Source organism: Gorilla gorilla, chromosome 21, assembly GCF_029281585.2.
Source record: "Gorilla gorilla gorilla isolate KB3781 chromosome 21, NHGRI_mGorGor1-v2.1_pri, whole genome shotgun sequence".
NCBI lineage: Eukaryota > Metazoa > Chordata > Mammalia > Primates > Hominidae > Gorilla > Gorilla gorilla.
In genome coordinates, this window is record NC_073245.2 from 36,247,200 (window position 1) to 36,319,288 (window position 72,089).

General features: G+C 45.7%; 1 protein-coding gene and 3 pseudogenes across 1 annotated transcript; 1 reads left to right on the forward strand and 3 right to left on the reverse strand.

The window, feature by feature from the left end:
• Positions 1-8,351: 8,351 nt before the first annotated feature.
• LOC129529041 (protein FAM27D1-like) lies at positions 8,352-9,315 on the reverse strand (annotated as a pseudogene).
• A 1,422-nt stretch (positions 9,316-10,737) lies between these two features.
• Positions 10,738-11,617, reverse strand: LOC129529042 (protein FAM27D1-like; annotated as a pseudogene).
• A 478-nt stretch (positions 11,618-12,095) lies between these two features.
• Positions 12,096-16,453, reverse strand: LOC129529043 (protein FAM27D1-like; annotated as a pseudogene).
• Positions 16,454-21,659: 5,206 nt separating this feature from the next.
• On the forward strand, positions 21,660-39,423 carry LOC115931727 (protein FAM182B). The gene is given in 3 exon segments (XM_063702394.1): positions 21,660-22,270; positions 26,933-27,032; positions 33,896-39,423. Coding segments are annotated over 3 exon segments (627 nt in total). The 5' UTR covers positions 21,660-22,219; the 3' UTR covers positions 34,372-39,423.
• The last annotated feature ends 32,666 nt before the right edge of the window (positions 39,424-72,089 follow it).

Genomic DNA, 72,089 nt, shown 5'->3' on the forward strand with positions numbered 1-72,089 from the left:
ACACCATCGCACTCCAGCCTGGGCTACAAGAGTCAAATTCCATCTCAAAAATAATAATGATAATAATAATGTTTTCTACAAGCAAGGAGTTACTTCGTACTGTGAACCGGTGTGAAGGGATTCGCCATGTGTCAGCTTTTGGATTCATGACAGTTATTTCTAGATAACAGAGGTGGGAATGTTTGTTGATCATCTGCTATGTTCTTTGTTATATTGATTGATTTTTTAAAATTAGCATTTTTGTAACAATAAAGTCATAAAAATAAGTAACTAAAATAAAGTAAAGTAATCTAAAAAGGCCGAGTGTGGTGGCTCATGCCTATAGTCCCAGCACTTTGGGAGGCCGAGGTGGGTGGATCCCCTGAGGTCAGGAGTTCGAGACCAGCCTGACCAACATGGTGAAACCCCATCTCTACTGAAAATACAAAACTTAGCCAGACGTGGTGGCAGGCACCTGTAATCCCAGCTACTCTGGAGGCTGAGGCAGGAGAATTGCTTGAACCAAGGAGAAGGTGCTTGCAGTGAGCTGAGATTGTGCCATTGCACTCCAGCCTGGGTGACAAGAGCTAAACTCCATCTCAAAACAAAACAAAACAAAAATCTAAATGTAATTGAGTTGAATATTTAAACTTTTAATTGATATTTCATATTAGATTCTAATTCCATTTAAAAGAGCATCTTGAAGAAGCAAATGCACTCAATTATATTAACTCTGAGGTTTCATTTAAGCAATTTGTTTTGTGAAGGGACACAAATCCAACCAGATTTTAACGGTGTATAAATATGTATTTATTAATTTAATTACTACGACAGTACTCTCAACTCCCCATTTGAATAAAGGAGAGCATCGGATCTGTGTTCTGGGACAGCATGCACCATAGGCGTGTGGAAATACCGATGCCCTCAGCTGTGTGGCAGGCTCAGTGGGACCTGGAGTGCAGGAGCCCCTGGGCCATTCACCTCTGGCCACAAAAGTCATTGTCCATTTACCCCAAACTGCTATAGAAAGATTATTTTCAGTGGCTGTCATGATGCAAAAGAAAAGAAGCAGGCAGATTTATTAAACTTTTACATATAAGATATGTTAGTAAATAAAGTCTACTTTCTTCTGGCTTAACTAAAAATCTATACTAGTATTTATGCCTTTTGGAACTTAGAGATGCCAATTTAAAAATTAGGAAGCAAAACAATTGAGTATTGGATAAGACAGCCAAGTACAACTGCAGAATTGTAGAGGTTATGGGTTACATGTATAAGAATATTTCACAGCAATAATCTTTTAAGACTCTGTGAAGACACTCCACAGTGAAGCAGAAATTAGAACAGAATTAATAATACTGTGTATGCTCTCAGTTCACCAATTTATCAAAACTAGCTTTATGATACAGGAGGGTGTCTGCTCTTTTGCAGTTGGAAGAAAAGAAAGAATATTTTATTTTTTGACTCTTTAGATTTTCTTCACTAACAGTATTTCCAAGGCTAAGTAAGGGGGTTGCAAGTAACACCAAGAGAAAAAAGCAGTCTTGGGCAGCTTTTTAAAAATGGTATTAAAATATGGAAAATGAAGCCAGGTGTGGTGGCTCACTCTTGTGATCCCAGCACTATGGGAACCTGAGGGGGGAGGATTGCTTGAGGCCAAAAGTTTGAGACCAGCCTGGGCAGCACAGCAAGATCTCCGTCATTGCAAAAAATATTTTTTGAAAATATTAGCTGGATGTGGTGGTGCATGCCTTAGAGTCCCAGTTACTTGGGAGGCTGAGGTAGGAGGAGCTCTTGAGTCCAGGAGTTCAAGTGTGAAGTGAACTGTGATTGCACCACTGTCCTCAAGCCTGGGCAACAAAGTGAGACCTCTCTCTCTCTCTCTCTAAATTTTATATATATATATATATATATATATATATATATATATATATATATGGAAAAGGGAAGGTCCAAGAATATCAAAGACATTGAAGAAGAGGAAAGATTTGTCCTGCCAAATATCAGGACTTTTATAAAGCTACAGCAGTTAAGACAGTGTGGTCCTCACTGATACACCGACTAATGAAACAGAATACAGAGCTCCCAAGCAAATCTCCACAAATTTAATCTTCGATATGTAATGTAGGTGACATGGCAGATCAGTAAGGAAAGAAAGGACTTTTCAATAAATAGAATAGAAAAATAATGGTTATTGATATAAGAAACAAAATGAAATTATATTCCTACTTCACTCTATATACAAACATTAAATTCCAGAGGACCAAAGACTTACATGTCAGAAAGAAAACTTTAAAACTTTTAGTAGAAAATGTAAGTGAATGAGACACAAAAAGCCATTTAACCATTAAAAAAGATTAGACATTTTGACTATCACAAAATTAAGAACTTTTTACTTCAAAAAGTGGAAAGATAGGCTGGTCACAGTGTCTCAATCCTGTAATCCCAACAGTATATCACCTGAGGTCAGGAGTTTGAGACCAGGCTGGCCAACATGGTGAAACCCCATCTCTACTAAAAATACAAGAAATTAGCTGGGCATCAGTGGCAGACACCTGTAGTCCAAGCTACTTGGGAAGCTGAGGCATGAGAATCATCTCAACCCAGGAGGTGGAGGTTGCAGTGAGCCACTGCATTCCAGCCTGAATGACAGAGCCGGACTCTGTCTCAAAAACAAAAAATTGAAATTGAAAAATAAAAGTAAAAAAGTCAAAAGATAAACTATAAGTTAGAGAAGATATTTGCAGTACCTAAAACCTACGAAAGATTAATATCATATCAACTAAGCATAAGGAGTTCATATGAATTAATTTTAAAAATAGCAACCCAACAGAAAATTGGGAAAAGACATTAATAGGGATTTCACAAAAGAGAAAGCCTGCAAAACATAAAAATTTTCTCAACCTCATTAGTAATCAGGGAAATGCACAAGATACTACACACCTATTCTCTCCACAAATATTAAGAAATTTGACAATACCAAATGTATTAGTCCATATTCACACTGCTGATAAAGACATACCCGAGACAGGGAAGAAAAAGTGGCTTAATTGGATTAAGATTCCACATGGCTGAGGAGGCCTCAGAGTTATGGCGGTGGATGAACAGCACTTCTTACATGGCAGTGGCAAGAGAATACGAGAAGGAGGCAAAAGAAACAAAAGACGAAACCACTAACCCATCAGATCTTGTGAGATTTATTCACTATCACAAGAATAGCATGGGAAAGACCGGCCCCAAAGATTCAACTACCTTCCCCTGGTTCCCTCCCCGAACACATGGGAATCCTGAGAAATACAATTCAAGTTGAGATGTGGGTAGGGACATAGTCAAACCATATTATTCTGCTCTTGGCCCCTCCAAATCTCATGTCCTCACACTTCAAATCCGATCATGCCTTCCCAACAGTCCCCCAAAGTCTTAACTCATTTCAGCATTAACCCAAATGTCCCCTGTCCAAAGTCTCATCTGAGACAAGGCAAGTCTCTTCTGCCTATGACCCTGTAAAATCCAAATCAAGCTAGTTACTTCCTAGATACAATCGGGGTACAGGTAATTGAGTAAATACAGCTGTTCCAAATGGGAGTAATTGGCCAAAACAAAGGGGTTACAGGCCCCATGCAAGTCCAAAATCCAGCAAGGTAATCAAATTTTAAAGCTCCAAAATGATCTCCTTTGACTCCATGTTTCACATCATGGTCATGCTGATGCAAGAGGTGGGCTCCCACAGCCATGGGTAGTTCTGCCCCTGTGGCTTTGCAGGGTATAGCCCACCTCGTGGCTGTTTTCATGGACTGATGTTGAGTGTCTGTAGCTTTTCCAGGCTCATGGTGCAAGCTGTCAGTGAATCTACCATTCTGGGGTCTGGAGGAGAGTGGCCCTCTCCTCACAGCTCCACTAGGAAGTGCCCCAGTAGGGACTCTGTAGAGGGGCTCTGACCTCACATTTCTCTTCTGCAGAGCCCTAGCAGAGGTTCTCCATCAGAGCACCACCCCTGCAGCAAACTTCTGCTTGGATATCCAGATGTTTTCAAACATCCTCTGAAATCTAGGTGGAGGTTTCCAAACCTCAATTCTTGACTTCTATGCATGTGCAGGCTGAACACAACGTGGAAGCTGCCAAGGCTTGGTGTTTGCACTCTCAAGGCCATGGCCTGAGTTCTATGTTGGCCCCTTTCAGCCATGGCTGGAGGGGCTGAAACGCAGAGAAACAAGGCCCTAGGCCACACACAGCACAGTGAACCTTGCCCAGCCCAGAAATCCGTTTTATCCTCCTAGGCCCCGGGCTTGTGATGGGAGGGGCTGCTGTGATGACCTATGACATGTCCTGTAGACATTTTCCCCATTGTTTTTGGGATTAACATTCAGCTTCTTGTTACTTATGCAAATTTCTGCAGACACCTTGAATTTATCCTCAGAAAATGGGATTTTCTTCTCTATCACATTGTCAGGCTGCAGATTTTCCAAAACTGTATGCTCTGCTTCCTTTATAAAACCGAAGGCCTTTAACATCACCCGAGTCACCTCTTGAATGCTTTATTGCTTAGAAATTTCTTCCAGCAGATACCCTAAATTATCACTCTCAAGTTCAAAGTTCCACAAATCTCTAGGACAGAGCCAAAATGCTGCCATTCTCTTTGCTAAAACATAACGAGAGTTACCTTTGCTCCAGTTCACAACAAGTTCCTCATCTCCATCTGAGACCACCTTGGCCTGGACCTTATTGTTCAAAACACTATCAGTATTTTTGTCAAAGTCATTCAGCAAGTCTCTAGGAGGTTTCAAATTTTCCCACATTTTCCAGTGTTCTACTGAGCCCTCCAAACTGTTCCAACCTCTGCCTGTTACCAAGTTTCAAAGTCGCTTGCACATTTTTGGGTATTTTTTTAAGGAGCACCTCACTCCACTGGTATCAATTTACTGTATTAGTCTGTTTTCACCCTGCTGATAAAGACACACTCAAGTCTGAGAAGAAAAAGAGGTGTAAAGAAAAAGAACTGTAATTGGATTTACAGTCCCACATGGTGAGGGGGGCCTCAGAATCATGGCAGGAGGTAAAGGGCACTTCTTATATGGCAGAAGCAAGAGAAAATGAGGAGGAAGCCAAAGCAGAAACTCCTGATAAACCCATCAGATCTCATGAGACTTATTCACTATAATGAGGGCACAGGGAAGACTGGCCTCTGTGATTCAATTACCTCACCCTGGGTCCCTCCCATAACATGTGGGAATTCTGGGAGATAGAATTCAAGCTGGGATTTGGGTGTGGACACAGCCAAACCATATCACCACATATGGAGAGACTATGGATCAACAAGATCATCGCGAACTAACACAGGAGGTGAGACTTTAAATTAGAACAACCACTTTGGAAAGCAACTTGGATTATCTTATAAATTTGAGCATTCTCATACGTTATGGCAAAGTAATTCCTCTACCATAGGCCCTGGAGAAGCTCTTGCCCATATGTACCAGAAGTAGTAAAAAAAATAAATGCTCAAGTAATGCCATTCATAATAGCGAATATATGGAAACAAGCCAGATTTTCATTAACAGGAGAATGGGTAAATTAATAGGAGAATAGGTAAATAAATTATACGCTTAAAAACTAAATAATATATCATTTAAGGTAATCATATGTATGAAATAAACAATGTTTTTTTTTTTAAAGGAAGAGAATCCTAAACATAAATTCAGGGTAGTAGTTACCCTCGGGCTGAAGGGTGAAAATCAGGAAAAAAGACAGAGGAGGAGCAGATGTTAGGGTGAGAACCCTGGTTCTTTGGTTGTGTTGCAAGTTCACAAGTGATTACCATATTATTCAAATACATTTACACAGAGGCCCAGGCACTGACAAGGATGAAATAGGAGCCAAGGTATGCTATGAGCCAAGGATTATGATTAATCCAATTTTGTGCACTTTAAGCCATTTGAAAAACAGAAAAGCAAAACAACAAAATAATTTTTAAGAAATTGAATATAGGGTGTTATGCTCTGAATGTGTCCCCCTAAAATTAATCACCAATGTCATAGGATTAGGAAGTAGGGCTTTAAGGTAGTGATTCAGTCATGAAGGGAGAGTGTTCACGAATGAGTTTAGGATCCTTACACAAGGACTGGAGGGAGTGGGCTTCCCCTGTTTTGCCCTTCCACCTTCTGCCATGTGAGGACACAGTGCATCTCCTCCTGAAGACACAGTGCACAAGATACCATCTTGGATGAGAGACCAGACCCTCACCAGACACCAATCCTGCTGGCACCTTGATCTTGGACTTCTAGCCTATGGAACTGTGAGAAATACATTTCTGTTCTTCAGAAATTACCCAGCCTAGTGTATTTTCTATATAGTAGCACAAACTCATTAAGGCACAATGCCTCTTGTCATTTTCTTCTACAATTTTCTTTGTTGCCTCTTTAGCACTGGGTCATTTTATATTTGATCCTTCATAATATCTCTTACTTTCAGTTTTTCACATTTCTGTTCCAAATGTATTCTTAGATACATATTTTCCACTATTAGCCTCAGGGTTTGCCTGGGAGTGTGTGTTTCTGTGCCACCGCTGTAGGACTGTGTGTGTGTGTGTGTGTGTCCCATTCTCTCTTCTCTCTCCGTCTCTCACCCTCTGTGTGTTTCTTTCCCTCTCTCTGTCGGTCTGTGTGTGTGTGTTTGTGTGCGAATGCCCGTGTGCGTGTGTGTCTTTGGACGAATGTGCTCTGTTTGCCAAAATGCGATTTTTTGCATGTTGGCCAGTCTTTGGTGAGCCTCTTTCTGCATCTCTGCCTGGGTCCTGTGGCCGGTTGTCCATCGTTTTCACGGCGGTTCCACTTTGGGTTTGTGAAGGCCTCGATCACTTGAGGAGACGTGTCGGTCCCAGAGCAATCAAAGTCTCATCCGCATCCTGAGCGGCCTCTTTTCTAGGATCAAGAGGACCACACTCCAGCCCAGGACAAAACCCCACAGCAGCTCATTGTCCGGCAGGAGAGGAGCAGATCCACCTCCAAGAAGATGGTTGTACCCCTGCACGGCTCTTCTCTGAGCAATGAAGCCACACCACGATAGAATTCTGAAGAGGAAGCCAGGAATTGGAGATGGCAACAATCCCTGTCCCTGGAACGCTGGCCTCTCTGGACAAGTCACGCGTTTCGCACCCCTCCCCTTATGCCCGTGGCAGTGGCAAGGTACTGTAACCTGCCTGGGCTCTGGCCTCTGCTCTGTACTCCCTCTTGCCCTGTCTCCCCTGTTTCTGAGGGGACTAGTTGGCTCTTGGTCTGGCTGAATAAATTCTACGAAGATCGCTTCCCAGTCCATCAGGGAGACACTTCCTGGAGATCCTTGTCATGACTCCTTCTCTCTCCAAACCTGTTTCTGCTGGATTGGGCAGGTCTGATGAGCCTGGAACACTTGGCTTCCACACGTGTCTCAGACAGAGAAGCTTCCTTGGTCTCCTTGTTTCACCTCATGGGTGGGTGGATTGTCTAGAATGGGTGCTAGGCGATCATGACTGGCCTTGTCTTCTAGGACAGATGGTGTCCCATTACCTCTGCACGTCCTGTCTCACAAATGAAGGATATCCTCTCCTCTGCTCGTAGGTGGACTGACTCCCTGAATCTTTTGTCTGTAACGAATGTCATGAAACCAAAGGAACTGGGCTGGGCCTGGGGATAGGGTTGTGGCTGGGTGCAGGGGAGGTTGCGTCAGGGCTACCTGGGCGGTGGAGGCTTTGGGGTGGGGTGAATGTTGCAGAAAACTCCTTGCTCCTCTGGCAGGCATTTCAAAATGTGGCTTGGACTGAGGCACAGGCCTCCTCCTTGTTCCCAGGTGTTCTTTGATTTTCCTTGGCACTCAGGGAAAAGCCACTTGATGCGCCTTTCCACTGGGCACATGCGTGGACACTAATGTTGGTTTCGTCATTGCAACATATGCCTCCGGTGACATACATTCACACCATCTGCTGTGGGATACGCCAGTGTCACGCGTGATCGCATTGTCTCCACCTCGGATTTGCACCGACCCTGTATGCACCTGTCCTGGAAAGTGGTGTCTGCTGGCAGGAGCCCCACGGCTTTTAGAAGTGGGACACACCACTGCTCTTTCAACGGAGGAGGGAGGCAGAGGGCTCACTGATCAGTGAACATTCAGCTGACACCACGCCTTGAGGGCCATGGGATCATTCTGTGCAGCAGCGAGGCCCTGCCTGCCTCACCAGATGTGCTGAGCCCATCCTTTCTAACCAGGAGGGGTTCAAACTAAGATCTGAAGAGGATTCCTGAGAATCCAGCAGGCGCCTTGAAGCTCCCCCTCCATCGGTGGAAGTCAGCTCAAGGACGTCCTGAAGACTGGACTCCTGGGGGTTTGGTCCTGGGACAGGATACTCAAGGCCCCTTCTCCCACGCCGCCACAAACTGGACCCCTGAACCAGCCGCCGCCGCGGCAGCAGCAGGAGCCTCGCCGCCACCACGGAGCGGTGGCGTTATTGAAAGGGGACGCAGCCTAACTGCCAGGAGGGAAGCGCAAGTCGGCCCAGACAATGCGCATGCGCGAGGCGCGAGCGGCTTCTCCCATTACAGTGGTTCCCACGGTTGTCTTAGAAACCAGTCCTCGAGGCTTGGCAAAGCGGGAGCCTTCCGCGGCAGAGCTTGGGTGTCCGGGCTCTGAGGCTCCGGTCTGACCTCTCCACGGGGTCGACGGGAACGTCTCTGGATGCCAGGAGTCGCAAAGGGCAGACCAAGATGAGGAAACCCCAGGCAGAGTCCTGGGGAAGCAGCACGGCATCCGAGCCTCAGGCCTGCCCGGACGGTGTTGGTTGGGGTGAGTCTCCTCAAAAGTCGTGCCGCCGCTGTGATCTCAAGGACAGGTCGGCCTGCATGCCCCTGGGCTGCTCTCTCACCCAAGGGTCGATCTCGTTGAGAGCAGAACCCCGAAGGCTCATGGGTTGCCTTGTGGTGTGTGTTTCAACGCCTCTGCTCTAGGGCTCTGTGTGTGTGTGTGTGTTGGTGTGTGTCTGTGTGTGTGTCTCACATAATCTCTTCTCTCTCTGTGTCTCAGTCTCTGCGTGTTTCTTTCCCTCTCTCTATTGGTTTGTGTGTGTGTGCCCGTGTGCTTGTGTGTCTTTGGACGAATGTGCCCTGTGCGCCACAGAGGGGTTTCTCGCATGGCGGCCTGTCTTTGGTGAGCCTCTTTCTGCGTCTCTGCCTGTGTTATGAGGCCGGTTGTGAATTATTTTCACTGTCGCGGAACCGCTTTGGGTGTGTGAAGACCTGGCCCACGTGAGGAGATGCGACAGTCCTGGAGCAATTGAAATCTCATCCCACACCTGAACGGCCTCTTTTCTAGCATCAAGATGAAAACACTGCAGCTGAGGGCAAGAGCCACACAGGAGGTCTTTTTCCCGCAGGACAGCAGCGGACCCACGTTAGAGAAGATGCTTGTATCTTTTCACGGATCTTCTCTAAGAAACGAAGCCACACCACGATACAGCCTGCAAGAGGAAGCCGGGAATGGGAGACGGCAAAAATCGCAGTCATTGGAACGCTGGCCTCTCTGGACAAGCCACCCTTTTGGAACCCCTCAACTTATGCCCATTGCAGTGGCACGGTGCTGTACCCTGCCTGGGCTGCAGCCTCTGCTCTGTCTTCCCACTCGCTGTGCCTCCCCTGTTTCTCAGAGGCGTGGATGGCTCTCGCTCTGGCCAAATTTCTTCAACAAAGATGACTTCACAGTCCGTCAGGGAGACACTATCTGGAGATCCATGTCATGATTGTTTCTCTCTCAAAACGTGGTTCAGCTGGATTGGACAGGTCTCATGACCCTGGAGCTCTAGGCATCCATACGTGTCTCAGGCAGGGGAGCTTCCTTCTTCTCCAGGTTTCCCCACATGGGTGGGTGGATTGCCTAGAAGGAGCGATAGACGACCGTGAAAGGCCTTCTCTTGCAGGACAGGTGGTGTCGCCATTCCCGTGCACTTCCTGTCACATTCTTGAGGGACATCCTCTCTTCTACCCCTTGGTGGACGGACTCCCTTCATCTTCTGTCCGAAATGAATGTCAGGGAAACAAAGGGACTGGGCAGGGGCTGTGGCTGGGCCTGGGGCTGGGGCTGGGGCTGGGGCAGGGTGCAGCTGAAGTTGCGTCAGGGCTACCAGGGCGGTGAAAGGCTGGGGGTGGGGCGAATTTTGCAGAAACCTCTTTGCTCCTCTGGTAGGCATTTGAAAACGTGGCTTGGGTCAGGCAAAGGCGCCCCCAACCCCCGGGTCCCAGGTGATCTCGATTTTCCTTGGCATTGATGGAAAGGTCACTCGTTCCCCGCTACCACCGGCACATTCCTGGACAACACCGTTTGTTTCGCCGTCCCACCGTATGACTCCGTTGAAACACATTCACACCATCTGCTGTGGGATACACCAGTGCCATGCTTGGTCACATAGTCTCCACCTCGCATTTCCCCCGTTCCTGTTGGCCCAAGTCCTGTAAAGCGCGGTAGGCTTTCCGGAGCCCCAGGGCCTTTAGAAGCGGGGCAGGCCACTGCTCTTTCAAAGGAGGAGGGAGGCAGAGGGCTGATGGATCAGTGAATTTGCAGCTGACACTAGGCCTCGAGACCTATGGGATCATTCTTCGCTGCAGCGAGGCCCTGCCTGCCTCACCAGATATGGCGAGCCCATCCTATCTCACTCGGTGTGGGCCAAAATGGGATCTGAAGGGGAGTCCTGAGAACACAGCAGGTGTCCTGAAGCTCCCCCTCTCTCCCTCGGTGGAAGTTGGCTCAAGGAGGTCCTGAGGACAGGACTCCTGGGGATTTGGCCCTGGGACAGGAAAAGACACCCGCGGTCCCCTCTCCCACGCCACCCCGAACAGGAGCCCGGATCCAGCCGCCGCCGCAGCTGCAGCAGGAGCCTCGCTGCCGCCGGGCGGCGGTGGCGTTACTTAAAGGGGACGCAGCCTGACTGCGAGAAGCGGAGCGCGAGTCGGGCCAGCCAATGCGCATGCACGACGTGCGAGCAGCTTCTCCGGCCACAGTGGTTCCCACGGTTGTCTTAGAAACCAGTCCCCGAGGTTTGGCAAAGCAGGAGCCCTCAGTGGCAGTGCTTGTGTGTCAGGGTTCTGATGCTCCGGCCTGACCTCTTCACGGGATCGACGGGAACGTCTCCATATGCCAGGAGTCGCAAAGGGCCGACCAGGATGATGAAACACCAGGCGGAGTCCGGGGTAAGCAGCACAGCATCCCAGCCCCAGGCCTGCCCGGACGGTGTTGGTTAGGGTGAGTCTCGCCAAAAGTCGTGCCGCTCTGATCTCGAGGACAGGTCGGCCTGCGTGCCCCTGGGGTGCTCTCTCACCCGCGGGTCGATCTCGTCCAGAGCAGAACCCCGAACCCTCAGGGGTTACCTGGGGTGGTGTGTTTCAATACCTCTGCTCTAGGAGTCTGTCTGTGAGTGTGTGTGTGTGTGTTTCCGTGTGAGTCTGTGAGTGTGTGTGTGTGCCGGTGTGTGTGTCTCCCATTCTCTCTTCTCTCTCTGTCTCTCAGTCTCTGGGTGTTTCTTTCCTGTCTCTGTCAGTTTGTGTGTGAGACCCGTGTGCGTGTATGTCTTTGGCCGAATGTGCCCTCTGCGCCACAAAGCGGTTTCTCGCATGGCGGCCTGTCTCATTGCTGAGGGACATCCTCTCCTCAGCTCCTGGGTGGACTGACTCCCTTGATCTTCTGTCCCAAACGAATGTCAGGGACCCAAAGGGTCCTGGGGCTGGGGCTGGGGCTGTGGCTGGGGCTGTGGCTGGGGCTGTGGCTGGGGCTGGGGCTGGGGCTGTGGCTGGGGCTGTGGCTGGGTACAGCCGAAGTCGCGTCAGGGCTACCAGGGCGGTGGAGTGTTGGGAGTGGGGCGAATTTTGCAGAAACCTCTTTGTTCCTCTGCTAGGCATTTGAAAACGTGGCTTGGGTCAGGCACAGGCGCCCCCACCCTCCAGTCCCGGGTGTTCTTCGATTTTCCTTGGCACTGATGGAAAGGCCACTCCTTCCCTTCTTCCCCTGGCACATGCAAGGAGAACACTGTTTGTTTCGCGTCGCCCCTTATGCCTCCGGTGACACACATTCACACCATCTGCGGTGGGATACACCAGTGCCACGCGTGGTCACATTGTCTCCACCTCGGATTCGCCCTTGTTCCTGTTTGCAGGTGTCCTGTAAAGGGCGGTCGGTTTTCGGGAACCCCAGGGCTTTTAGAAGCGGGGCAGGCCACTGCTCTTTCAAAGGAGGAGTGAGGCAGAGGGCTGAGGGATCAGTGAATTTGCAGCTGACACTAGGTCGTGAGACCTATGGGATCATTCTGTGCTGCAGCGAGGCGCTGCCTGCCTCACCAGATGTGGTGAGCCCATCCTATCCCACTCCGAGGGGGCCAAAATCCAATCTGAAGGGGAGTCCTGAGAACACAGCAGGCGTCCTGAAGTCCCCCTCCCTGGGTGGAAGTCGGCTCAAGGTGGTCCTGAGGACAGGATTCCTGGGGGTTTGGCCCTGGGACAGGACAAGACACCCGCGGCCCTCTCTCTCACGCCGCCCCAAAGTGGAGCCCGGATCCAGCCGCCACCGCGGATGCAGCAGGAGCCTCACTGCCGCGGCGCAGCGGTGGCGTTATTTAAAAGGGACGCAGCCTGCCGGTGAGGAGCAGAGCGCGATTCGGCCCAGCCAATGCGCATGCGCGAGGCGCGAGCTTCTTTTCCCCTCACAGTGGTTCCCACGGTTGTCTTAGAAACCAGTTCCCGAGGCTTGGCAAAGCAGGAGCCCTCAGTGGCAGTGCTTGGGTGTCGGGGCTCTGAGGCTCCGGCCTGACCTCTCCACGGGGTCGACGGGAACGTCTCCGGATGCCAGGAGTCGCAAAGGGCCGACCAGAATGATGAAACCGCAGGCGGAGTCCGGGGTAAGCAGCACGGCATCCCAGCCTCAGGCCTGCCGTGACGGTGTGGGTTGGGGTGAGTCTCCCCAAAAGTCGTGCCTCCGTCCGTGATCTCGAGGACAGGTCGGCCTGCATGCCCCTGGGTTGCTCTCTCACCCGAGGGTCGTTCTCGTCGAGAGCCGATCCCCGCAGACTCAGGGTTTGCCTGGGGGTGTGTGTTTCAATGCCTCTCCTGAATGACTCTTTTTGTGTGTCTGTGTCTGTGTCTGTGTGTGCGTGTGTGTGTCTGTGCGTGTTTCTCCCATTCTCTCTTATCTCTCTGTCTCTCCGTCTCTGTTTCTTTCCCTCTCTCAGTGGGTTGTGTGTGTGTGCCCGTGTGCGTGTGTGTGTTTGGCCGAATGTGCCCTGTGCGCCACAAAGCGGTTTCTCGCATGGCGGCCTGTCTTTGGTGAACCTCTTTCTGCATCTCTGCCTGGGTCATGAGGCCGGTTGTGAATCGTTTTTGCCGCCCCGTATCCGCTTTGGATGTGTGAAGGCCTGGCCTATGTGAAGAGATGCATGAGTCCCGGAGCAATTGAAATCTCATCCCCATCCTGAGTGGCCTCTTTCCTAGGATCAAAATGATCACACTGCACCTGAGGACAAGAGCCCCACAGGAGCTCTTTGTCCCACAGGAGAGCAGCGGACCCACGTCAGAGAAGATGCTTGTATCTTTTCATGGCTCTTCTCTGAGAAATGAAGCCACACCATGATACAGTCTGCAAGACGAAGCCAGGAATGAGAGATGGCAACAATCCCTGTCACTGGAACGGTGACCTCGCTGGACAAGCCACCCTTTTGGAACCCCTCCCCTTATGCCCGTGGCGGTGGCACGGTGCTGTATCCGGCCTGGGCTGCGGCCTCTGCTCTCACCTCCCTCTTGCTCTGTCCTCCCTCTGCTCTGTTCTCCCTCTTGCTCCTTCTGCTCTGTCCTCCCTCTTGCTCTGCCTCCCGTGTCCTAGATGCCTCTCGCTTTGGCCACATGTCTTCCCTGTCCGTTAGGGACTTCCCAGTCCTTGACTTCCCAGTCTGTCAGGGAGACATTTCCTGGAGATACCTGTTATGATTGTTTCTCTCTCCAAACCTCTTTCTGCTTGATTGGGCAGATCTCCTGACCGTGGAGAAGTCTCTCAGACAGGAAAGTTTGCTTCTTCTCCATGTTTCCCTTCATGGGTGGGTGGATTGCCTAGAATGAGCGCTGGGAGACCGGGACTGGCCTTGTCTTCTAGCACAGGTGGTGTCGCATTTCCTCTGCACTTCCTGTCTCATTCTTGAGGGACATCCTCTCCTCTTCTCCTGGGTGGACTGTCTCCCTGGATCTTTTGGCCTTAACAAATGTCAGGGAACCAAGGAGACTGGGCTGGGTCTTGGGCTGGGGCCGGGGCTGGTGTTGGGGCTGGGGCTTGGTGCAGGGGACGTTGTGTGAGGGCTACCTGGGCAATGGAGCTTTGGCGGTGGGGTGAAATTTGCAGAAACATCTTTGCTCCTCTGGCAGGAATTTCAAATTTTGTATCCGGTCAGTCACAAGCCCCCTCCTGTTTCCCAGGTGTTCTTTAATTTTTCATTGCTGTAATGGAAATGTCACTTGTCCCCCCCTTCCACCGGGCAAATGCTTAGACACCACCGTTTGTTTCACCGTCGCCACACATTCCTCTGGTTACACACATCCACTCCATCTGCTGTGGGATGGGCCAGTGCCACACATCATCGCATGGTCTCCACCTGGGATTCGCCCCTGTTCCTGTTTGCACGTGTCCTGTAAATTGCGGTTGGCTTCCGGAGCCCCAGGGCTTTTAGAAGCCGGGCAGGCCAGTGCTCTTTCAAAGGAGAAGGGAGGCAGAGGGCTGATGGATCAGTGAATTTTCAGCTGACACCATGCCTTGAGACCCATGGGATCATTCTGTGCTGCAGCGAGGCCCTGTCTGCCTCAACAGAGGTGGTGAGCCCATCCTATCTCACTCAGAGGGGGCCAAAATCGGATCTGAAGGGGAGTCCCAAGAACCCAGCAGGTGTCCTGAAGCTCTCCCTCCCCTGGTGGGAGTCAGCTCAAGGAGGTCCTGAGGACAGGACTCCTGGGGGTTTCGCCCTGGGACAGGACACCGGCCGCACCCTCTACCAGGCCGCTGCAAACTTTACCCCGGATCCAGTCGCTGCCGAGGCTGCAACAGGAGCCCATCTGCTACCACGCAGTGGCCATTGTTTAAAGGGGCAGCAGCCTGCCTTCCAGCACTGGAGCTTTAGTCGGCCCAGCCAGTGTGCCTCCGCATGGCTCTAGCTGATTGTCTCGTCACAGTGGTTTCCACTGTTGTCTTAATATCCAGTCCCTGAATTTTGGCATAGCAGGAGTTCTCCATGGCTGTGCTTCAGTGAAGGGGCTTCGTACCTCCGGCCTGTCTTGCAGGAGTTTTAATACCCTTCCCATCCTGCGCTGCCTCCTTGCTAGGATCAAGACGACTGCACCTCAGCCAAGGACAAAGGCCTCACAGGTGTTCATTGTCCACCTGCAGGAGTGTGCCCACAGACCTTCAAGAAGATGGTTCTCACTCCTCTCGCCCTTTGCCCTCATTGAGAAATCTACCCACAGCTATACACTGGGATGGAGAAGGAAGCTGGCTACAAGATGGGGCAAGCATGTCTGTCACTCAAACACTGGCCTTCCTGACCAAGTCACCCATTTGGCACATTTTCCCGGATGCCCGTGACAATGGCATTGTGCTGTGGCATTGGCCTCTGCTCTGTCCTCCCTCTTGTTCTGTCTGCCCAGTTCCTGTGAAGCCTAGAGGCTTCTTAGTCTGGCTCAATGTCTTCAACAAAGAACACTTCCCAGTCCATTAGGGAGAAATTTCGTTGGGGTCCCTTTTATGATTGCTTCCCTCTCCAAACCTATTTCTGGATGATAGTGTGTCATGATCCTGGAGTTCTGGGCTTCCATACCTGTCTTGGACAGGGAAGCTCCCTTTGTCTGCATGTCCCAAGTGATGGCTTCGTGGTCCTTCCAGGAAGAGCGGGAGGCAACCCCACCGTGGCTGACCTTTGCCTTCTAGAAAAGTTAGTGTTGCATCCCACCTGCCTTTCCTCTCTCATTCCTGAGGGCCATCCTGTTCCTCTGCTCCTCGGGAAAGTGCCTCCAAGCACTGAATCTTTTGGCTGCCACGGATGTCAGGGAGCCAAAGGGACTGGGTTTTGCTGGGTGCAGGGGAGGTGGCGTCAGGGGTACCTACCGGTGGCGGGATGTCGGTGTGGTGTCATTTGTCGAAACCTCTTGGCCCCTCTGGCAGTCATCCCTGAATGTGGCTTGGACTCAGGCACAGGCCCTGTCTCACAGGTTTTCTAGTGTGCTTGGCTTTTCCTTGGCTTTGTGTGGGAGGTCCCAGTGACCCACCTGCACACACCTGGACGTCACTATCCGTCTCAGCATCGCCCCATACGGCCTCAAAGACCCACCCTGACTCCATCTGCTCTTGGGGAACATTAGTGCTACGTGTGGTCACATTGGCTCCATCTCGGACTCACCTCTGTCTCTCCTTGCACATGCTGCGGAAAGCAGTGTCGGGATGCCATAGCCCCGAACCTTGGAGATGAAGTCAGGCCACTGCTCCACCTAGGAAGGAGGGAGGCAGTGGGCTCATGGGTCAGTGCATTTTCAGCTGACAGTACTGCCTTGCAGCCCTTAGGATCTTTCTGTGCCCCAGCGAGACCCTTCCCGCCTCACTGCATTGTAACCCCATTCCTGATCACCCCGTGGGATCCATAGTCAGGTTGAAGAAATCTACCCAGCTGCACCCTGAAGCTCCTCCTCCACCGGCAACCGAAGCAGAAGACCGATCAAGAAGGTCCTGATGACAGGACCTCTATGGGTACAACCCTTGGGTCTCCCGCAGGACCCTATCGTAGTCCTCTTCCCACCCGCCGCCTCGGACTGCGCTGCCGTCGCCACCGCTGCCCCAGTCCCCTCAGCCGCGCATCGCCGCCATTTTTTAAAGGATCCGCCGCGGACTCTCCGGAGCAAGCGGGGATTCGGTCTCGCCAGTGCGCATGTGCAAGGCCTGAGCCTCCGCTTTGGTCCTAGTGATTGCCACTGTTGCCCTTGGATGGGTCCCTGAGACTTTGCGAAGTAGGAGCCCCGTGTGATAGTGCGTCAGAGTGGGGTCTGAGAGCAGTCCTGGCCAGGGCATTAACAGGATGGTCTCCGGAGCCTGGGATTCTCGGAGGGTTGACCACCAGGAAGAAACCTCAGAAGGAAGAAACCTCAGAAGGTAGAAACCTCAGGCGGATCGCCGGGGCAGCAGCGCGAGATCCCAGCCTCAGGCCCGGATTTGGGGAGGGTCGACGAGGCCCCTTTCCCAATCTTCACTTCACCCGCCGCCGCCCCAGTCCCCACAGCCGCCGCTCCGCGGTCATTTTTCTTTTATTTCTTTTTTTTTTTTATAGTCGGAATCTCACTTTGTCACTCAGTCGAGTGCAGTGGCGGGATCTCAGCTGACTGCAAACTCTGCCGCCCAGGTTCAAGTGATTCTCTTGCCTCCGCCTCCCGAGTACCTGGTACTAGAGGGATTAGTCAGAATCGGGGCTAAGACCAGTCCTGGCCAGGGCATCAACAGGATAGTCTCTGGAGGCCGGGATTCACGGAGGGTCGTCCAGGAGGAAGAAACTGCAGGCGGAGGGCAGGGGAAGCAGCGCGGGATCCCAGGCTCAGGCCTGCACGGACGGTGTGCCAGTGAGTCTCTTCAAAAAAGGAGAGGTTTGCTTGTGCGCCAGTGGGCTGCTCTGTCACCAGTGGGTTGTAGTCGTGGAGAGCAGAACCCTGAAAATTCAGGGGCTGCCTGGGTGTAGGTGTTACCCTGCCACTGATGTATGTCTTTGTGCGTTTGTGTGTGTGCATATGTCTCTCTCTTGTTTCTCTCTCTCCCCTTTCTCACTCTTTTGCTCTGTGTCCCTGTGTGCGTGTGAGTGTGTGTGTTGGGACATATGTGCCCTGTGCGCCAGAGGACGGTATCTTCTACGTCCGCCTTTCTTGTGGTCAGCCTCTCCCCGCGTCTCTGCCTGGCTTGTGTGGCCCATTGTCAGTCATTTTTCCGGCGGTTCCAGTTTAGGTTTGTGAAGGTCCAGATGAGGTGGGGAGCTGCGTCTCTCTCATAAGAATTTAAATCACCTCCCCACCCTGAGAGGCCTCTTTTCTAGGATTAAGGCCTCCACCCCCAAGCCAAGGATAATAGCCTCACCGGAGAGGTCATTGTCTACCTGCAGGAGCAGTGCAGAGCGACCTGAAAGAAGATGGTTCTCATTCGTCTCTCTCTTTCATCTCCTTGAGAAATCTAGCCACAGGGCAACACAGGTTTTGAGAGGATGAGAACGGGACGTGGCAAGGATCTGTGAGTGTGCAGGCTGTGTTTCACATATCATTAAACATAGTCTAGGGAGGGTTCTGCAGATAACTGGCGTTTAAGTTTGTTTTATTGAATCAAGGAGAAAGAAAAAATACTGAGAATAAAAGACACAACTTGCCTGCCAGCCCATCTGACTGTTACAAATTTAATAGTAATTTTAATTTATCTTCTCATGTAAAGATCCTTGGCAGTGATACCTAATTTCCTAAGATAGCCTTGCTTTATACTGTGTGATTAAGATGTCATGCATATCAGAGTATCTGGAAATTCTTCCCAACGTCCTTTACATACGTGATTAATCACATTTCCAAAATAACATACCAAAACGAATAACAGAAAATCATTTTAAGTTGTGGTTCCTTCATGCACAAAACATTTCATGTGTGTCTGGCACTCTTCCTTCCACAGATTTCATCTTAACCTAAGTGTTGAAATGCTTGTGCCCTTTGATTAATTTTTCTATGTAAATACTTTGATAATAAGCTACATTGAGGCCGGGTGCAGTGGCTCACACCTCTAATCCCAGTTCTTTGGGAGGCTGAGGCCAGCGGATCACGAAGTCAGGAGATCAAGACCATCCTGGCCAACACAGTGAAACCCCGTCTCTTCAAATATACAAAGAATTAGCCAGGTGAGGCCAGGCTCTGGCTCATGCCTGTAATTCCACACTTTGGGAGGCTGAGGAGGGTGGATCACCTAAGGTCAGGAGTTCAAGACCAGTCTGCCCAACATGGTGAAACCCTGTTTCTCCTAAAAATACAAAAAAATTAGCCGGGTGTGGTGGCAGGTGCCTGTAATCCCAGCTACTCGGGAGGCTGAGGCAGAAGAATCACTTGAACCCCAGAGGCGGAGGTTGCATTGAGCTGAGATCATGCCACTGCACCGTCCGGCCTGGGGGACAAGAATGAAACTCTGTCAAAAAAAAAAAAAAAAACCTGGTCTATACTAAAAATAGAAAAATTAGACCCTGAAGGTCACGTCCAAATGAGAAAGACATTGTTTGGCTCAAATTGACACTAAGGAATAGTGCAGACTGGACAAGTGAGGTGGCTGACACCTGTAATCCCAGCACTTTGGGAGGCCGAGGCTGGTAGATAACCTGAGGTCAGGAGTTGGAGACCAGCCTGACCAACATCATGAAACTCCATCTCTACTAAAAAAAACTACATGAAAATTAGCCGGCTATGGTGGTGCATGCCTGTAAATCCCAGCTACTCAGGAGTCTGAGGCAGGAGACTTACTTGAAACTGGGTGGCGGAGGTTGTGGTGAGTGGAGATCACACCACTGCACTGTATGTATGTATGTATGTATCTCTGTATGTATGTATCTCTGTATGGATGTATGTATTTATTTATTTATTTTCAGAGAAGCAGGGAATCTGGAATTTTGGGTGAAATGTCTGTTTCCAGAAGCTGAAAATGCTCTCAAATGGAAAATTCAGGTTAGCCTTTATCAAGCTTCTCCTTGTTCTATGTGTGAAGAGCATGGGACAGAGGGAGCAGCTTGAGTCAAGTCGGGATGGTAGGATGGGACAGGTGGCCAGGGCTGCTGCACTGGGGACCCTGGTGGAGGATTTGGCTGGAAACGCAGGTGGGACCAGACCATGAAGACTCTCAAACACAGACCTGAGGACTCTGACCTTTATCCTGGGGGCGGCAAGAAGCCATGTTAGGTGAAGGAACAAGCCTGTTTCTCCCTCAGCACTAGTGCAAGGAAAGGTCAGGGAGGCCCTCAGTGGAAGCTTGCTGCTGGATTTGTTGATGTGCCTTTTCTCCTGCCTGCACTAGGGTCAGAATAGCCTGGGGCACTGCACACTTCCTACCAGGAATAGAAGGCCCCACAGCTATAGCACCTCTCTTCCCTTTAGTTCTTTGGAAGGATGAGCAAATTATTCACCCTCTCTGAGCTTCAGTTTTCTCATCCATAAAATGATGAGAGTACACCAACCTCGCAGGTCACAAGGATGTTGTGAAATCAGGTGAGCACAGCATAGCAGGTGTATTTTTGGGTCCTATTATTACATGTGAACTAAATTGCCTTGTAGAAAAGGCACAGGCTCAGGGGACCTGTGTTTCAATCCCACTATGCCCCTGTAATGCCCACCTCTCAGGGATGATGGAAAGATTAAGTTCACGGAGATGATGCTTGTGCAGCATCTGATACCCAGCAGATACCTAAGAACCTAACCTACCACCCACCTGAGCAAGCACAACAGTCCTGCTCCTCCTGCAAGCACTGGGGATGCTGCCTTCCACCTGCCTTAGAACACTGCTCCTCCTCCCTCTCTGCAGGGGGCATTTTGTAGGCCTCAGTCGCTGGGCTTGCTGTCCTCTCACCTGCCTCTCAGCACGGGGCTCAGAGCACACATTCTTCACCTTTGCAAGAAGCTTCTCTACGCATCCCTGCCCCCAGGCTTGCTGAGTGCATTCACCTATTGTCTTATTTATAATCAGGACAGAGTTGCTCCCTACTGTGTAGATGAGGAAATGGAGACCTAGAAAGGGAAGGAAAGACCAACACTTTGAGCACCTGCAATGTGCCTGAGGCAATGTACGCATCAGCTCTGCTTCACAGCAGCCCAAGAGGGAGGTATTATTCTTCCCCTGTGTAAATGTGGGTGTTGAGGCTCAGAGAAGGGCAGTGACTTGTCCAAGGTCACATAGCAAGCAACCGTCAGTGGCTGAGGGCTAACCCAGGTCTTTCTGACTTCAGAGTGTGGGATTTAGAACAAACATTTGCAACGTGAGATTGACAGATCCATCCCCCAGTGCTGTTCCAAAGACCAGATGGGGTCATAAGTGTGTGAGTACCTGACATGGTGCCCAAGGACTGGGAGTAGAAGCAGAATCCCATCCACCTCCACCTAATCATACAGAGAAAGGAGACAGGAGCCCAGGGAGGGCAGTGCTGTGCCCAAGCTGTCAGCAAGCAGTAGGCAGAGCAGAGGCCCCTGCTTTCCCAGGCCCACCCCTTCCCAGTTCAGGGCAAGGCCACCTCTCCAGGACCTTTCCCTCCCCTAGAGAGGAAACTGCCCAAGTTCCTCTGACCAGACAGGAGAGTGAATGAGAGCAGAAAATTCCACTTCGGCACACACACCTGGAGCCTGAGGCTGAAAGCTGGAATCCCAGACTTTGACACTCAAGAAGGCACCTCCACACTCTTTCAGCACCTCCACCTGGGACCTTCATGAGCAACTTGCTTCCCTCCCAGGGGAGACACTGGGGACCTTAGAAGGCACTATGAGTTGGCAGTGACTGCAGCAGCGTGGTGGGATTGCGGGTGTTGTAGGAAGCAGGGGAAGCAGATCACAGCACTCAGGATGGCCAGAGCTGAAGGCATCAGAGTCCCCTGCCCTTGCTCTGCAAAAAAAACCCACGGCATATTCCCTTCCCACTCCACACCTCCCACGGTCAGCAGTAGGCCCCAGAGGAGGAGCAGCGAGGCCTCAGGAGGACGGCAGCCACTGCTGGCAAGACGTTGGTGTTCTCCTGTTGAACTGCACAGGTTTTCAGCATCAGACAAGGTCGCTCTGTGACCATGATGCGTCAAGACAAAGCAGGGTCACTTGGTAGCTATCATGGCTCAGCTCATGCAAAACATGGACAAAAATGACCTCACACCCCCTCCCCTGTGTCTATGTCATGACCACTACCCCTTTGTCAATTGCAGCGTTAGCTTTGGTCTTGTCTTCCTTCCTTCTAGGTAAGATTGGGGAAGATGCCAGGTGATAGAATCCACCCTGCCTCTGACAGCATCCAATCTGGAGCAAAGGCTTCTTTCAACCCTCCCCCAAGCTCCCAATACAAGCCCAAATTCTGGAACAAGTCCTTTCCAACACCTCCTTCAGAGAAGCTCCCTGGCTCCAGGCAGTGCTTGCTCCCCTCATTGCAGCAGGAAGCCTAGCTTGCGAACTGCAGGTGTGCCCCAGGTGGTCACTGGATGCAAGGTATTGACAGATGGATCCCATCGATACCCCCACTGCATAACCATGTAAGCATATCATCCCCCATGTGCACATGAGGAAACGGAGGTTCACAGGGTGGGGAAGGGAAGACATAATTTGTCCTTCAAATGTGATACCGGTGAGCTGTGAGAGGCAGCACCCCTCATAACTCAGCGAGGCAGTGGGCACACCAGGACCCTCCAAGGCAGATCGGGTGTGTGGTCGCCCCCATTGCATAACATGGGTGGGAGTTGGGGAGACCAGAAATGGGTCTCGCCACCTCTCCACTGGCCTGACCTCCCTGCAGGCCCCTAGGACAGGCTTAGCATCTGCTTGCTGGCAGGCCTGGCCACCAGAGGTCTTTTCTTATGTCTAAGGTCCCTGTAGTTGTGGTTCACAAGATTGGGGCTGCTCCTGAGATTCAGCACCACACAGGCACTGCCCAGAACTGTGCCATGGTGGTGGGCACTCGCTTTCCAGATAGGGCCCATGTTGCCAGCAGGCATGATGCATCATTTACCCCACCCTGAGTGCAATATGTGGTTTTATAGAAAAAAAACTTGGGCCAGGTGCGGTGGCTCACACCTGTAATCCCAGCACTTTAGGAAGCCAAGGCGGGCAGATCACAAGGTCAGGAGCTCAAGACCAGCCTGGCTAATATAGTGAAACCTTGTCTCTATGAAAAATACAAAAATTAGCCACATATGGTGGTGGGCGCCTGTAGTCCCAGCTACTCCAGAGGCTGAGGCAGGAGAATCGCTTGAATCCAGGAGATGGAAGTTGCGGTGAGCCAAGATCATGCCAATGCACTCCAGCCTAGGCGACAGAGCAAAACTCCATCTCAAAAAAAAAAAAAAAAAAGAAAGAAAAGGAAAAGTATTTGTAGATGAATGAAGGGGATTCCTTTGAATATTGAAAATGATTTTATTTTAGCCATTGGTCTGGCACTCATTCTGATGGGGTGACATGTGTCCCTGCCTTAGTCAGCAGAGCACAGGAGTGTGCTACACCTCCCCTCATCTGAAGATTCAGCCCATGAGCAGGAACGCCTGTCTTTGTGTCATACCAACAGAGAGGATGTGTCTGGTTTCACCATTCACTGCAGAGGCAGAAATTACCCAGAAAGAAGAGAAAGTCTGTTCCTGGGAGTGTGTCCTTTTGATGCAGCATGGGGGTCATCTCCCTTCCTTGGCCAGGACCCCCAACCTGAACACAGAGGTAGAGAACATGTGAAGGGCTCCCATTCCCAGGTGGTCCAGGGTTCAAGCTCTGAGTCTGTGGTCCTGGTCACTGCCCTTTTCTCCACAGCATGGCGGTCACCATCCTGGGCTGGGGCACAGAGGGGCTTTGCAGAGATCAGCATAACTAAAGCATCACTGAGATGCTGCAATAGGAAACCGTGATACCTTCATGGGCTGCCAACGCAGCCTAAGCTCTTTGTTGCTGCACTCAGTGTCCCCAGACAGCTGTGTGGCTGTCACTGCCTCTGGTGTGTCCATTTTACTTCTCTTCTCCTGCCTGAGCTTCTGCTCTGAACTCTGTCTCTAACTTACAAGAAATCAAGCTCACTGGATTCTGAGCTCTTCGAGGTCAAGGACTGTGTCAGTAGTTCATGTCTCTTTCTAGAGATCACAGCTTAGTATCTGGCACAGAGCAGATACTCAGCCAATGCCAAATGATTCATTTGCCAGAAGGCTGAATTTCATCCATAATCCTAGTCAATGCAAATACATTGTGCCGGTGGGGTGTGTTTGTCCTCTGAAGGCATTTTCCCAGGCTTTGTAAGTACATACAGGCCATTTAGAAATTTGAATGTCAAAGAGTAAAGGAGCTTAGAAAGTAAGCATTGGAGAAGTGTGGGAAGGTGGTATTATTTGCAAAACATTCCTGGGTCCTTGTGAGTTCTATACACCCTGGATGAGCACTGATTCTGGGCCGGGACAGACACCCAGCTGGACCCAGGAGATACTGAGGTGAGTAAAGCCAAAATGCCTCCCTTCAGCAGGAGGTGGGCAGTCACACCAAAGTGATAAAGGCACAAAATGCAGAGGCAGCAGAGGAGCAATGACTACCTTGTTCCAGGACTCTGTGACCTCAGGGAGAGCTTTCAGAGGAGGACATCTGTGCAAGGCTTGGAAGGATGAACACAAATTTGCCTAGCAGAAAAGGGAGCCAAGCAAATCCTGATGGAGAACAGCTTGGGTGAGAGTGTGAGCCACAGGATTGAGGGGCACAGGCATGGAACTGGAGGAGCAGAAAGAATGAGGGGGGATAAAGTTGGGAGGTCAGCAGAGGTCAGTCACAGAAGGTTTTGAATCCTGGTGAGGGAGCAATGGGTGCTGCACAAGGGACATGGGCCTGGAGGAGATGCAGTTAGCTCTGAGTGAAGATGGAACATGCCATCCACCAGGGAACCACAAGATGCAATAGAAATAAGAAACCTGCACAAAGAATGAGGGGCCCAGGGGTAGCACCAAGAAGGTCCCTGTCAGAGGCCAGCTTTGAACGGAGACAGAAAAGACTCTTGAGGGCCTCAGCTGCTGCAAACCTCCTCAATAAATCACATTTTACCTTCGAATATTTGCTAAAGAATACTAACTATTGGAAGAGCAATGGCCCATTGATAATAATTATTCCCTCAATGTACATTTTTTACAATTCTCAAAATGCTCTTAGTCCAGTCTCTCATTGGAACCCCCATAAAATCCCATTTTACAAATAGGGAAGTGAGGCCCTGTGATGTCACACCGAGGTTTGCAGCAGTTCCAGGATAGAAAATAGGGAGCACTTTCATCTCAGCCCTGGGTATAAGTCTCAAAATTCCTTTTCGGGGAGGGGGTCCCTGAGGCCATCAAGCAGCCCATAGTCCAAGTCTTCTTCTTCCTCCTTGGGCTTCTCCACACCTGTGTCCAAAGCCTCCTTCTCCTCCTTTGTTATCAGGTACCACTACCAGTTGTTGGGCAGGCAGACCTCCTGCTGCTGCCCATCCTAGGCTGCATCCTCCAACATGGGTGCACTGTGGTTCAGCCAGCACCTATACCACCTGCAGCCCAGGGCTCCTGTGGTGGGCCTGAGGTTCCTCCCTATCAAATGGAGATATGCTGGGGTTGCTGCCTTTGCTGAAGCCCATGTCCAGGTCATCTTGGGGGTGGCCAAGGTTACAGGGTCCTGGGGACAGGCCAGAGGGCTGCAGGAGCAAAAACCAAGAGGATGAGGGGATCTCTGAGTCAGACCACCTGGATCCACATCCCAGAGACTAGCTGCAAGGTCTGGGGAAGACTGGTTCACCTCTCTGGGCATCAGTTTCCTCCCCTGTAAAGTGGGAAGCATAACAGATTCACTTCTACAGTTGTCTCTGAGCTTTACAGCAGGTAATGTGTGCAAAGTACTTTGCGCAAGGCCTGGCACATGGTAGGTGATAATAAATAATAAACAGGGTTACTGTGATATCATCATCTGAGCTAGGTCACTCATGCACTTCTCCAATGCTTCACGTTTCCCCTCCATCCCTCACAGGGTAGCAGCAAGTGAAAGGGATGCCCCTGGCCTTGAGGAGCTCACATCTACTTATTTCCCAGGGGTCTCTGTCCAGTGCCCACCCATGCCTGGCATGCAGTAGGTGCCTCATCCACATCTGGTGAAAGAGTGGAAAGCAGGTCATTATCATGTATTGTTTGGCATAGAATCTGCAGTAGGGGACAGAGAAGTGAGTGACTGTAGTTGTGCCCACCAGTTCCTGTCCCTGAACTTTCAGGGATCAAGAGGCCTTAGCAAGTCTCGTACCAGGGAGTGGGCACTGTGTGGTGAAGCAGGAGGCAGGTCCTAAGAAAGGCAGTGGGGTGAGGAGAGGAGCTCTGCCTTTGAGGTCTGGGAGATCCTCCACCAGGACCTCAACAAAGGCCCCGGGCAGGTCATCCCTCCTCCCAGAATCTCTCTGTGCTCTTCTATATAATGGGGCTAGCCTGGAAGAGATACTTGCACAACCATGTTCAGAGCAGCATCATCCACAATAACCAAAAGGTGGAAGCAACGCAAGTGTCCATGGATAGATGGACGGATCAACAAAATGCTGTCTATGCATACAGTGGAATAGTGCTCAGCCTTAAAAAGGAAGGAGATTCTGACACCTGCAGCGTCAAGAATGAACCTTGAGGACATTAGGCTGAGCAAAATAAGCCAGACCAAAAAGACAAATGCTGTATTATTCCACTTTTCGAAGGCACCTAGAGTCATCAAATCCATACAGACAGACTGGAGAATGGTGGCTACCAGGTCCTGGGGAGGGTGGTGATTGGCGAGTTGTTTTTAAATGAGTTACAGAATTGTAGTTTTACAAGATGAAAAGCATTCTGGAAATTGGTTGCACAACATTGCGAATGTATTTAATGCCAGTGAAATGTAAATTTAAACATAGTTAGACAGTAAATTTTAGTTTATTTTACCGCAATTTTTATAATGGGGTAGTTACGCCTGTCTCCTTGTGTTGCTGTAGGATTTCGTGAGATAACATATAAGGAACCACCCAGCATGTTCCCTGGCACATAGTAACTGTTCAATAAATCACAACTGGATGCTATTGAAGATAAAGTTACCTGACTTCTCTGAGGCTTCCTCTCTTCAGCTGAAAACTCTCCCAAAATTTATTAGATGAGACCCTACTGTATTATACTGGGTTCATAAATAGCACTCCCCCTTTTCCCTTCCCACAGAGTGCAGTGAATAGAAGACACTTCTCTGCACCCCAAAAGCTCCATGCTGATTGTGAGAAGGAAATGCTGGATGGAGGGGTTCCTGGAACTACTGTGAGGGGTGAGCTTTCCCCAGATGTCTAGAAATGAGGCAGGGGCCCTACATCTTCCACCCCCACTAAGGTTACCTTGCAGTTCCCAGCTGGCTCTATATTTCCTGGAAACTGCCACTTTTCTGCCTCCATTACCTCATAGCCCAGTCAGCACCATTATCATCATCACCATGATCGCCATCATCATCCTTACAATCACCAACACTACCATCATCGCCATCACCATTCTTACCCTCGCCATTCTCACCATCATTATCATCATTACCATCACTATCATCGTCACTATCACCATTCTCACCATCATCATCCTCATCATCATCACTATTATCCTTACCGTAACTATCACTATTATCATCACCACCTTCGCCATCACCATCCTTATCATCACCATCACAATCACCACCATCACCATTCTCACCATCACCTTGTTCACCTTTACCATTCTCACCATCATCATCACCTTCATCATCCTCAACATAACTATCACTTCATTATCACCACCTCCACCTTCACCATCACCATCCTCACCATCATCATCACCACCGTCACAAGGATCCTTGCTACATGAAACCGTGCATTCTGGGTAGGAGGGCTCTTGGGTCAGGGCTTCTAACACATCTTGTAGGATAGAAACCGAGCCCCTCAGGGTCTCACAGTTGGTGAAGTAACTGATTCTTGTGAGGTCATATTCCTCTGGGTGATGTGGGATGTCACAAGACCAATAAATATGGGCTGAAGCCCATCGCATCACTTCTTTTCTTGTAAAATAAGGTCCATCATCAGTAGTAATTGTACGATAGCAGAGAATAAGAGCTCAGCAAATGTAAATAATTTCATGCTATGAGAAGCATATGAAGTGGAGTCCATATTCTGATAAGCATCTATTCCAGTGAGGGCAATTCTTTACCACTTCCATGAAGGAAGGGAAAAAATATTATTACCACATTACCAGAAATCTGTCTGGTCTAGGCAAGGCAGTTCCTCTTTCCAGGGTCTCAGCATTGCTCATTGTCGGCAGTCAGGGCACTCATCTGGGCAGTAGGCAGCACTGCTGCAGGGAAGTTCATGTTATTGGAAACGTGTAGCATCTTCTCCTGCTACCATCACCACATTGTCCATGAACCCACTGGGCAAACGATGAGGAATCTGGGAAAAGTTCTCATAACCAGAATATAATCATCCACATCAGGATATCAGCATTCACCCAACACTACTGTCCAATCAACAGATGCTATAATCTCATCCAAATTTTCTCAGTTGTGCCCTAAATACATTTTTTTTGAACTTTGTAATTCAGGATCCAATCCAGGATTTCCCATTGCATTAATTGTCATGTCTCTTAAGCTCTTTCAACTTCAAAGAGTTCCTCTGTTTTTCCCTGTTTTTCATAACCTTAAGAGTTTTAAGAGCATACGCATTTATGAAGGATGTGTTCACCTTTTTCCATCTGATGTGTTTCCACATCCAGACTTAGGTCATGTATCTTTCACAAGAAAACCACAGAAATAATGCTGTGGTCTTCCTAGGACATCCCAGCAGGAGGCACATGATCAAGTTTGTGCCAGATTTCTCCACCACAAAGTCATCATTCTTCCAATTGTAATTGAGAAGTATTTCATATGAAGATATTAATTACACATACCCATGAATGCATATGTAAAATACATACAAAATATTATTTCAATGTCTAACCAATATAAAAGTTATTAATTAGATATGTTTAATTTTATTTCCTACTAAGTCTTCAAAAACTGGTGTGTGTTTTACCCTGACAGCACATCTCAGTCCAGCCTAGCCACATTTCAAGTGTTCAATATTCACATGGCTGTGGCTACCATATTTGTCAGGGCAGCACTAAAGCACTAAAGAACCTCTTCCTTGGAAAAGTTCTAAGCTTTCAAAATGTTTGGCAAATACATTTTATAAAATTCTTCAGAATCCATAAATAAGCAATTACACATTTAGTAAGCCATAGAATGCAACATGACATTAAAAATGAATCCCTCGACAAAAAAGAAGGTAGGCAAAATTTTCTTCAGACCAAATGGACAAATCAATTATGATTACCTCACATGCCAATTATTATTTATTAACATCTTTCATTAATACCCCCAAACCCCATCAACAGGTAAATGAATAAATGCATTGAGGTCTATCTGAACAATGTCCCAATTCCTTACCATTCTTACTTCTTTTGCAAGCAGAAAAGACTCAGTATCAGCAAAGACTATTCAGATAGTTTGTTCTTATGCCAGTAGTTGTAATTTCCTGGAGGTCTATGTGATATCAATTGTGTACTTCAATATCTCTCACAAGTACTTTTCCTGTTTGGCCATTTTCTGCGGTATATCCATGCTCCTATTTTCTCTATTCTTTTATTTCTATCCCAGACTTTTCTTTTATCCTACAATTCTTTATCCTAAAAATATTAATTTAAGGATAACGTCACAAAATATTATATTTCGTCAGATGATACTCCAAATTGATACTTAATATACAGAAATGACTATCACGGACATAACCCACAACATGTGAAATGTATGGCTCATTCTACTGACATTATACAGGAAAGTTAATGACAACTGAATTTCTAGTCATTTTCAACCTAACCGGTTGCTTATAAAATGTCAAGGAATTGTAGGTATGTACACAGTGGCTATTTTTGGGTGGGGTGTTCAGCAACTCTCCTCTTGAGAGCCCCCCTTTTCTTTGAGGACCATTTCAATGAGAACCAACTAAGCCTGACCCAACCTACCAGCCCCAGCCCTAGAGGTGATCATAAAAAAAACCAACTGGAATACAGGATAGCTCTGTCCTATAGCAACCTAAAACACCACCTTCCTTGATGTGCATATAGAAAATCTGTGTCTTGTGGCCGGGCATGGTAGCTCATGCCTGTAATTGCAGTACCTTGGGAGGCCAAGGTGGGCGGATCACAAGGTCAGGAGATCAAGACCATCCTAGCTAACACAGTGAAACCCTGTGAGACTCTACCCTTGGATCATAGCAACTGTTTCAGTACTTTTTTTTGGAATCATCAGGAAGGACTCTTGCTTTTTCTACCACTGTGGTCTGCGAGGACAAAGTAAGTGTGTTATTTGTAGCACTATCTCTTGCTACAGAGAGAGAAGAGAGTCATCTTCAGAAGGAAAAAATGAGGCTAAAACAAAAGGAAAAGTGTCAAGAGAAAGAAGGAGAACATTTCTTGATGATTTTATATAAGCCCCTGGGTCCAGCTATGCATGACAGCGACTTGGGTTAAAGCTCTCTCGCTTATGGGACCATTGACTTAAATATAAAATAAAGTATTAAAAGCTATGAACTTTTAGATGAAAATACAGAAAAAAAATCTTTGTAATATTCAGTTTATCAAAAATGTCTTAGATGAAGCCCCAAAAACCAAATGCACAAGAACAATTAATAAATTGGACCCCATCAAAATTAAAAGCATCTGCTATTTGAAAGATAGTGTTATGAGAACAAAAAAGAAAACTCAAGGGGAAAATACTGGCAAGTCTCATATCTAATAAGGGATTTGAATCCAGAGTATATAAAGAAACTATTAAAATTTAATAATGAGAAAATAAGCAAAGAAAAAAACAAGAAAGAAAGAAGCAAAATAAACATGAACATACACTTTACCAAATATATACAGATGGCATGTAAGTACATAGATACTAAATATTATTAGGCATTATGGAACCACAATAAAATACTATTGTACAAACATGAAAATGTCTAAAATTTTAAAAGAAGGCCCATTCAAAATGTTGGCAAGAGTGTGGAATTCTTATATACTGCTGATAAAAATATAAAATGGTACAACCATTTTGGCAAACGTTTTGACAGTCTCTTAAAACTAAACCTAAACCTATTAATTATTACACTCCTAATATTTACTCAAAGTTAGAAGAACTTATATACATGAATGTTCATTGCAAATGTATTTGCATAAGTCCAAAACCAGAAGCAATGCAAAAACCCATCAGCAGGCAAATGGATATATAAGTTGTGACCGATCTGCACAATAGAATACTACTCAGTCATAAAATTAATGGCCTATTTATGCCTGCAATACAGCTGAATCTCAAAATAATTATGCTGTGTGCAAGATGCCAGACCCCTCCTAAAAAGGGTCCATACTACACTTCATTTGTATAAATGTCTAGACAAGGCAAACTATTTTATAGTGACAGATTGGTGATTGCCAGGGAGAGTGGTAAGGTAGGAAGATACAAAAAGTTTGGGATTATAAAAGGGCAAGGGGAAACTTTTATGAGTGCTGGATATGTTCATTATTTTTATTTTGGTGATGGATTTGCAAGTATACATAAAAAATAACACGCAATGGAAGTAGAAACAGTAATTTTGTTTCTTTCTTAATAAAGCACAATTTACTTACTAATGGGATGTGTGTGCCTGTTGGGCACACAGCACAACTTTCCAAGTCTTAAAATCGGACTGGATCTCACCCACTGGACCTTATTCCTATTCCACACTGACTTTAGCACAATACCTGCTTTTATCACGGTAATTAACAACACCCACCTTAAAGGTAAAGAAATGCACTTCTAACTAACTACTTTTGAAACTCTGAACTGCCTCAGGCTAGTAGTTCTTAAGGTCTCCAGCAAATGTTGCTTTGTTTCTCTCAAAAATATACAGCCTGGGCAACATGGCAAAACCCTGTCTCTACTACAATTAGAAAACTTAGCCAGGCATATTGCTGCATGCCTGTTGTCCCAGCTGCTCAGGGAGGCAGAGGCTGCAGTGAGCCTAGACCTCACCACTCCACTCCAGCCTGGGGGACAGAGTGAGACCCCCATCTCGAATACACACACACACATACACAGACTCACACGCTATCCACTGGTGCCCCTGTCAGTTAAACACAGCATCTCAGGGCACCTTAGCACACAGTGTGAGAGCCGTGGTCCTAAACACTTCAATTAAAAGTGAAACATCTCTGGCTGGATTTTTAGAATATTTACTTTTTAATGCTTTATATTTATTTTTATGTTTTAATTAATTTATCTGAATACAAGAATCCAGACATTTGGAAGTAAAACAATGGAAAACATGCCTGCAAACACTAATCAGCGCAAAGCTTATGTTGCTATGTTATTATTGACAGTTTAGACTTAAGCCAAGAAATATTGCTAAGATAAAAAAGATTTTACGATGTCAGTCACTAGAAAAGTATGCCAATTTTAAATATGTATAAATATAAAATATCCCTTCAACTTATTTAATACAGAAACTGATATAACTAAAAGAAAAATGGACTAATCTACAATATAGATTTTAACATACCTTTCAATTACCGATGGAACCAACAGAAAAAAATCCATAAGAGAAAGGGAGATTTGATGAACACAATGAACAAACTTGACATAAACTGACATATACAGAACGTGACACTCAACAACTACTGAATACACATCCTTTTCCAGTGCACGTATCATATTTACCAACATAGATTATAAGTCGGAATTTAAAGGGACTCATCAGAGTATTCAGTCATGGGATTTTGCCTAAACTTGTCTGGCCTTCAACAGGGTTCAAATACAGTTAAATTCTTATTTCATCTGAAGAGTCCTATCCTTTTTTTTTGGAAATTTTACGGCAACAATCTAAATTTGCATAACAACTGAACCCAGCCCTTGGAACTTGAAATTTATTCTAGCCAAAGGCAGATTAAACTGTCTAAGTAGTAATGTCCTTCAAATTGTTGTCCCCTGCTCCAGTAACGGAGTATAGCCCCAAGAAGCTAACAGACTGTTTGTACTTCATACTATACATTCTATGTTACATCAGAACACGGTATAAAGCCTTGAAATCAGCAGCAGAGAGAAAATGAGATCAGCAACCGTCTAGCTGTGACCTCACTACTTAGTAATTACGCTTTTAGCTGACTCCTTTACTTGATTCCTAACTGCTTATTTCTGGCAGGGTAGCACTAATCCCTGACCAAGCTGACCTTTTAAGAAGTGAGCAGAACGAAAAGGCTGTACCACCAGTGATCAGTTTAACAAGCTGCAACTCTAGTCACTGGCTGCAACTCTAGTCACTGGCTGCAACTCATATTGTGGGTTTTAAGAGCTCAGAATTAACATGGAAATACTATTGACTCCAAAAGAAACCCAGAAATCTCTGGGAATCCAGCAAAGATAGAAAGGGTCCTCTCAATAGTCACCACTCACACTTTGCTTTGTTTTGGTAGCTATTTTTGTTACATACGGAGAATATCAAAAAAGTATGCCTTTTCCTCATTGTGAATGCTAACCCTAAAATGGTAAGGCTCTTGCAGGTTGAAACCCCCAGGCTCTCACTGGCCCTTCAACAAAGGCAGTGAAGTCACCTGCAAGAGTGATCACCCAAAAGCTTCCAGGCTGGACGAGTTGGGACTCAGTTCTTGCAGTTCCCAAATTCACAGTTCTCTTGGGACACGGTTATTTATGGAGCTCCTGAAGATGAGAAATTCCACCCAGGAAATTCTGTTTATAAAAATTATTCACATCTAATTATCTCAGGAGACATTAACACAGCAATGTTGAAAATTTCCCATTAATTGTTAATCCATGGAGAAAAACTGGACAATTATTTTTTAAAATATGAAAACCTTCATATAATACAAATTATACTCCCACATGTGATTCAATTTCTATTTATTAATGCCAGAGAAGTTAATAATTACGAATTGCCAGTGGTTAAAAGAAACAAATCATTCATCGTTGGAGAAGTGCAGAAGGTTTAAAAGAGGTAAGAATTAGTTTTTGGCTTTGGGGCGTTTTATGTTTCCAAAAGGTTTTGCTCTTTTTTTTTGCTCATGGCTTTCTCTCTCTCTCTCTCTCTTTCTTTCTGATTTCAGTTTCTTTTGATTTCTCCTGCTTAGAAATGGTGAGAGAACTTTGAATGTGGAATGTGGAGGAGGAGGAACACGAAGTGGGGATCTGCACTTGGGCTGGTCAGCACTGCGGATGCCCAGCAAAGTCACTGCCTGGTCCACATCCCAGAGGGGTCTCTGCGCCTCAGTTGGCACCGCAGCTGATGGTGAAACTTTTGGTGTGGCAGAAGAGTGTCCACAAACTTCGGAAGGTATCCGCTACATCCTCCATAGCCGTGTATCGCTGCCCAGGGCAATCTTCTGGGGGAGCGGAAAGTCCTGCTCATGGGCCAGAGCTGGCTGGCTGGAGCCACTTGCGCGGCGCAGCCCTGGCGGAGATTCAGGCGGCCCCGGTGTCGCAAGCGGCTGTGAGTGATGCCTCCTTGGGGCCGGAGTGGTCCCAGGAAGGCTGCAGACCAGGGCTGACCAGCAGGCAGCATGGTGGCCGCGATGGAAGGTGACGGGGTTCGCAGCGCCAGGGCACCCAGCAGAGCCCAAGCCCGGGCATCCCGCATCTCCGGCAGCATCGCGGGTAGGCCTGGCGCTGGTGAAGTGGCAGCCAGTGCACAAGGCCTACGACCCAGTCCCAGAGGCCAGCCCATCGTCAGCTAACTTCAGAAACCCCGGGCCAGCTGAGGCCCCGGGCCCCATGGGCAAGACAAAGGGCAGAGGGTCCGCAGGCGGGGCCGAGAGCAGGTAGTGCAGGCCTGGCTCCACCGCCGCGGAGCTCACAGGGCGCAGCAGGCACTGGGCAGTGACGAGGGCTTCCAGATGAGGCTGTGCACCCCTGCAAAGGCTCCTGCCCGGCGTCCAGCCTATCCGTGGAGACTCCACGTGCACCCCCTCCTCATTGTCCTTGTCTAGGGCCGCGGCAGCGTCCTCGCTCCCATGGTGTGACTCCGGGGTGCAGGAGCCTGGGCTGAGCAGGTGGAGTAGGGTGAGCTCCGCCAAGAACCCAGCAAGAGTGGCGCCCCAGGGCGGCACAGGAGGCCGCATTTAACATGTCAATCATCTGAAAGATTTTATGGCATTTTTTTGACATCTTATAAAATCTATAATGTTTATTATATCTTGTGATATAATTATTAACACCACTTCATTGTGATTATTATGATTATTTTTATACCAACACATCTTCAATTATTAATATTCCCAGTTGCTAGAGAAAAATGAAAACGACTAGTTTTGAAAGCCTCACTTCTGCCAATGGAAGCACATTACAGCATGTCGCCAACGCAATCCACTTTCCACCACTTTCACAAAAAGCGTTACTGCACAATTATACTATCCTACCCTTATATACTTTTTGTGTGTGTGTGTACTTGTATGTATGTATGTTACATAGGTTATATATATATATATATATATATATACACACCAGAGATGAACAAGGATTAGAAAATTAAATGCACACAGGTCATGCCAGTGCTATGTATAATGTGGTGTACTAAGTATAGATGTTCAACAGTGTGGGATCTAGGATGGAACAAGACTCCTAGTCTTAAGCAATTCTTTCTAGGTTCAGTCTCTGGAAATAATGCCTTGAATCAAATGTGCGAGAAAATTAATGGCTTTTAAAGACTATTCTATGTCAACTATAACATTTCATTTGGGGATTTCTGTCCCTTATAATATCTACCTCATTTTGGATGGATTCCTTGAGGCCTGTTTTATTTTTCTTTTCCTTTCTACACATCGCTGCTCAGAGTGATGAATGGAGTTGTATTTTGAATAAAATATCTATGCATCCTTTTGTGAGCAAGGAGCATGATGGTACTTAGACCTACCATTTCTCGTTACGGTGGTTACGGTTACAGTGGGGCTGGGGTGTTTACCTGGAGCCTGGACGTCCACTGGGACATGATACCCACTGGGATTTTTTTGTGTCAACCTGGTCTCTGATGTCCACCTGGGGATTGGGTATCCACCTAAGGCCTGATGTTTACCTGGAGCCAGATGTGCACCTGAAACCTGATGTCTATCTGTGGCCTTATGTTTCCCTGGGGACCGATGCACACCTGAAGGATAGGTATTCACCTGGGGCCTGATACCCACCTGTAGTATGGGTGTCAACCTTGGGATTAATGTTCATCTGGTGTCCACTGTCTACTTGGGGCCTGGTGTACACATGGGGCCGGGGCATCCACCTGAGACTTGATGTTTAATATGGTCTGGAGTTCTTTTGGGGCCTGTTGTACCCTGGAGCCTGGGTGTAAACCTGGAGCCTGATGTCCCAGGTGGACACCCGGGTCCCAGGTGATCTTCAGGCCCTAGGTGAAAACTCCAGGCTCTAAGTGGACAACCAGGCCCCAGGCTGATGTTTACTGTGGCCAGATGTCTATTAGGCCCCAGGTGAAAACTCCAGGCTCCAAATGGACAACATAGCCCCAGGTTCCAGGTAGACATTGGAATCCAAATCAACACCAGGCCCCAGATGGACACCCAGGCCTGTGGTGGACATCAGACTCCAGAAGGTCATCTGGCTCGAGGTGGACATCAAGCCCCAGGTGGATACATAGTCCCCAGGTGGATACCTAGTCCCCAGGTGGATACAAAGTCCCCAGGTGGATACCTAGTCCCCAGGTGGATACCTAGTCCCCAGGTGGATACATAGTCCCCAGGTGGATACATAGTCCCCAGGTGGATATCTAGTCCCCAGGTGGATACCTAGTCCCCAGGTGGATATCAGGCCCCACTTTGACACCAGTCCCTGGGTAGATACCTTGGCCTCAGGTGGATATCCAGTCTCTAGCTAAGCATCAGGCTCCAGGGGGACCCAGGCCCTAGCTGACTGGGGACTAGTGTTCATATGGGGCCACATGTCCATCTGGGCCCTAGGTGTCAACTTGTAGCCTGATGTCAACCTGGAAGCTGGTGTTCACCAGAGAGGACTAAAGTCCTCCTGGTGCCTGGTGTCCAACTTGGGACTTTATGTCCACCTGGAGACCAATGTCCACTTGGGACCAGATGTCCAACTGGAGCAAGATGTCCACCTGTAGCCTAGAACTTCACCTAAGGCCTGATGTTCCCCAGGGCCTACAGAGCCTATGTATCTACCTAGGGACTTGTGTCCAGGTGGGGCCTGAGTTCCATCTGGGGCCTGGAATTAACCTGGGACCTGATGTCCACGTGAGGCCTGGGTGTTCCTCTGGAGTCTGATATCTATCTGGGGCCTGGGTGTCCTCCTGTGGTCTGATGTCCACTTGTAGGCTGGTGTCCACCTGGGGCCTGGGTGTCCACCTAGGAACCTGATGTATACCTGAAGTCCAGTGTCTACGTGGTTACTGATGTCTACCAGGAAAGTGATATAAACCTGGGTCCTGATAGCCACCTGGGCCCTGAGTGTCCACATATGTTCTGATTTCTGCTTTTGGCCTGAGTGTAGGGCCTGAGTGCCACCTGGGTCCTGATGTTCACCAGGAACCTAGATATTCACTTGGGGCTTGATGTTCACCTGGGGCCTAATGTCCATGTGAGACCTGGTATTCACCTAGAGCCTGGGCATCCACCTGTGGCCTGATGTTCAGTTGGTGACTAGGAATTCCACTAAGGCTTGATGTCCACCTGGGGCATAAGTAACCACTTGTGGCCTAGTGTTGCCCTGAAGCCTAGGTGTCAACCCAGGGCATAATGTCTTCTTGGGGCCTGCTGTCCACCTGCAGACTGGTGTCTACATAGGGCCTGGTATCCACCTGGGGTCTGGTGTCTGCCTGGGGCCTAGTGTCCACCTGAAGACTGAGTATAGATCTCAGATCTGATGTGTGCCTGGGGCCTATTTATCCACCTGGGGACTAGCATTCATCTGGGGCCTCGTGTCCACTTAAGCCCTGGGTGTCAACCTGGTGCCTAATGGCCACCAGGGATCTATGTACTCACTTGGGGCCTGGTGCTCCCACAGGGCCTAGGTATACACCTGGGGAATGATGTGCAGGTGGAGGTGGATGTCTTCCTGGGTGCTGGTGTTCACCTGGGGACAAGGATCTCCCTGGGGACCGGTGTTTATTGTGAGCTTCATATGCACCTTGAACCTGCTGTCTACCTAGGGCCTGATGTCCATGTTAAGGCTGGGTGTCCACCTGGGACCTGGTTGTCCACTTGGGGCCTAATGTCCACCTAAGACCTAGTGTTCACCTAGGGCCTGGGTGTCCACCTGGAGCCTGATGTTCAGCTGGAGATGCATCCACCCGAGACCTAGGTATCCACCCAGGGTCTGGTGTCGAGCCGGGGTCTTATGTCCACCTGGGGACTAGATATCTACCTGAGGCTTGATGTCCACCTGGAGCCCGATATCCACCTCAGAGCTGGGTGTCCACCCAGGTTCTGGTATCCACCCGGAGCCTGGTGTTCATCTGGGGCCCAGTGCCCACCTGGAACCTGGGTATCACCATGGGGCCTGGATGTCCACTTGGAACGTGATGTGCACGTGGGACCTGAGTTTCCACCTAGGGCCTGATGACCACCTGAGACCCAGGTGTCCACCTGGGGTCTGATGTCTACCTGAAGCCTAGGTAACCACCTAGGGCATGGTGTTACCTGTGCCTTGATTTCCACCTGAGCCTGCTGTACACCTGGGGCCTGGGTGTCCATCTGAGGCCTGATGTACACCTCAAGTCCAGTATCCACTTGTGGCCTGATGTCAACTTGGAAGCTGATATCCACCTGGGGACTGATGTTCTCCTGGGGTCTGATATCCAACTGGGATCAGATGTTCACCTAAGGCCTGGAGTTAATCTGGGGCCTGATGGTCACCATGGTCCCAGGTGTCCACCTAGGGCCTAGTGTCCAACTAGGGCCTGATGTCCACCTGGAGTCTAGTATCCGCCTTGGTCCTGATGCTACTTGAGGCCTGGGTGTCTTCCTAGAACCTGAGTCCCCAACTGGGCCCTGATGTCCACCTGAGGCCTGGTGTCCTTATAGGGCCTGATATCTACCTAAGGCCTGGGTATCCTCCTACAGCCTGATGCTCACCTGTAGGCTGGTGTCCATATGGGGCCTGGATGTTCACCTGTGAGCCTGATGTACACCTGGAGTCCAGTGTCCCCTTGGTTACTAATACGTACCAGGAAAATGGTATATACGTGGGGCCTGATATACACCTGGAACCTGTGTGTCCACTTGAGCCCTGATGTCCACCTGGGGCCTGTTGTTTACCTGGGGCCTCTATCCACCCACTACCAAAAGTCAAGTTGGGAAAAGGGCCCAGGATAGGTGAGGAGCACAGAACAGGGACCTCATTCATAAGAAATTCTGTTGTAGAATATGTGCTCTAAGCTCTTAAAACAGCCTCTGCCTCAGGAAAGACTGTCCAGGGCATAGGAAGCCCACACACAGGGTGGGATTACAAGTTTGCATCTGGCACGGCTGGGAGCCCTGGGGGCCTCTGCCCTTTTGGCCGCGTTGTCCCCTGCATCTTAGGGTGGTGGGATTCTGGGCTCTGATTGCAGCAGGTGGATTCACTTAGCTCTCCTCCCCTTTTAGCATTACTGTCTTCTGTAATAAACCTCTCACTTTGATCTGCCAGGCTGTCAAATGCTTTGATTGCCCTCTCTGTTTCATTCCAATGGTTCATCAATCCAAATATCCACAACACAAGGACAGATTTTAGTCTTTTCATACAGTGGGATATTTCACAGCTATTAAAACAAATAAAATAAATGCTTCTGTATTGATATGCAAAGTTGTCCTGCATCAATAACTTTTAAACACATTTTATGATCCCACATCTATATCTATACATAATGTTTGCCACTGCCTAAACAAAACAAAATCTAAGCTTTAGACTCCAAATGGAATTACAGGGGAGTCTTGATGTCTGTGTTCTGCAGTTCTGTCATGTTTGAAATTGTCAAATAAACATGGTGCCTTTCTGGTAGCCACACAGAATTCCTCCTCTCTGTCCACAAAACATTGTCACCCTCCCTGTCCCATTTGCCCCAGCCCCGTGGAGCTCGCTGAGCTGGCACCATCCTCTCGTGTAATAGACAAAGACATTGAGGACCAGAGAGGGGAAGCATCTTGTTGACATCCCACAGCTCTGAGTCAAAGTGGACTTGGACTCCATTCCTAGATGTTTCCTGAAGTCCAGGGAGCCATGGAGGCCAAGGAATGTAAGGGCTGCAGCCTGGGGCTTTCTGTCCTGAGGTAGGGGAGGTGGGGCTACAGCTCACGGCTTGAGTGCATTTCCTCTCAAGTACAATAAGGGCTGCTTTGTAAGATGAAAAATATAAATGGCTGCCTGCAAATTTGTCAGATAATGTGTTTGTCTCCCCTATGGGACTGTAAACTTGGTATAAGCAGGGACCTGTCTGAATCACCCTAGTGTCCCCAGCACCAGGCCAGAGCCTGACATATAAAATGACTGACTTCATTAAATACCAACATCTTCTAGGTGCCAGGTACTGCTCTAGATGCTGGAATCTGCAGTGAATAAGATACCCAGAATCCCTGCCCCTCACTGTAGTAGAGCAGAACAGATGATGAATAAGTAAGCATGCAGGGTGTGAGATGGGTGGGAGACCTGCATTGTGGAACCGGGCAGTGTGCAAAGCAGACACTCAGGAAAGAACTGAGGGTTGAACTGTGGACATGATGTGGATGTGATGTGGATATGATGGAGAAAAGTCGCCCCTAACATGAGTGGAGACACTCCAGCTACAATAACAAGCGAAGGTGGAGAAGGAAGCACAGAGGCAAGCAGCTGGGGAGATGTGGGGGTGGGATCCAGGGAAGGTTCTCTCTTTATTGCATCTATTTTCAAATTGAAATAGGAAGCAAGGCAACAGGTGTAAGGAAGGCTGAGGAAGGTTTTAGAGGTTTAAGGAGGAAGGAGAAGGCAAGATACTGTTGCTTGGGGACAGGGCAGCACTTCCAGAGCTGGGTGCCTGGGCTCCAGGGCAAGTCACTTCATCTCTTCCTGTGCCAGCATCTCCTCAGCTGTGAAATAGTGATTATTATAGAACAGATTCATACAGTGTGATGATAATTAAATCAGTTGGTATTCATAACATGCTTAGATTATATATATTTTTATTAAGATAACAAATAAAGAAGTCTGGCAGACTTATGGAATCAGGAAATTAGTGAGTTTGTAGGACATCATCCAGGGCCCACTGGACGTTTCGGCTTGATGATTAAATGAGAGCAAAAGGCATGTGTGTTTCTCTCTGGCTGCGCTCGGCCACCTGAGTGCAGGAGCAGAGGGAATGGATACCTGGTTTTCAGCAGAGTGCAGTTTTCCCCTGGGAGTACAATTAATTGTGGGGCAAGAGAGTGGAGAATGTTAGAGAGGGTGGATGACAGGCTGGGCCATATAGTCTCAGCTGGGAGGAGGGGAAATTTGCAAGAAAGTGAGTGAGACACAAAAGTGAAAATTTGGAGTCATTGAAGTGTGTTGGAGTTGGGAGGCAGCTGGAAAAAGGAAAGTGGTGGTCAAAAAAAGGGTGTTTGAAATTGAGGGTCTGGAGTAGCTAGAGTTTCTGCAGTGACAAGGACAAGATTATACAGGTAGGAGTGGGTGACTCAGGGAGGGTGGAGACAAGGTCTCTAGGAGTGGAGGAACCAAGAGCCAGAGCATGAGGAGGACTCTCTATGTGCATGTTGACATCACCTCAGCAGGATAAAGTGCCCATGAACCGGGAGCCAAGTCTTCAATGCATAGGGATGTGGCCCTGGGTGCAATCTGAGGGCAAGAGCTTCAATATTGATTCCCTTCGTGTGTCACCGTGTCCTTGGGTAATTTTTCTTTGTGCGAACACCAGAGTGTGTTTACACACACCTCAATATTGTATCTACCGTACACCTAGGCTCTATGGCACAGCCTACTGCTCTCAGGCTGCTCACCTGGGCACAGGTTACTGCAGTGAATACTGTTGGCAGTTGTAGCACAATGGTCAGTACTTGTGCATCTAAACGTATCATGAAAAGTACAGTAAAAATGTAGTATTGCACTATATAAAAATATGGTATGGTACTGGTCTAGGACACTTATCATGAATGGAACGTGCAGGGCTGGAAGCTTCTCTGGGTGAGTCAGTGAGTGGTGAGTGAAGGTGAAGTCCTAGGACATGACTGCGCACTACTGTAGATTTTATAAACACTGAACACTTAGGCTACACTATGAGATATATATTTCTTTTTCTATAGAATTATAAATCTTTTTTAATAAATATATTTTTAAAGTAACTGTGCCATAACGTTACAATTGTTATACCACTGGGCTAGGCAGTAGGTGTCTTTCGGCTCCATTATAGTTTCATGGGTCCACCACTGCACATGCGGTCTGGGTTGACGGAAACATCATTTTGTGGCACACGAATGGATTTTTATGGGAGAGCAGGATGATGAGCTGAAAGAGGGAGGCAATGAGAAGCAAGGAGGACCTGTCCTTCTCAGGCCCAGGGAACGGCTGCAGCAGAGGACAGCAAGGCAGCAGTGTCCTCAGGGGATCGGGCCTCTTACTCACAGCAAGGAAGAAAAGGAAGAGTTCCCTGAGGCTGCTGAAACCCAGGGGGCTGCTGGTGCTGGAGCAGGATTTTGAGGACATGCAAAAGGGTTTCAGCAAGTGAGGGTGGGAGGAAGGAACTGGGGAGTGAGGGTCAGCCCAAGATAAACAGGCCTCTCCCAGGAATCTTCTGGCCACTCAGAAGCAGTGGTCATGCCCAGTTGAGCCCACAAAGGGCACCCCTGCCCAGAGTGAGAACCTGGCCTGCCTATTGCCCAGCCCTGACACAGCCCAGCCATTGCTGGCACCTGCTGTAGCCCCTAAGATGGATCAGCCTGGCCCGGGCCTCAAAAGCCCTCACTGAGGCAGGTAAAAATACAGGCACCTGTGATAAGAGGCAGGCAGAGGCAAGTCACATAGTAGTGTCAGACCAGGTGCTGCAGGAGCCCAGTCAGATGGGCACTGAATCCAGGCAGGCTTTCTAGAGGCAGTGACTCAGGATTTCTGTTCCAGTTGTGATGGTGGCACATCCAGGAAGCAGCGCATGGTCCAGCTGGGCACATTGGGACTGGAGGCTGTTTTTCGTTTTTGTTTTTGAGATGGAGTCTCACTCTGTCTCCAGGCTGGAGTGCAGTGGCATGATCTAAGCTCACTGGTGGAGGCTGGTTTTTAATGAGTCTTGAGGCCAAGGCAAGGGTCATGACCAGGGTCCAGCCTCAGTAATGCATTCACCCCTTCACCCTGGGGCACTGCTGCAGGCCCACCATCACCAGCCTACATTTGTTCCCCTCCTGCCCTCTCTTCCCAGGAAGCCCCTCACCTGTCACTTCATGAAGAATATGGAACCCAAGGAGGTCTTCTTCAGGCATTCTTCTCCACCCATGCACTTCCTTCCTCCCTGCCAGCTTCAAAGGAATTGATGTCGAGAGAGACCCTCCCCAGTTGCCCCACCTTTCCGTCAGCCTCTTCCAGGAACTGTCCTCTGACATCTCTCTGTCTAGGTCTCCCTGTCACTCTAGTGCACACCAAGACTGTTCTCCCTTTTCCTGTCAGCCACTGAGTCCACTCAGATATCTTCTGCTTCCCAAAATTAAAATTACAAACCAAAACAGAAACAGCTTCCATGACCTTACACATTGTAGACACTTGGCTACAGCAGTGAATGACATAGACAAAGTCCCTTTCCTCATGTAGCCCTCATGCTAGTAGGGTGAAACAGATAATAAATAAACTAGTCAAATGTTCAGCATGTGAGTTGGTGATGAGAGCATGGTGCTTCATGCCTGTAATCCCAGTACTTTGGGAGGCCGAGATGTGAGGATGGTTGAGGTCAGGAATTTGAGACCAGTCTGGGTAACATAGTGAGACCCTGTATCTACAAAAAATAAAATAAAGGAAAAGTGAAGGAGGATAGAATGTATCAGTGGGAAAGGGGGATGGGAGAGCCACATTTTAGACAGGGTGGTCCAGGAAGGTATAGCTGTAACCACTATTCCTCTGGCCCATTCCCCATCTATCCCCATCCCACCCCCTGCACAGTGCTTGGGTCAAAGCCTCTCAGTCCTGCTTGTATTTCTCCAAGAGTGATCCAGGGACCAACTGCATCAGAACTGTGGGGTGAGGTCACAGCCCCTGCCTGTGAGAAGTGTGGATTCCTCTGCCTGGACCAGAATCCCTGGGAACTGGACCCAGGAATTTCCCAAGATCTCTGGGGGACTCTGAGACAGCCCAAAGTATGGGAGCTGCAGATTTCCTCCAGAAAAGGGAGCACTGTCTCAAGGGGTCCAGGTCACCCAGCTCTATCTTGTAGCCACCAGACCAGCCTGAGCCTTGGAGAATCCTGCTCTTTCCTCCTGCAATGCCCTTCCCAGTGTTCCTTCCCTGGTAGCTCTTACACATCCCTCAAGACCCAACTCAAGGTCTATCTCCTCCTGACGTCACTCCCTGAACTTTCTCCTGTGCTTCCACTCTCCTCTTCACCAAGTGATGTTGACATTTCTATGGCACCATCTCTCTCTCTCTAGACCAGAAACGCCTACAGTTGCGGCCCCCTGTACTGCAATTTGTGTCAGTCTGGGGAGAGTGGATTTGGAGCCCAACCACCATTGAGGAAAATCCTTCTGATGGACATGGTGGGTTCCAGCCCAGACGCAGGGGTCAGCGAGTGGTGGTGTGACAGTGAGCACAGACCCTGGGTGGTGGTGACAGTGGCTGTCATGGGGAGGAAAGGAATGGAAAAGGGACCTCATGGGAGCAGAAAGACAGGCCTTAGCTGCAGATGGGCCAGGACCCCACCAGGAATCCAGAACACGCATCCTAATCCCAGCTCCACTGTAGGTCCACGGCGGAACCCGGGTAACGACTTTCCCCTTTCTGAGCCTCATTTTACTCATCAGTAAAATGGTGACAATAACTCCAACTTCACCAAGGAGATGCTAGGCTCCATGACATGATGGATCGGAAAATGCCTTATGTTTCGTGGCACAAAGGAGAGGGATTCCTGACATGTGACAAGCACAGGGAGAGAGGAAGGAAGGGGTCTGTAAATGGCCAGGTGGCAGCCCCACCCCTCCACACACACAAACACCCACCGTGTCACCCACAATGGTGATTTTCCCAGGAGGGCCCCCGGCCTGGAATTAGCACCGCCAGGTGGGCAGGGAGGACGGCAGTCCCATTACAGGGGTGAGGAAACAGGCTGCGGATGGTTGCACAGGGAATAGGGAGCAGGGTCTAACTCCCTACTGCAGGCAGGGAAGATTGAAGTTGCTCCCTGGGAAGAGGAAGGGAGGCATTGCCTGGCACTCCGTGATTTAGATGAGAAGCTCAGGCTCGGCCCGGTGACTTGAGCTTCCTGATGTAGAAGGTGAAGGATGCAGAGGAGACAGAGGGCAGGAGGAAGAAGATAAGGAAGAGAGCAGCAAACTGGAGTCACTACAGGACACTAGCTGCTCCAGGCTGCTCTGTCCCATTCTAAGGGAAAAGGAAAAGTGGGAGAGGGGATCACAGATCATGTCCAGATTCCTCACTGACATAGATGCTGCTATGGAAACATCCCTGATGGTCCAGGTTTGTGGTGGGAGAGATTGCAACGCTCTGCTTCCTGGAAATCTGTGTTTACATCCAACACAGTTGCTGCCTGAGACAGCCCCACCTGAAGACCCCAGAGCTACCCCAGCTTGCCAGGCTTCCCCTCCTCCTGTTATCACCCCATGCTGCTGAGAACCTGCCTGGCAGGCTTCCCAGCCAAGGCTGGGGCCTAATCTCAAGTGAAACTGACATGTCCCTGTGAGGACTGAGGAACATCGTCTCTCCCCACAGAGCCTCACTCAGGTTCTCATCTACTTCCTTGGGGTTTGCCCCGCCTCCGTCAGGAGTTTGGAACCACATACTGTTCTGGAGGGGACCTCTCACTGCTGCAGAACCTGTCCTCCAGGACACCAACAAGTGTTCATCTCGGTCGTGGCTAACTTACCATATAGTAGTGAACTACATTCTGGGGCCCCAATATTTTGTTTATTTTTTAAAAATAAAATTAGTACCATTGTATATTTTCTGAATGTTCAGAAATATTTGTCTGATTATTATTTACATGCCCCTTGGGAAAACTTTATAAAATAAAAAAATATGAAGGAGAATCCTACCACACAGTGATAATCACTTTAATTATTTTTCTATTCATATTTGCACATACAGGTATATATGGGATCATGCTCTGTACCTGTTGGGAGTGCATTAATCTGAAAGTTCAGTCACTTAAACAAAGACAGGTTCATTTTTCTTACATAGTTAGAGTACCTATGGTTCCTGGCTATGGTTCACTGGTTCAACAATGTTAGGCCCAGCATCTTTGTGAGTCTATTGGAATTTAGCTCATGGCTGTAAGACGGCTACTGCAGCTCCAACCACTACATGAGTTTACAAGGCCAGCAAAAGCAGTCACTTCTGTATTCTTATTAGAAAAGCAAGAACTTCAGAGGTGACCCCCAGAGGATTTCTCTTTAGGTCTGGAAATCAGTTTAGATTGGCCAGAACCTGATCTCATGACCATCCCTAGCAGTAGAGAATAGCATTGTCGTGATTGACTTTGGATCAATCATAATTTATTGACTGAGAGTGCGCATGTGGTCCCCCAAAGAAGATCAAGAAAGGAGGGAATTTGCAGTCTGTACTACAGCATGCATGCTGTTTTATAATCTGCTCTTTCTCTTAATTGCATATTTCCAACATCTTTCCATACTAAGAAATATAGATTCAGTCATTCATTTAACAACAAATTATTGAGAGTGTACTGTGTTCCAGGAACTTAACTTGGCATGGAGGACACAATAATGAACATAGTATACTCCTTGCCTCCATGGAGCTTAGCGTCTAATGAGGGATACAGAAAGTCATCAAAGAGGTTCACAAAGAAATGTAAAATTACGAATGTAATTTGTGCTGAAAAGGAGGGAGGTGTGTGGTGTGTGAGAGCGGTGACAGGAGATTTGACTCAATCAGGAGGGTCTGTGTTCTGAATGGCCATAAGCCAGCCCCTTGCCTAGCTGTAGCACAATTATTGCTGTATGTAGTCCAATCTCTTATTGCTGGACATTTACATTCTTCCCACATCTTACCTACTATCATCGATGCAACAATAAATACCCTTCTCTCAGTACCACTTGGCACACTTCTCTGATTATTTCCTCAGGATAAATGTCTAGGGTAAAGCCAGGCACCACGGTTCATGCCTGTAATCACAGCTACTCAGGAGGCCAAGGTGGGAGGATCACTCTGGCCCGTAGTTCGTGGCCAGCCTGGGCAACATAGAGAAGTCTTGACCCAAAAAACAAAAATCCTAGAAGAAATGAACAATTCTTAGATGTCGAATTGCCAAATCAAGGGGTGCACCATCACCATCTCCATACTCACCATCACCATCCTCATTATCATCATCAGTCCCACCCTCACCATTCTCACCAGCATCAGCAGCAGCATCCTCACCATAACTATCAGTATCTATCACCACCTTCACTATCACCATCCTCACCATCACCATCATCTTCATTATCACCACCACCATTTTCATCATCACCATCCTGACCATCACCATCATTACCACCTCATCACCATCCTTACCATCACCATCACCACGCTCACCTTCACCATTCTCACCATTCTCATCATCATCCTCAGCATAACTATCACTATCATTATCACCACCTTCACCATCACCTTCCTCATAATCACCATCATTATCACCTTAGCATCACCATCCTTATCATCACCATCATCATGCTCACCTTTGCCATTCTCACCATCATCATCCTCAGCATAACTATCACTATCATTATCACCACCTTCACCATCACCTTCCTCATCAACACCAACATTATCACTATCAGTATCCTCACTATCATCCTCAACATAACTATCACTATCATCAGCACCTTCACCATCACCATCATTATCATCATCACAACCACAATTATGAAAATCTTGGAGGAAAAGGAGAGGAGGTAGCATATTAAAATACAGGTACTTTGATGGGGAGGAACAGGCAGAGTTGAAGCTGGGGAGGGGATATCAAACAATGGAGACCCACAGAACAGAAAACTAAGAAGCTCAGGCTTTGCCCAGAATCAGAGGCATCCTTGGAGATTTATCAGCAGGAGAGTATGCAGTCAGATTTGTGTTTCGGCAGAACACTGAGCAATCCTCAGAAGAAGCAGAGGGAGGGAGGTCCAGAGAGGAGACAGAACCTTCAACACCAATGAGGGTCCTGGTCCTGGGTCCAGCAGATCTGGCAGGAATGAGGAAAGGGAGGCTCCTGGGTAAAGGCTGCAGCCAGGCAGGGAAAGGCCTCACTCTCTCTGCCACTCCTTTCCCTGCTCCCCACTTTCCTGTCCCATCTTTGCTAACAGGCTCAGCATCTCCAACTGCACCCACCCACTAGATTTGCCCCAATTCCTCCTCCTCTCTCATGCCTGAGGCCCAGGTGGCTTCCAGAACTGACCAGGTCTACTTTAGAATTTTAATGAGATAATCTGGGTAGAAGTGCTGGTGCCCTGCCAGCCACAGTAGGTACTCCTCATATGGTAAACTGGAACTGTCTTCTCAGTTCCTACAGCCTTGGCTTCAAGTTCTGCCTAATCCAGATGACCACTGTCTCTCACCTGAGCAAAGAAGCCTCCCATTGGTCTCGCTGCTCCAGATCTTCCTCTTTCCAGATATCAGCCTGATAATTTTCTCAAACTGCAAACCTGGTCATGTCCCTCCCTTGTCCCTTTGACTAAAGGGTAACATCCAAATTCCTTAGCATAACACCCCAGGCACTGAGGAGCTGAGGCCCCTCCATTTCCACCTTGACTTTTTCCCCTCCCCCTCTAGTAGCATTGCTGGCCCACTTGTCTTGTTCTTTCACCACAAGGCTTTGATCCTGTTACTCTTCTGCCTGGAGGGTCTTCCCACATCTTCTCTGCCTGGTGAATTTCTACTTAACCTACAAAGCCAAGCTCACCTTCTCTGTGAATCCTACTTCCTCCCCATCATGCCGCAAATTGTCTCTCTCACTAGACCTCCAGGCCCTAAAAATCAGGGACAGCTTAATGCATGTTGGAAATGGCTACTCCTCACTTCATTACCCTAATTAGCTAGTTATATTCCCTTATATTTGTGTTTCCCCATTTACTGAAGCTTTCCACGGGCCAGGCACTGAGATCCAGGGGAGGACCCGGAGGGTAGGACAAGCATGAGTACTGAAGGCTACAATGGCACAGGCACCAAGAGGCCATGTGGAGTGCAGGAAGCCTCATCTCTAGAGTGTCTTCCTGGTTTACCATGCGCTTTCTTCCCTTCCCTTATTGGAGTCACCTTGTGCTGGTTTTGATAGCCTGTGTCCCTGAAACATGCACTCACACACACACAGACCCACACCTATCCACATGTACCTTACCCATACATAGAGAGACCAGAGCTACAAATGCCAATCTTGAGAATGAAGATTTTGCAAGTGCTCTGTGCCAGGCATGATGCCAGGTCCCTGACAACACAAGACCCCTCTGGTTTCTCCCACTCAGCTGTGCAAGGTTCGGGGTTGAGGAGCTCCCCCTGCCAAGGTCAGAGACGTGAAACATGAGGTAACAGCTATTTGAATGTAAGCCTTTAGGTCACCAAAACATATGCCATCTGCACCCCACCATAGTGCCTCCAAAGCACATGAAGACATGAGTCCATCAACTGTGACTCATTAGTACCCAGCAATATTTCCTCCTCCACTTCGTTTCCCACTGCCACTCCAGTATCTCTGCCCACAGTCCCAGAGCCACCTCTGCTTAACGGGGAGGTCAGGACAGATGCTCCGTTCCACCCGATGCTATCTCCCAGGGTGCAGCCTCCTCATGGGGAAGAGGACTACCATGGTTAGTGGTGACATGGGTGGCTCTGGCCCCCGGGACTTCTCCCTGGACCTCTGCTCAGGACATGGCACAGACAGAGGTGAGGGTACCATAAACTGCCTCGGAAATGACTACAAACCAGCTCAGACCATTTCAGCACCTAACACGCTGACAGCTCAGGGTGGGCCCACAGAAGGGGAAGGGCTAGGGAGTCCAGGGCCGCAAGAGTCCCCACTCCCTGAGCCCTTGAGCACAGCCACCCAGGTGTAAAGGACAATATGGGGGTTCTGGGGATTCCCAAGCCTGGGTCCTAGAGGTGAGTTCTAGCAGGGCCCCCAGATATCCTCCCCATCCATCCCCTCATTCTGTCTCACATATTCTAATAACAAGGAAACTGAGGCCTAGAGAGGGAAGGGACTTGAGCAGTCTCTCAGGCAGTTAGAGACAGAGCCCAAGTTAGAAACCATGTTTCTCTCCCTTTTTTCCCCTAGGTCTGTCTCTGACTAGCTACGTGATCTTGGAAGACTCACTCCACCTCTCTGGGCATTGAAGGTTTGCAACTTCTGACATGTTCATTCCAGAGGATTGTCAGGACCTGACAGCCCTTCACCTAAACAAAACACTCTACAGTCTACAAATATTCATATATCTCTTCTCTTCTCTGACCTCTGTAATACCCCTATGAGGCTGTGAAAATTGGTGCTTGTGTCCTATTATGCAGATGCAAATACTGGACTCAGAAAGACAAAGATCACACAGGAAGTTTGGGACAGGACTGGAACTAGAACCCAGGTCTCCCAAAGCAGGGTCCTTGCCATCACTAAGGCTAGGAATACATGAAGACTCCAAAATATGGAGAGTTGCTCAGTGCACGCCTCCGAGGTTAGAGCTGACCAACCCCAGAATGCTCAGCAGCTCTGGGGCCCTGGAGTAGAGGACTCAAGGCAGAGGGTGATGCCTAAGTTACACACATCTGAGCTCCAATCCAAACTCCACTACGCAGCTGTGTGACCCCACTTTACGAGGCTCAGCCTTCTCTACTACAAAATGAAACTATAGAAGGTACCAAAAAGCTCAGGATGAGGGGAGAACTGCACCCTGAATGCAGGACTTCCAGGCAGGTGGTAAGCACTCATTAACTTTTGTTTCAAGCACACAAATCGTATGTTGTTTTCATCATGTCTCCCAATGGTGTCTGGTCTATGGCTCCAGAACCAGGAGGCTTCTGATCAATCTTTATGCTAAATGATGGACAGATAGATGGATGGGTGGTTGGAGAAATAAATGGATGGATGCATGGATTGATAGATTGACGCTGAGATGAATGGATGGATGAATAGATGGATGAATGGATAAATGAATGGACGGGTGCTCAGAGGAGAAGACAGAATAAAACAGTGAGTCAAAATGAAAAGAACAAGAAGATGATTGAAGGATGGGGCTGAAACATGGAAGAGAGGTACAAGATCCAGCCCTTCTGGCTCCACTCAGCCCCACAACCACATACCTTGGGGTAGCGCTGGCACATGCTCCAGATTACACCCCTGGACACCATGATGCTGCCACAGGTTTCATTGGACTGGGGCCCATCATGGCTCAGGAGGAATGTACTGAGAGCCAGAAGACCCATACATTGAAGCTGAAGCAGAAGGTCTTCTCATCTGCCAAGGTCTCCTCACCTGCCATGGCTGCCAGCCATGTGCACCTGTGCACCCCCGTGCACCCCTGCCGGAAGGGGCCCATGCCATCCAGCGTAAACATCCAGACAGGCTCACAGGAAGAGATGAAGCTCTTGGATCACTACAAATCAAGGCTTAAAGGTAAAGGGAGGTCAAGACCCCTTCAGCTCCAGGCCCATTCCCTGGACCCACCAGTTCAGCAGGGCTGGAGGCAGCATGCTTTGGTGGACCAGTGAAACCAATCCCCACCCTCTCTCCTTTCCTTGGGGCCCAGAAGGCCTGGAGTGCATGTGTGAATCTGGGTGAGGGAGCAGACAAGAGAGGGACAAGGGGAGGTTACAGGGGCTGGGCCCCAGGCAAGCCTGTGACAAAACCTTCTTTGCCTACTTTGGGGCTGAACTGAGTAAGCAGCTGATCCCACACCTTCTAGCCCCGGGAAGCAGGGTACAATTCTGCAGCCAAAATATGTTAGAATGCTGCCAGAGGATTTCAGGATCCCAGTGCCAGGCATTTCAGGATCCTAGATTTTAGACCCTTCAAGGATATGTGTCCATCTGGGATTCAGGCATGATAGCCCATATGAACTGGATGGTGACGATGCTCATGGTACCATTCTAAGCATGTTGCAGCTATTAACTCACTTAAGGGACTCCATGAGGCAGGTATTGCTATACCCACTATGCAGAGGACACTGAGCACAGACAAGTAACTTGCCCGAGGTCACACAGCTGGAAATGGTAGAGAAGCTGGAACGTGAACCCAGAAGCTGTGCCCCTGACCACAGGGCAATCCTGCTTAACGGCAGCACGAGGTTATGGGTGAGAGCTCTGATGGCAAGGCAGGCTGCCTGGGTTTAGATCCTGGCTCCTGTACTGCGCGGCAGCATGGTCTTGATCACATTACCTGCCTGTGTCTGTTTCCTCCTCTGTAAAATGAGGATAATAACGGTACCTCCCAGCATTAGCGCTATCTACAGGCCTAGGTGTCCTGGATCCTTCTGCCCCCTTTACACTCTGTGCAGCATCCAGAACTGCTTGTAATGAGCTCCTCTACTCCCCCACCAAAGCTCTGGTGAATTAATGTCCCTGTGGGGTATAAGTGACTGACAGTAACTTCCTCAATCTCCTTGCAGCCTAATCTAAGAAGATGCCTTCTAAAGAATAGCATTCTAATGTGAAATTTTAGTCCTGTGAAAGGCTAATGGGAGAAATCAGATTCCTTTACAAGATTACAGAAAAAAACAGGACAATGAGTATCTCTAAAAGAGAATGTTCACTTGTAGTGTCGATGGGGTTAGGTGGCTGATACAGGATGAAAGGCTTTCATTTGGCTCCCTGACTTGCTGAGTTTGGGGATTTCCCTGGTCCTGGTCATTACCTCTTTCCTCCTGCCCAGCATGTGCTCACACCAGCCCCTCTGCCTCACAGTCCTTCCCACAGGCCCTTTTTCTTACATTTTTTTAGAGAAGGTAAGCTCAGAGGGACTTTTAATATGCCAGTTGATGTTAATAAAATATAAGTCAAAGACAAGTGCAAACATGCTTTCAACCAACATTAATGAGGAAACAAGACACAAATTCTTTTTCTTTTTATAATTTGTTTTATTTTTGAGATGGAATCTCACTCTGTCACCCAAGCTGGAGTGTAGTGGCATGATCTCCACTCACCACAAGCTCCTCCTCCTGGGTTCACTCCATTCTCCTGCCTCAGACTCCTGAGTAGCTGGGACTACAGGCACCTACAACCACGCCCGGCAAATTTTTTGTCTTATAGTAGAGATGGGGTTTCACCGTGTTAGCCAGGATGGTCTCAATCTCCTGACCTCGTGATATGCCCGCCTCAGCCTCCCAAAGTGCTGGGATTATAGGTTGAGCCACTGGGCCTGGCCCTGTTTGTTCTTTTACATTAACTTTACAATGTATTTGCCATGTTTAAAAAATAAATTTAATTGGAATTTTATTGAAATTGTATGAGACATGATTTAGTCAAAGATGAACACACAACATTATTATCACTGTTTCCATCCAGCTATGGCATATTTCTTTGTTTTCTCTAGTTGTCTTTTATATCGCTCAATAAAATTTGTGGCTCTGGTACATTTCATAATAATCATACATTATATTTCATTATTTCTAATTATTATAATGGATCACATGTACTTTTACTATGTACCACATATTATGAGATAATGAATATATTCATTATCTCAATTCATAAAACAATCATGTGATTTAGTTGGTGTTATTACTAGATTATTACCATTGTACAAGTAAAGAAAATAAAGACAAAAAAAGAGACTCAGCAAAATCAAACCAATAAAGACTTAATTAGAATTGTTGGGCATATATTAAAAATTTAATACAACTCAATGAAAGCAAAAAAACATTTCAAAAAATGACCAGGCAGATTTGAGAAGGAGCCAAACAGAAATTCCAGAAATAAAAACATAATTGTTGAAATTGAAGACAGATTTGACAACAGCTTACATATAATTGAAAAGGAAAATGTAAACTGGAAGACAGGCTGAAGAAATTGCTCAGAATGAAGCCCAAAGAAGTAAAAAGTAAGAAAGAAACAAGAGACATGGAAGACAAGAGTGATAAGATATTACAACTAACAGGATTTCGTAAGTAGAACAATAAACGGTTAGAAAGGTTTTGTAAAAAGATAATGGCTTGGAATTTTCCCAAAGTGATGAAAAACTCCACCCTTCATATTCAGGAAGCTCAATTTAAAAGGGAAGAAAAATCACCTAAATGTATCATCATAAAAATAACAGAACCCTGAAGAACAGAATATATTGAAAACAAACAGAGAGAAAATTCACATCATCCATGAAAGAATATGGATTTAGACCAAGAGCTAATGTCTTAAAAATGGAAGCAAGAAGACAATGTACTAAGAAAAAATAATCACGTACGAAATTAATATATCTTTTACTAAACAGGCCAAATATAAGACAATATTTAAGTCATAAAAACCAAACAAATACTGAATTTGCTAACTAAGAGACTTTCACTAAAGGAAATTCTAAGAGATGTTCTTCATTAGAAGGGTGTTCCCCTAGATGGAAGACTTGAATTGCGGGAAGAAATGGTGAGTATGTAAGAAGACAAATATGTGAGTAAATATAAATGAACACTGACTATACAACATGTAGTTTCCAGTGGATTAAGAATAAGATGAGAAGCAAAACCATAAAACTTCTAAAGATAATATAGTAAGACTACCTTAATAGCCCCAGTGGGTTTTCATATAAAACCTAAACAAATTCTGTTCACCAAAAAAACACTATCAGGATCAAAGACCCAAATATAAGGGGTAAAACTATAAAATTTGTAGAAGAAAACATAGGTATAAATCTGTGACCATGAATTAGTCAATGGGTCTTAGATACAACACCAAATGCAAGAGTGACAAAAGGAAAAAACAAACTGGACTTTAACAAAATTCAAAACTTTTGTACATCAAAGGATACCATCAGGAAAGTGAAAAGAACCCACAGAATGAGAGAAAAGATCTATTAAGTCATACATCTGATGAAGAACTAATGTCCAGAATATATGAACAATTCTTAGAATAACAAAAAGACAACCCAAATAAATGAGGAAACAGTCTAAATGAACATTTCTCTAAAAAGATATACAAATGGCCAATCAGCACACGAAAGGATGCTCAACATCATTAGTCATTAAGGATATGCAAGTGAAAACTACAACTAGATACCACTTCACATCTACAAGGATGGCTATATTTTTTTAAAAAATGAAAATAACAGATGTTGGCAAGGAGGTAGGAAAAAATGGAACCTCCATAAACTGCTGGTAATAATATGAAATGGTACAGAGACTTTGGAAAACAGTTTTGAAGTTTTTCAAAAATTTAAACATAGATTTACCATAGGCCCACTCCTAGATATATAAAGAAGATTGTAAAAATACGTCCACACAAAAACGATTACATGAATCTCATCACAGTACATTATTAATCATAGTCAAAAAATGAACACAACCCAAATATCCATCAACTAATGAATGGATAAACAAAACATAGTATACTCATGCAATGGGATTCAGGCGTATAAAGCAATGAAGTGCTGACACAAGATACGACATGGATGAATCAGGACAACATGCTAAATAAATGAAGCCAAACACAAAAGGTCACATATGATTCTGTTTTTTCTGATATTTGGCATATGCTAGTCCATAGAGACAGAGAATAGACTAGTGGTTGCCAGGGGTTGGGGAAAGGGGGAAATGGGGAGTAACTGCTAGTAAGTATGGAGTTTCTTTTTGAAATGATAAAGATGTGATGTTCTAGAGTTAGAGAGTGGTGATAGCTGTACAACTTTATGAATACATTAAAAGCACTTAAAGCGCCTGCAGTCCCAGCTACTCGGGAGGCTGTTGCAGGAGAATCGCTTGAACGTGGGAGACAGAGGTTGCAGTGAGCCAAGGTCACACCACTGCACTCCAGCCTGGGCGACACAGTGAGACTCCAAATCTAGAAAAAAAAAAATGCACTTAGTGTACACTTAAGAGTGGATACTGGGCTAAAAGTGAAGTGACAGGCCTCAAACTAGGCAAATCTTCTATACACATATCTGACAAGGGACTTTAGGAAATCTTAAAAGTTTCAATGACGAAATAGGAGACTATAGACAAAAGACTTGAACAATGCATATAAGGAACGCAAATAACCCACAGATAAATGAAAATAAGCTCAGCCTCCTTCCAAACCACAGAAGACTATTTCATATTCAACTGAAAAAATGATATAAAGGCAAGAATGTGCACAAACCAGTACCCACATAAGCTGCCAGTGGGAATGTAAAATGGTGTTACTTCTTAGCAAATTTGGTATCATCTATTAAATAGTTCACTGTGCATAATCTTGGGCCAAGCACTGCCATTACTGGGCACATGCAACGGAAAATCTCTACATGTGAACCAAAAACCAGCACCATTGTTTGTATGGATTATTAAAAAAATCAAAAATAGAATGGAGAAACAAATTTCACTCTCTACAATCATATAATAAGACAGTGCAGCAAGGAAAATGAATGAATGTAAGGAAACCACAATGGTAGCAAAAAACAGCAAGTCAGAATATATAAGGAATGATTCCTTTTATGTAAAGTTTCAAAATATGGAAAACTCAAAAATATCTTCTGTAGGGAGAAAAACATACATTCTTAGAATATATTAGGCAAAGACTTTTACTTGTTTCTTTTTCAGTTTAAGGATCTGCTATTCTACTTTTGCAATTTCTCGATCTACACGATCCATACACTCTATTAACTCTTCCTTTGAAAGTTTTGAAGGTGAAGCATTTTGATCATCTCCACACGGTTGCCCCAGAAATGGAGAGGATGGAGCTTCATGTTTGCCTCCAAATGCTGGATTCTTTAGAGAATAAAACCAAGAAAAACAATTCATTTCTCACTAATAGAGTCCAGATTGCCTTAAATGAAAAAGTCAGTTTTAAACCACAGCAGAGCCATGTGTACTATGTGTCTAATGAAACCTTTAGTAGTAACTTTCATATTTACATATATGCAAATTCTCACCTCACTTTTATAGATTAGATATACCCTGTACTATTTTGAAGAGCCTAAAAGCTATACAAACTCAGGTGAGGTAGTGTTGATCAGCCTCTAGTGTAACAACACTGAAATTATAGAGAATTTATAGGTAAATAATGCAATCATGACAAAGGAAGTTACCAACTTCTCAGCCATTTCCTGGCAATGGCTCTTCAAATGGTCTGAACAACCAGCTGGGAAATAGTATTATTCCAGGTAAAACTTCTGTGTCCACCCAACTTAACAACTGTAACATGGCCAAGTGTTCCTATCAAAAGTTTTCAGGCTTTCCAAACCAAAAGTGAGGTACACAAGTCACAGAAGTGACCTGGGAACTTCAGCTGCTACTATCTCTGGGCCTACTTTCATAAAGCCCACACTACAGCATAGGTAACTTTTCCTTAGCCAAAAACATCCCATTGCGCCTCCAAATCAGCAGAGCTGTAGCAGAATGAAAGCCCCTTCACCCAAAATCCACTACCCTCCAACACACATCCACACACACCCTATTAATTTCCAGTCTGCTGTAAAGATATAAGCAATATTATGAAACAGATAAATTTTAGAGTACTAATTTTACTTAGACTATGAGAAACCTACAATGAGGGTGGTTCACAGGATTACAGAACCCTAAAATGTATTAAATAATGATTAAGGAACTGTGAAAAGTCAATAGTTCTGAGCCAAGAATGCATACAGGAGATAACTGGACAGTTGCTTCAAAACACCTTAGTACAGATATTTCAGCTAGTATACATTGATGAAAAGCCTCATATTCTGTAATAGTATGTACTGAATCTAAGAGGCCCTCTGGGAAAATAAATTATGGCTATACCCTAAAACCTGAAAAATTCTGTGAGGAAAGCACCAATAAAAGCAATAACAATTCTAATAAACTTAATAGAGTTAAAGCTCCAGTATCCTTTGCATCTGACATACAGTCAATCTTTGGCAGCTTTAAGCCCTACAGTTTATGTTCCTCTCTTAAGATGTAAATCCGTGAGGTCATTGGCTTCCAAAATAAACCAGTACGTTTCATCTAAATAAAATATCAGTGGCCGGGAATGGTGGCTCATGCATGTAATCCCAGCACTTCGGGATGCCAAGGCGGGCAGATCACAAGGTCAGGAGTTCAAGACCAGCCTGACCAACATGGCGAAACCCCGTCTCTACTAAAAAATACAAAAATTAGCTGGGTGTGGTGGTGGGCACCTGTAGTCCCAGCTACTCGGGAGGCTGAGGCAGGAGAGTGGCTTGAACCCAGGAGGGAGAGGTTGCAGTGAGCTGAGATTGCACTACTGCACTCCAGCATGGGTGACAGAGAGAGACTCCATCTCAAAAAAAAAAAAGAAAAAGAAAAGTCAGATTTGGCATATAACCATCTTTATCAACCTCTTTTTCTCCCCCGCCCTCCTTTATCAACGTTAAAAAACATACAAGAAAATTTGTCTTCACATTGTCTTTTCAGTGCTCGAATCTTCACTAACACTATGAAAAGCACAACAGTTCCTAAATTCACTAAGCCAGTTACTACTTGCAGTAAATGAAAACTAAATGCAGAATGTTCAAATATTTTTAAGTCTTCATGTGTTGTGAAGCCTTTTTCTTTCATTATGAGACAGCGTACTCCTGAGAACTTAGAAATGTTAATGCGTGAAGAAAGACCTTTGGTGAACCACCAGGACTTTCATGATACATTAATTTCATTCTCCCACTATATGCATATGAGTAAATTTGTGTTACAGAAGCATATATAATAGCAAAAGAGATTACATTTTGATTCAGCAGACTTCAAAAGTGCTCCTCAGGTGATTCTGATGCATGCCCAAAGAATTAATATTACAAATGAATATTTTCCACTGAATTCCTTTCTAAATATTAAATATTTAATAAGAAACCAAATCCTCAAGTGCCTACTTATATAACAGGAATAGGGTGGTGGATCAAAACAGACAAGACATCTGCCTTCATGAAGCTTACAATCTTGGGTTGAAACAGCCAGATACCAATCCTGAAGAAAAAGAATTAGGTTCTTACCTCATATCTTACATTAAGAAAAGCCAAGTAATAGCAAACATTTATAAGAGGCTTATTAGCAAATCACAAAAAGCCTCAAGTTAAAAAAAAAAAAGAATACATTCTCTTGGGTTCAGGAAGGCCAAAACCAAAAGATATAAAAGACATTAGTTTTCAAAAATGAAAAATTGATGGATAAAATAAAAAACAGTCTTCTGCTCAGCACAATGGCTCACACCTGTAATCCCAGCATTTTGGGAGGCTGAGGCAGGCAGATCACTTGAGGTGAGGAGTTCGAGACCAGCCTGGCCAACATGGTAAAACCCCATCTCTACTAAAAATACAAAAATCAGCCAGGTGTGTTGGTGTGAGCCTGTAATCTCAGCTACTTGGGAGGCTGAGGCAGGAGAATGGCTTGAACCCGGGAGGCGGAGATTGCAGTGAGCAGAGATGGCACCACTGCACTCCAACCTGGGTGACAGAGGAAGACTCCATCTCAAAAACAAAACAAAACAAAACAAAACAAAAAAACCGACACATGCAAAAACACAATCTTCTGCTTATCAAAACAGTAATAACAAATTAAAAAGGCAAATGATTAAATAGGAAAACCATTGCAAAACATGTACTCTAACAACTCAATATAAAACAAACCCACAGAAAAATGGGAAACATATATGAAACAGCAATTTACAAAACAGGAAAAATAACCAATAAACAAATAAAAAATGTTAAATTTTACTAACAAATAATAAGTATAAGTTAAAAACAATCATCAAATTAACAATCTTTTTGTTAAACAATAAACGTGGTGTCAGCAAGGATACAGAAGGAGTGGGTACCTTTATTTATTTTTATTTTTATTTTTTATTTTTTGAGATGAAGTCTCACTCTTGTCCCCCAGGCTGGAGTGCAATGGCGCAATCTCAGCTCACTGCAATCTCCACCTCCCGGGTTCAAGCGATTCTCTTGCCTCAGCCTCCTGAGAGTAGCTGGGATTACAGGTGCCTGCCACCACACCCGGCTAATTTTTGTATTTTTAGTAGAGACGGGGTTTCACCATGTTGGCCAGGGTGGTCTCGAACTCCTGACCTCTTGTGATCTGCCTGCCTCAGCCTCCCAAAGTGCTGGGATTACAGGCATGAAATAAATAAGTAAATAACTATATTTACATAGTTATATAAATAACTTTAATCAGTGAACTTTATTTATTCATATGTGGAATTCTAAGTAGCCACTAACAATACAGTTGTAAACTTATTGGCACAAAAAGAAGCTAAGCACGTATTTAAGCAAAAGTAAAGTTAAACAGAATGTACAAAGTGAGCACATTAAAGTATTCATACAGGCTGACTCTGGACACACTGCCTAGGGGTTAGCCGTGTTCCACAAGGAGCAGCAGCAAAAAAAAAAAAAAAAAAAAAAAAAAACCATAAAATTCAATTCAATTCAATTTAAATTGAAATCATACACACACAAATAGGGAAGAATCAACATGAAAATGTTCATAACTTTTAAGTGGTAAAACTGTAGGTAGTTTTTTTCTTTCAAGCTTATTTAACTCTTCTCTAAATGATATACCTAAGCTTAACATTAAAAAAAAAAATCTAACAAATGTTAGTTCTTTTTAAATCCTTACTTCTGGAGGTGGGCAGTTGGGAGAGAATGGGGAGAGGGAGATGGAAAGAGAAGTATTAGTAGTAGTAGTCACGGTTTACACTTTAGAGGAAAAAAAGTAGGACTAGAGTCGGGGGTCCTGGGTTAATTCCAACTCAGGAGGTACTATCCAGGTCACTTAATTTTTCTGAACACCCAGTTTCTCAACTATAACATGGAAATGGGTCACACTACAACACAACACATCTCATTTTAATGAATGAGTTTTTAAGACACTTTTCTGCTAAAAAATGAAATTCTATAAATTACATTTGTGGTAATGTATTCAGCCATGGAAGATGACCTTTATTCACTATATTTTTAAATTTCTTTTTCTAATGCAGCAGAATATTTCTTATAAACCCCACAGACTACTGTATGATAAAAGATATTTCACATGATAAGGTGGGTCACAAAACACCTAGAGGCTTAGCTAATTTCTAGCTTACGGCAAAGAATTTTTCCCCATCCAACTTACTATTTCAAAAAATTTCAAATTCGCTTAAAAGTTGAAGGAACAGTATAATGGACACTCATTTATCCTTCATCTGAATTCACCAGTAGTTAACATTTTAACATATTTGCTTTCTGTGTGTGTCTGTGTACGTGTCTAAAACTTTATTTTGGCTGAACTATTTGAAAATAAACTGTAGATACATTTATTATCTTTTAAATTACTCTTCATTGCATGAAAACTCAAAGAAAATGTGGGGGTACTTATTTATTTGATATCAGGGAAGAAAGGGCAATTAGGCATAAAGGTTAATAAACATTATACAAAAAAGATTTGATGGCAGTAAAAACATTTTAAACTTCAGTATGCTTAAAAAAAAAGAAAAATTGAAACAAAAAGATACTGGGGAAAATATTAGAATATGTTAGGCAGGCAGATCACTTGAGGCCAGGAATTCAAGACCAGCCTGGCCAACAGAGCAAAAACTTGTCCCTACTAAAAATCCAAAAAATTAGCTGGGGCCAGGCACAGTGGCTCACGCCTGTAATCCCAGCACTTTGGGAGGCTGAGGCGGATGGATCACCTGAGGTCAGGAGTTCAAGACCAGCCTGACCAACATGGAGAAACCCCGTCTCTACTAAAAATACAAAATTAGCTGGGCATGGTGGCGCATGTGTGCAATCCCAGCTACTTGGGAGGCTGAGGTGGGAGAATTACTTGAACCCGGGAGGCGGAGGTTGTGGTGAGCCAAGATCGCATCACTGCACTCCAGCCTGGGCAACAAGAGTGAAACTCCGTCTAAAAAAAAAAAAAAAATTAGCTGGGCATGGTAGTGCATGCCTGCAGCCCCAGCTACTCAGGGGGCTGAGGCATGAGAATTGCTTGAACCTAGGAGGTGGAGGTTGCAGTGGGCCAAGATCATATCACTGCTCTCCAGCCTGAATGACAGAGAAAGAATGCCTCAAAAAAACAAGTGGCCACAGGGGAGAAAATGTGTTTTATATATTAATGAACAAAAATTAAGAATGACCACAGGCTTCTAGTCAGAAACCATACAAGCCAGAGTACAATGATATGACATCTCTTAAAATACTGAAACTGTCAACTTAGAATTCTATATCTAGTGAAAATAGTCTTCAGAAATAAAAACTTTTTCAGGCAAATAAAAGCTGAGAGAATTAATTGCCAAAAGACTTAACTGAGAGAAATGAAGTGCTTCAGGCAAAAACACAATAATATCAGAAGAAAACCTGAATACAAAAAAGAATGAAGGATGTCAGAAATGATATATACACAGGCAACTAGAGAAGGAAAAAAACAATAAAGAGTAGAAATCAGTGAATTAGAAAAATAGTGAAAATGATTGAAACCAAAGCTAGTTCTTCAAAAATCTATTAAACTGATAAACCTCTAGACGGACTGATTAAAAAATAATAATAAAAAGTTATCAACATGAGGAACAACATCGCAACATATCTCAAAGGCACTGAAATTATGAGGAAATATTGTGACAAATTATGTCAATAAATCTGATACCTTAAACAACAAAATATACCAAAACTGACTCAAGAAAAAATTGAGTGTCTCAATTATAACTATTAAAGAAATTGAGTTCATATTTAAATTCTTCCCACACAAAAAAATTCTGGGCCCAACAGTTTCACTGATAAATTCTATCAAATATCTAAGGATGAAAAAATATCAATCCCAGCCACACGTGGTGGGTTCACACCTGAAATCCCAGCACTTTGGGAGGCTGAGGCTGGTAGATCACCTAAGGTCAGGAGTTCGAGACCAGCCTGGCCAACATGGCGAGACCCTACTAAAAATACAAAAACTTAGCCAGGCATGGTGGCGGGTGCTTGTAATCCCAGCTACTTGGGAGGCTCAAGCAGGAGAATTGCTTGAACCAGGAAGAGGAGGTTGCAGTGAGCCGAGATCACGCAATTGCCCACTCTAGCCTGGGTGACAGAACAAGACTCAAAGAAAGAAAGAGGAGAAAGAGGAGAGAGAGAGAGAAAGGAAGAAAGAAAAAGAAAAAGAAAGAGAAGAAAGAAAAAAAGAAGAAAGAAAGAAAGAAAGAAAGAAAGAATGAAAGAAAGAAAGAAAGAAAGAAAGAAAAAGCAAGAAAGAGGCCAGGCGCAGTGGCTCCTGCTTATAATCCCAACACTTTGGGAGGCTGAGGTGGGCGGATCACTTGAGTTCAGAAGTTCGAGACCAGCCTGGCCAACATGGTGAAACCCCATCTCTACCAAAAATACAAAAATTAGCCAGGTGTGGTGGCACGCATCTGTAATCCCAACTACTCAGGAGGCTGAGGCAGTAGAATCACTTGAACCCGGGAGATGGAGGTTGCAGTGAGCTGAGATCGCACCACTGCACTCCAGCCTGGATGACAGAGCAAGACTCCATCTCAAAGAAAAGTACCAATCCTACACAAACCCCTTAAGAAAACATAGGAGTAAAGAGCACTCTCCAAGCTAACATCATTCTTAATGCAGAAAGACTGAAACTCAATGCTTACCACACCGCATATCAAATTTTAATTCAAAATAGGTAATTTACCTAAATGAAAGCCCTATAATTATAAAACTTAGAGTTGAAAACATAAGTGAAAATTGATCGGGCACGATGGCTCACACCTGTAATCCCAGCACTTTGGGAGGCTGAGGTGGGTGGATCACGAGGTCAGGAGATTGAGACCACCCTGACTAACAGGGTGACACCTCATCTCTACTAAAGATACAAAAAAAATTAGCTGGGCATGGTGGTGGGCCCCTGTAGTCCCAACTACTAGGGACGCTGAGGCAGGAGAATGGTGTGAACCCGGGAGGTGGAGCTTGCAGTGAGCTGAGATTGCACCACTACACTCCAGCCTGGGCAACAGAGTAAGACTTCATCTCAAAAAAAACAAAAACAAAAACAAAAACAAAACAAAACAAAAATAGAAAAAAGAAAACGTAAGTGAAAATCCTAGTGACATTGAATTTGGCAAAAACGTCTTAGGTTTGACACAAAAAGCACAAGAAATGAACAATAAAAATAACACATTGGGGCTGGGTGCAGTGGCTCACACCTGTAATCCCAGCAATTTGGAAGGCGGAGGAGGGCGGATCACCTGAGGTCAGGAGTTCGAGACCAGCCTGGCCAACATGGTGAAACTCCATCTCTACTAAAAATACAAAAATTACCTGGGCGTGGTGGCACATGCCTGTAATTCCAGCTACTCAGGAGGCTGAGGCAGGAGAGTTGCTTCAACCTGGGAGTCAGAGGTTGCAGTGAGCTGAGATGGCACCATAGCACTCCAGCCTGGGAAACAGAGCAAGACTCTGTCTCAAAAAAAAAGTACATCGGACTTGATAAAAATAAAAAATGTACGCTCTCCAAAGGATACTGTTAAGAAAATGAGGCAATAGATTTTTTTTTTTTGGAAAAGTGGCTTAATTTCTTTTTTTTAACTTATTATTATTATACTTTAAGTTTTAGGGTACATGTGCACAATGTGCAGGTTAGTTACATATGCATACATGTGCCATGCTGGTGCGCTGCATCCACTAACTCGTCATCTAGCATTAGGTATATCTCCCAATGCTATCCCTCCCCCCTCCCCACACACCACAACAGTCCCCAGAGTGTGATGTTCCCCTTCCTGTGTCCATGTGTTCTCATTGTTCAATTCCCACCTATGAGTGAGAATATGCGGTGTTTGGTTTTTTGTTCTTGTGATAGTTTACTGAGAATGATGATTTCCAATTTCATCCATGTCCCTACAAAGGACATGAACTCATCATTTTTTATGGCTGCATAGTATTCCATGGTGTATATGTGCCACATTTTCTTTTTTTTTTTTTTTATTTCTTTTTTTTTTTTTAATTTTTTTTTTAATTATACTTTAAGTTTTAGGGTACATGTGCACATTGTGCAGGTTAGTTACATATGTATACATGTGCCATTCTGGTGTGCTGCACCCACTAACTCGTCATCTAGCATTAGGTATATCTCCCAATGCTATCCCTCCCCCCTCCCCCCACCCCACAACAGTCCCCAGAGTGTGATATTCCCCTTCCTGTGTCCATGTGATCTCATTGTTCAATTCCCACCTATGAGTGAGAATATGCGGTGTTTGGTTTTTTGTTCTTGCGATAGTTTACTGAGAATGATGGTTTCCAGTTTCATCCATGTCCCTACAAAGGACATGAACTCATCATTTTTTATGGCTGCATAGTATTCCATGGTGTATATGTGCCACATTTTCTTAATCCAGTCTATCATTGTTGGACATTTGGGTTGGTTCCAAGTCTTTGCTATTGTGAATAATGCCGCAATAAACATACGTGTGCATGTGTCTTTATAGCAGCATGATTTATAGTCCTTTGGGTATATACCCAGTAATGGGATGGCTGGGTCAAATGGTATTTCTAGTTCTAGATCCCTGAGGAATCGCCACACTGACTTCCACAATGGTTGAACTAGTTTACAGTCCCTCCAACAGTGTAAAAGTGTTCCTATTTCTCCACATCCTCTCCAGCACCTCTTGTTTCCTGACTTTTTAATGATTGCCATTCTAACTGGTGTGAGATGTTATCTCATTGTGGTTTTGATCTGCATTTCTCCTAATAATCTAGATACAGCAAATATATAGATATATGTTTTCTACGTAATTTTACCTATAATAATCAAAAACTGGAAAAGTTGACTGGATAAACCAATTGTGGTATACCCATACTCGACAATAAAAAGGAATGAACTGGGACATGCCAGACATGGATAGATAGCAGAAGTATTATGGGAAGCAAAAAGGTCATAGACAAAAGAGTTCCCATGAAGCTCAGAACATATACAATGTTTTATGATAGAAAGCAGATCAGTGGTTTCCTAGGAGCTGAGGTTAGTAGTAAGTGAGGGAGGAGGACTGACATGGGTGGGTGCCAAGGAGGATGGGGTGCCAAGGAATGTGCTAGGGTGTTAGAAATGTTGCTCATCTTCATTTTGGTGATGGTTCTATGAGTTTATGAATTTGTCAAAATTTGTTACAATGTACACATATAATGAGTGCATTCTAATATAGATATATGTGTATATATATAAACTAAACTGCAAAGTTAATTTTGTTTTTTTTAAGATGGGGTTTCACTCTTGTTGCCCAGGCTGGAGTGCACTGGCATGATTTTGGCTCACTGCAACCTCTGCCTCCCGGGTTCAAGCGATTCTCCAGCCTCAGCCTCCCAAGTAGGTGGGATTACAGGTGCCTGCCATGATGCCCGGCTAATTTTTTTGTATTTTTAGTAGAGATGGGGTTTCACTATGTTGGCCAGGCTGGTCTCAAACTCCTGACCTCAAGGGATCCACCTGCCTCAGCCTCCCAAAGTGCTGGGATTATAGGCGTGAGCCACTGCGCCCAGCCTGATTTTATGAAAAAAACAACAGCAACAATAATCCGGAAAATTGGTAATCAGATGAATAACACCAGGGTAGGGGGACAACACAAGCAAAAATCAACACCCAATCATGACAGAAATTCTCAAACTAGGAACAGAAAACAACCTCTTCAACCAAAAAAGGCATCAACAAAAACGTGCAACTAACATTACACGTAATGGTAAAAGACTAAATGCCTCCCTACACAGGAACAACAAGAATGTCCATTCTAACTCTGTAATCATGACTACACTTCAAAGGAGTCCTCAGTAGGACCCCGTAGTACATTTTGATGACAAATCTGCTTTCTTAGTCTCTGAGATGACTGTTTTATCCCATCCTTTCCTGTTTTTCTTTAAACCTCTTACACCCATATCCTTGGTCTACTCTGAGATGATTATTTCACCTCATACTTTATTTTTCACAAGGTAAATCAATCTCTTACAAACTCTTCCTATGATACAGTCTTCCTTCCTATCTACCATCCCTTCCTTCCTACCTACTATGCAAATCTTCCTACCATCAATCTCTCAAGAAGACAGAGGTCTATCCTGGCCATCACTCAAGACATGCCAAGTTATCTGGCCAGCTTAAAACTCAACCACAACTTGGGAGTATAAATATAGGTCTTACCCTAGAAATTCTAGAGAATTGATAAGTTTTCCATTTATCATCAACTCCTTTCATCAAAAGCAAAGACAAGTTCAACTCCTGAAATCAGCATAAAGCCACAGTAGGAAGACAGAAATAATTAATTCCCAACCTTTGGTTCCTCATTTTTGTAAATAGCTCTTGCCACTTAAAAAAAGGTAAATTTGGTGGTTTCTACCAACATGTGTATTAAATAGGAAAAGTAAAGAAAAACACAAAAAACATGTGCAATTTGCATAGTATTTGTTCCTTACCTGCTGGTGGCGGGTGCTGGGAAACGTATACTTTACAGAGTGAGGAGGATAATGACTTTGTTCTGTGCTGAATGCTCCTTGGTTGGGAGGGTAACCTGAACTTGGCATTATCAGTAAAGAAGTCCTCACCAGACTGTGAGATCAATGCCAATAAACAATCATGTTTCTAGGAAAACATCTAAACAGGATGGGAAAAAGATAGAATTAATAAGAACTAAAACACCAAGTGTACATCTAATAAATTATAACTATAGCTACATAAATAAAACCACAATTACCAGTAAAAGCTTCCTCTCAAGTATTTACTTAATAAAAGTTACCAAGGTTTGAAAACATTCATGTGTCATTTCTTTTTATATTTAAAATAGGTTAATATGTGACAAATAATATAATTAGCTATATAAAGTAAAAACAGTATATAAAAACAGCATAATATCTGGCACACAGTAACTGCTCTGTAAATAACTTTGTATAAATATCTGAGGAATATAAAGACAAAAATACATGGTTTTAAATTTGGGAGTTGATAAGTCAATTGTGAAAAGAATTCAAGAGTAGTTTTAAGGTAAGCATTTGTGCAGAGGAAGTATTGTCTTTATTAAATAATTCTGAAGCAAGGATGATAAAATACTAAGTTTTGCAATCACAGATGGTAGGTAGATGGACATTTGTTATGTTACTCTTTGCATGCTTCTATGGAACTGAAATAGCAAATAAAGAAAAAGAAGGCCAGAAGCCGTGGCTCCTCCTGTAATCCCAGCACTCTAGGAGGCTGAGGCAGGTGGATCACTTGAGGTCAGGAGTTCGAGACCAGCCTGGCCAACATGCTGAAACTTCTTTTCTATTAAAAATACAAAAATTAGCCAGGCATGGTGACATGCGCCTGTAATTCCAGCTACTTGGGAGGCTGAGACAGGAGAATCGCTGGAGCCTGGGAGGCGGAGTTTGCCGTGAGCCGAAATCATGCCATTGCACACCAGCTGGGGCAACAGAGTGAGACTCCATCTCAAAAAAAAAAAAAAAAAAAGAAAGAAACAAAGAAAAATAAAGCCATCTTCATTATAGAGTATATTCCTACTTGTCCACAATTCTAGATTAATTTGATTTGTCTGTCTTTTCTTGTGCCAATGCCACACTTTTCAAATTACTCTAGTATTACGAGGTTTCATATCCAGCAGGGCAAGTTTCACCTCACTGTGCTTTGTTGTTGCTGCTACTTTCACCACCTTCCCAGCTATTCTAGCACATTTCCTCTTACACACAAGCATCAGAGTCAGCTTGTCAGGTCCCAGAGAAATTCGGGATGAGAACACATAAATATTGAATTCACAGACTGACTAATGGGAGAACAGGTACCCTTATACGCCTGAGTATTCCAATCTTAAAACATGATTATCTATGTTTATGTTTCAGGATAACACAAATATTTATGTTATACATAATTAATATGGGAGTATTTTACATACATGTGGTAGAGAATATTACATATATATAAAAATGTGTGCAATAATATATAATTTCTATCTTAATTATATATAAAACTCCCAAGACAAAAATTTTATATACACATATACACATGTGCATGTGTGCACATACACTCCTACTTTAAGACCAGAGTTCTATTATTACCTAATTGGGTGGTTTTAAAAAATAGAATTTAAATATAAGATGAAAATTATATAATTGTATACATAAAAACATAACAGATATAATTTTATTTATATAAAATCTCCACCCATTTAATACTTCATTAATAAACTTTTAATTTTCTTTCCATCATTTCAAGGTATTTGGGAAGAGGGCAAATTCAAAAAATAATTCAGTATGGTAAATTGATCAATTTCCCAGTTTTTATCATATATTCTTTATCCAGTTAGGTTTAGAAAATAAAATTTTCTAAGGAATTGTCTTTCAATGTAACTTTAAAACAAAACTTATAGGCTGGCCACAGTGGCTCACACCTGTAATCCCAGCACTTTGGGAAGTCAAGATCGGAGGATCTCCTAAGGCCAGGTGTTCAAGACCAGCCTGGGCAGTGAAGCCAGACCTATCTCTACAAGAAAATTAAAATAATAATAATAATAATTAGTTAGGCGGCCAGGTGCAGTGGCTCATGCCTGTAGTCCCAGCACTTTGGGAGGCCGAGGCGGGCGGATTGCAAGGTCAGGAGATCGAGACCATCCTGGCTAACACGGTGAAACCCCGTCTCTATTAAAAATACAAAAAAGTAGCCGAGCGTCGTGGCAGGTGCCTGTAGTCGCAGCTACTCGGGAGACTGAGGCAGGAGAATGGCATGAACCCGGGAGGTGGAGCTTGCAGTGAGCCGAGATCGGGCCACTGCACTCCAGCCTGGGTGACAGAGTGAGACTCTGTCTCAAAAAAAAAAAAAAAGAAAAGAAAAGCATAATTAGTCAGGCATGGCTGTACACACCCATGGTCCCAGCTACCTGGGAGGCTAAAGCAAGAGGATCACTTGAGCCCAGGAGGTCAAGACTGCAGTGAGCCGTGATTGTGCCACTGCACTCCAGCCTGCATGATACAATGAAACTCTGACTCAAAAAATAAAAGAAAAAACGTGTAGAAAGAACTTTAAGGCCAGGCATGGTGGCTCACACACTTTAGGAGGCCAATGCAGGCAGATCATGAGGTAAGGAGTTCAAGGCCAGCCTGGCCAACATGGTGAAACCCAGTCTCTACTAAAGATACAAAAAATTAGCCAGGCATGATGGCACATGCCTGTAAACCCAGCTACTTGGGAGGCTGAGTCAAGAGAATCACTTGAAGCTGGGAGGTGGGGGTTGCAGTGAGCTGAGATGGTGCCACTGCACTCCCGCCTGGGTGAGGGGTCCAGACTCCATCTCAAAAAAGAAAAACAAAAAACAAAAACAAAAAAAAAACTTTAAAAACTGCATGTGGCACCATGAAACATTTAAATATTTTATTTTTTTTCTTTTATTTATTAATTATTATTATACTTTAAGTTTTAGGGTACATGTGCACAATGTGCAGGTTAGTTATATATGTATACATGGGAGACTTTAACACCCCACTGTCAACATTAGACAGATCGACGAGACAGAAAGTCAACAAGGATACCCAGGAATTGAACTCACCTCTGCACGAAGCAGACCTAATAGACGTCTACAGAAATCTCCACCCCAAATCAACAGAATATACATTTTTTTTCTGCACAACACCAGGCCTATTCCAAAATTGACCATGTAGTTGGAAGTAAGGCTCTCCTCAGCAAATGTAAAAGAACAGAAATTATAACAAACTGTCTCTCAGACCACAGTGCAATCAAACTAGAACTCAGGATTAAGAATCCCACTCAAAACTGCTCAACTACATGGAAACTGAACAACCTGCTCCCAAATGACTACTGGGTACATAACAAAATGAAGGCAGAAATAAAGATGTTCTTTGAAACCAACGAGAACAAAGACACAACATACCAGAATCTCTGGGATGCATTCAAAGCAGTGTGTAGAGGGAAATTTATAGCACTAAATGCCCACAAGAGAAAGCAGGAAAGATCCAAAATTGACACCCTAACATCACAATTAAAAGAACTAGAAAAGCAAGAGCAAACACGTTCAAAAGCTAGCAGAAGGCAAGAAATAACTAAAATCAGAGCAGAACTGAAGGAAATAGAGACACAAAAACCCTTCAAAAAATTAACGAATCCAGGAGCTGGTTTTTTGAAAGGATCAATAAAATTGATAGACCGCTAGCAAGACTAATAAAGAAAAAGAGAGAGAAGAATCAAATAGATGCAATAAAAAATGATAAAGGGGATATCACCACCTATCCCAAAGAAATACAAACTACCATCAGAGAATACTACAAACACCTCTATGCAAATAAACTAGAAAATCTAGAAGAAATGGATAAATTCCTTGACACATACACTCTCCCAAGACTAAACCAGGCAGAAGTTGAATCTCTGAATAGACCAATAACAGGAGCTGAAATTGTGGCAATATTCAATAGCTTACCAACCAAAAAGAGTCCAGAACCAGATGGATTCACAGCCGAATTCTACCAGAGGTACAAGGAGGAACTGGTACCATTCCTTCTGAAACTATTCCAATCAATAGAAAAAGAGGGAATCCTCCCTAACTCATTTTATGAGGCCAGCACCATCCTGATACCAAAGCCGGGCAGAGACACAACCAAAAAAGAGAATTTTAGACCAATATCCTTGATGAACATTGATGCAAAAATCCTCAATAAAATACTGGCAAACCATATCCAGCAGCACATCAAAAAGCTTATTCACCATGATCAAGTGGGCTTCATTCCTGGGATGCAAGGCTGGTTCAATATATGCAAATCAATAAATGTAATCCAACATATAAACAGAACCAAAGACAAAAACCACATCATTATCCCAATTGATGCAGAAAAGGCCTTTGACAAAATTCAACAACCTTTCATGCGAAAAACTCTCAATAAATCAAGTATTGATGGGACATATAAATATTTTAAATAAATATATCATCCTTTCTCCTGATGTCACATTTCCTGCTGTTGTGAAAGCTGACCAGGAGAAGAGTCAGAAGACTCACCAGCTGTCCCTCAATCTGTTTTCTCCCTGCTCCCTTCCAAGGCCCGAGGCATGGAGGTCAGCAAATCTTAAGGATTGG